Here is a 72,089-nt window from a genome sequence, read left to right as displayed (position 1 = left end):
CACCTCCTCCACCATACTCACCTCTGACTTGGACATATTATTGACAAACAACAAAGAACACTGAGAAATAGTATAACACAAAACACACTCCTCCACTACCACTACCCACCACACACCAACCACGCACACACACAAACTAGAGATGTGCACCGGACATTTTTTGGGTTTTGTGTAGTGATGTGCACCGGAAATTTTTCGGGTTGTGTGTTTTGGTTTTGGATACGGTTCCGCTGCAATGTTTTGGATTCGGACGCGTTTTGTCAAAACCTCCCTGAAATTTTTATGTCGGATTCGGGTGTGTTTTGGATTCGATGTTTTTTTACAAAAAACACTCAAAAACAGCTTAAATCATAGAATTTGGGGATCATTTTGATCCCATAGTATTAATAACCTGAATAACCATAATTTACACTCATTTTCAGTCTATTCTGAACACCTCACACCTCACATTATTATTTTTAGTCCTAAAATTTGCACCGAGGTCGCTGGATGGCTAAGCTAAGCGACACAAGTGGCCGACACAAACACCTGGCCCATCTAGGAGTGGCACTGCAATGTCAGACAGGATGGCACTACAAAAAAATAGTCCCCAAACAGCACATGATGCAAAGAAAAAAAGAGGCGCACCAAGGTCGCTGTGTGATTAAGCTAAGAGACACAAGTGGCCGAAACAAACACCTGGCCCATCTAGGAGTGGCACTGCAGTGTCAGACAGGATCGCACTTCAAAAAAATAGTCCCCAAACAGCACATGATGCAAAGAAAAAAGAGGCGCACCAAGTTCGCTGTGTGACTAAGCTAAGCGACACAAGTGGCCGACACAAACACCTGGCCCATCTAAGAGTGGCACTGCAGTGTCAGGCAGGATGGCACTTCAAAAAAATAGTCCCCAAACAGCACATGATGCAAAGAAAAAAAGAGGTGCACCAAGGTCGCTGTGTGACTAAGCTAAGCGACACAGGTGGCCGACACAAACACCTGGCCCATCTAGGAGTGGCACTGCAGTGTCAGACAGGATGGCACTTCAAAAAAATAGTCCCCAAACAGCACATGATGCAAAGAAAAAAAGAGGCGCATCGAGGTCGCTGTGTGACTAAGCTAAGCGACACAAGTGGCCGACACAAACACCTGGCCCATCTAGGAGTGGCACTGCAGTGTCAGACAGGATGGCACTTCAAAAAAATAGTCCCCAAACAGCACATGATGCAAAGAAAAAAAGAGGCGCAATGAGGTAGCTGTGTGACAAAGCTTAGCGACCCAAGTGGCCGACACAAACACCTGGCCCATCTAGGAGTGGCACTGCAGTTTTCTAGCGAGAGGATGAATGCTTCCATCCTCATGTGAATCTGAACCACTAGCCATGAACATAGGCCAGGGCCTCAGCCGTTCCTTGCCACTCTGTGCCGTAAATGGCATATTGGCAAGTTTACGCTTCTCCTCAGACGCTTTCAATTTTGATTTTTGGGTCATTTTACTGAACTTTTGCTTTTTGGATTTTACATGCTCTCTACTATGACATTGGGCATCGGCCTTGGCAGACGACGTTGATGGCATTTCATCGTCTCAGCCATGACTAGTGGCAGCAGCTTCAGCACGAGGTGGAAGTGGATCTTGATCTTTCCCTATTTTAACCTCCACATTTTTGTTCTCCATTTTTTAATGTGTGGAATTATATGCCAGTATCAATAGCTATGGCCTACTACTATATATACTGCGCACAACTGACATGCACCACAGGTATGGATGGATAGTATACTTGACGACACAGAGGTAGGTAGAGCAGTGGCCTACCGTACCGTACTGCTATATATACTGGTGGTCACTGTCAGCAAACTGCAAAACTAAAATGCACCACAGGTATAGAATCTAGATGGATAGTATACTTGACGACACAGAGGTAGGTAGAGCAGTGGCCTTCCGTAGCGTTCTGCTATATATACTGGTGGTCACTGTCAGCAAACTGCAAAACTAAAATGCACCACAGGTATAGAATCTAGATGGATAGTATACTTGACGACACAGAGGTAGGTAGAGCAGTGGCCTTCCGTACCGTACTGCAATATATACTGGTGGTCACTGTCAGCAAACTGCAAAACTAAAATGCACCACAGGTATAGAATCTAGATGGATAGTATACTTTACGACACAGAGGTAGGTAGAGCAGTGGCCTTCCGTACCGTACTACTATATATACTGGTGGTCACTGTCAGCAAAACTCACACTGAGCACAGATATGGAGCGTTTTTCAGGCAGAGAACGGATAAAACTGGTGGTCACTGATCAGCAAAACTCTGCACTGTACTCCTCCTATAAAATACAGCTGCTCCCCAGTCCCCACAATTATGCAGTGTGAGCACAGATATATGCAGCACACTGAGCACAGATATGGAGCTTTTTTCAGGCAGAGAACGGATAAAACTGGTGGTCACTGATCAGCAAAACTCTGCACTGTACTCCTCCTATATAATACAGCTGCTCCCCAGTCCCCACAATTAAGCAATAAGCACAAATATTTGCATCAACATTAATAAACGGAGAGGACACCAGCCACGTCCTCTCCCTAACATTTCTAATGCACGAGTGAAAATGGCGGCGACGCGCGGCTCCTTATATAGAATCCGAATCTTGCGAGAATCCGACAGCGGTATGATGACGTTCGGGCGCGCTCGGGATAACCGAGCCATACAGGAGAATACGATTATGCCTCGGACCCGTGCAAAATGGGTGAAGTTCGGGGGGGGGGGGGGTGTTCGGTTTCCGAGGAACCGAACCTGCTCATCACTAGTTTTGTGTTTTGGTTTTGGATTTTGTTCCGCGGCCGTGTTTTGGATTCGGACGCGTTTTGGCAAAACCTCCCTGAAAATTTTTTGTCGGATTCGGGTGTGTTTTGGATTCGGGTGTATTTTACAAAAACCCCCAGAAACAGCTTAAATCATAGAATTTGGGGGTCATTTTGATCCCATAGTATTATTAACCTCAATAACCATAAATTACACTCATTTTCAGTCTATTCTGAACACCTCACACCTCACAATATTATTTTTAGTCGTAAAATTTGCACCGAGGTCGCTGGATGGCTAAGCTAAGCGACACAAGTGGCCGACACAAACACCTGGCCCATCTAGGAGTGGCACTGCAGTGTCAGGCAGGATGGCACTACAAAAAAATAGTCCCCAAACAGCACATGATGCAAAGAAAAACAGAAGCGCACCAAGGTCATTGTGTGACTAAGCTAAGCGACACAGGTGGCCGACACAAACACCTGGCCCATCTAGGAGTGGCACTGCAGTGTCAGACAGGATGGCACTTAAAAAAAATAGTCCCCAAACAGCACATGATGCAAAGAAAAAAAGAGGCGCATCGAGGTCGCTGTGTGACTAAGCTAAGCGACACAAGTGGCCGACACAAACACCTGGCCCATCTAGGAGTGGCACTGCAGTGTCAGACAGGATGGCACTTCAAAAAAATTGTCCCCAAACAGCACATGATGCAAAGAAAAAAGAGGCTCACCAAGGTCTCTGTGTGACTAAACTAAGCGACACAAGTGGCCGACACAAACACCTGGCCCATCTAGGAGTGGCACTGCAGTGTCAGACAGGATGGCACTTCAAAAAAAAAGTCCCCAAACAGCACATGATGCAAAGAAAAAAAGAGGCGCAATGAGGTAGCTGTGTGACTAAGCTAAGCGACCAGAGGTATAACTAGGGTAGGGCGAGTGGGGCACGTGCCCTGGGCGCCCTGGCAGGCCCAGGAGAGGGGGGCTCCGCCGGCGTCCAGGGCATCATGCCCCACTCACCCCCGTTAACCCTAAATGTGAGGTGAGGAGGGCGCAGCGTCTCTCCCTCCCCTCACCGCCACTGGGAGCACTAGCAGCGCTGCCAGCAGCGCTGCCGTGTCCGGTCTCCGGCGCTAGCCAATCAGAGCTTGCGGTCCGGCTCCTGATTGGCTGCCGGTCCGCGAGCTCTGATTGGCTAGCGAACCGGCGCCAGAGAGCCGCCGGAGACCTGGAGCGGCGAAGAAGCCAGCGGCCGGAGAGGTAAGTGACGGGTAGGGGGGGGGGGGGGTTCGGCGGCACGGGGAGGCAAGTATCTGCCACCAAGTGGGGCCTGACACTGTGGGGCATGTAACTGACACTGTGGGGCATGTAACTGGCACTGTGGGGCGGCATGTAACTGGCACTGTGGGGCATGTAATTGGCACTGTGGGGCAATGTAACTGGCACTGTGGGGCAATGTATCTGGCACTGTGGGGCAATGTATCTGGCACTGAGTGGGGCATGTATCCGGCACCGTGGGGCATGTATCCGGCACTGTGGGGCAATGTAACTGGCACTGAGTGGGGCAATGTAACTTGCACTGTGGGGCAATGTAACTGGCACTGTGGGGCATATAACTGGCACTGTGGGGCATGTATCTGGCACTGAGTGGGGCATGTATCTGGCACTGAGTGGGGCAATATAACTGGCTCTGTGGGGCATGTAACTGGCACTGTGGGGCATTGTATCCGGCACTGTGGGGCATTGTATCCGGCACTGTGGGGCAATGTAACTGGCACTGAGTGGGGTAATGTATCTGGCACTGTGGGGCATGTATCCGGCAGTGTGGGGCAATGTAACTGGCACTGAGTGGGGTAATGTATCTGGCACTGTGGGGCATGTATCCAGCACTGTGGGGCATTTTATCCGGCACTGTGGGGCAATGTAACTGGCACTGAGTGGGGCAATGTATCTGGCACTGTGGGGCAATGTATCTGGCACTGAGTGGGGCATGTATCCGGCACCGTGGGGCATGTATCTGGCACTGTGGGGCAATGTAACTGGCACTGTGGGGCAATGTAACTGGCACTGTGGGGCAATGTAACTGGCACTGTGGGGCAATGTATCTGGCACTGTGGGGCAATGTATCTGGCACTGAGTGGGGCATGTATCCGGCACCGTGGGGCATGTATCCGGCACTGTGGGGCAATGTAACTGGCACTGTGGGGCAATGTAACTGGCACTGTGGGGCATGTAACTGGCACTGAGTAGGGTAATGTATCTGGCACTGTGGGGCATGTATCCGGCACTGTGGGGCAATGTAACTGGCACTGAGTAGGGTAATGTATCTGGCACTGTGGGGCATGTATCCGGCACTGTGGGGCAATGTAACTGGCACTGAGTGGGGTAATGTATCTGGCACTGTGGGGCATGTATCCAGCACTGTAGGGCATTGTATCCAGCACTGTAGGGCATTGTATCCAGCACTGTGGGGCAATGTAACTGGCACTGAGTGGGGCAATGTATCTGGCACTGTGGGGCAATGTAACTGGCACTGTGGGGCAATGTAACTGGCACTGTGGGGCAATGTATCTGGCACTGAGTGGGGCATGTATCCGGCACCATGGGGCATGTATCCAGCACTGTGGGGCAATGTAACTGGCACTGAGTGGGGTAATGTATCTGGCACTGTGGGGCATATATCCAGCACTGTGGGGCATTGTATCCGGCACTGTGGGGCAATGTAACTGGCACTGAGTGGGGCATTGTATCTGGCACTGTGGGGCAATGTATCTGGCACTGTGGGGCAATGTATCTGGCACTGAGTGGGGCATGTATCCGGCACCGTGGGGCATGTATCCGGCACCGTGGGGCATGTATCCGACACTGTGGGGCAATGTAACTGGAACTGTGGGGCAATGTAACTGGCACTGTGGGGCAATGTATCTGGCACTGTGGGGCAATGTATCTGGCACTGAGTGGGGCATGTATCCGGCACCGTGGGGCATGTATACGGCACTGTGGGGCAATGTAACTGGCACTGTGGGACAATGTAACTGGCACTGTGGGCCATTTTCAGTGGCCACACCCCTTCTGGAGTGTAGCCACACCCCTTCTGGTGTGTGGTCACGCCCATTTTTCGGCACATGCTTCTTTTGGTGTGTTTTTTTTGGGGGGGGCGCCATTTTCCATCTTGCCCTGGGCTCCGAAAACCCTAGTTACGCCTCTGTTAGCGACCCAAGTGGCCGACACAAACACCTGGCCCATCTAGGAGTGGCACTGCAGTTTTCTAGCGAGAGGATGAATGCTTCCATCCTCATGTGAATCTGAACCACTAGCCATGAACACAGGCCAGGGCCTCAGCCGTTCCTTGCCACTCCGTGCCGTAAATGGCATATTGGCAAGTTTACGCTTCTCCTCAGAAGCTTTCAATTTTGATTTTTGGGTCATTTTACTGAACTTTTGTTTTTTGGATTTTACATGCTCTCTACTATGACATTGGGCATCGGCCTTGGCAGACGACGTTGATGGCATTTCATCGTCTCGGCCATGACTACTGGCAGCAGCTTCAGCACGAGGTAGAAGTGGATCTTGATCTTTCCCTATTTTAACCTCCACATTTTTGTTCTCCATTTTTTAATGTGTGGAGTTATATGCCAGTATCAATAGCTATGGCCTACTACTATATATACTGCGCACAACTGAAATGCACCACAGGTATGGATGGATAGTATACTAGACGACACAGAGGTAGGTAGAGCAGTGGCCTTCCTTACCGTACTGCTATATATACTGGTAATCACTGTCAGCAAACTGTAAAACTAAAATGCACCACAGGTATAGAATCTAGATGGATAGTATACTTGACGACACAGAAGTAGGTAGAGCAGTGGCCTTCCGTACCGTACTGCTATATATACTGGTGGTCACTGTCAGCAAACTGCAAAACTAAAATGCACCACAGGTATAGAATCTAGATGGAGAGTTTACTTAACGACACAGAGGTAGGTAGAGCAGTGGCCTTCCGTACCGTACTGCTATATATACTGGTGGTCACTGTCAGCAAACTGCAAAACTAAAATGCACCACAGGTATAGAATCTAGATGGATAGTATACTTGACGACACAGAGGTAGGTAGAGCAGTGGCCTTCCGTACCGTACTGCTATATATACTAGTGGTCACTGTCAGCAAACTGCAAAACTAAAATGCACCACAGGTATAGAATCTAGATGTATAGTATACTTGACGACATAGAGGTAGGTAGAGCAGTGACCTTCCGTACCGTACTACTATATATACTGGTGGTCACTGTCAGCAAACTTCAAAACTAAAATGCACCACAGGTATAGAATCTAGATGGATAGTATACTTGACGACACAGAGGTAGGTAGAGCAGTGGCCTTCCGTACCGTACTGCTATATATACTGGTGGTCACTGTCAGCAAACTGCAAAACTAAAATGCACCACAGGTATAGAATCTAGATAGATAGTATACTTGACGACACAGAGGTAGGTAGAGCAGTGGCCTTCCGTACCGTACTGCTATATATACTGCTGGTCACTGTCAGCAAACTGCAAAACTAAATGCACCACAGGTATAGAATCTAGATGGATAGTATACTTGACGACACAGAGTTAGGTAGAGCAGTGGCCTTCCGTACCGTACTGCTATATATACTGGTGGTCACTGGTCAGCAAAACTCTGCACTGTACTCCTCCTATATAATACTGCTGGTCCCCAGTCCCCACAATAAAGCAGTGTGAGCACAGATATATGCAGCACACTGAGCACAGATATGGAGCGTTTTTCAGGCAGAGAACGGATAAAACTGGTGGTCACTGATCAGCAAAACTCTGCACTGTACTCCTCCTATATAATACAGCTGCTCCCCAGTCCCCACAATTAAGCAATAAGCACAAATATTTGCAGAAACATTAATAAACGGAGAGGACGCCAGCCACTTCCTCTCCCTAACATTTCCAATGCACGAGTGGAAATGGCGGCGACGCGCGGCTCCTTATATAGAATCCGAATCTCGCGAGAATCCGACAGTGGGATTATGACGTTCGGGCGCGCTCGGGTTAATTGAGCCGTACGGGAGAATCCGAGTATGCCTCGGACCCGTGCAAAATGGGTGAAGTTCGGGGGGGGGGGGGGGGGGGGGGGGGTTCGGTTTCCGAGGAACCGAACCTGCTCATCACTAGTTTTGTGTTTTGGTTTTGGATTTTGTTCCGCGGCCGTGTTTTGGATTCGGACGCGTTTTGGCAAAACCTCCCTGAAAATTTTTTGTCGGATTCGGGTGTGTTTTGGATTCGGGTGTATTTTACAAAAAAAAACAAAAACAGGTTAAATCATAGAATTTGGGGGTCATTTTGATCCCATAGTATTATTAACCTCAATAACCATAAATTACACTCATTTTCAGTCTATTCTGAACACCTCACAATATTATTTTTAGTCGTAAAATTTGCACCGAGGTCGCTGGATGGCTAAGCTAAGCGACACAAGTGGCCGACACAAACACCTGGCCCATCTAGGAGTGGCACTGCAGTGTCAGGCAGGATGGCACTACAAAAAAATAGTCCCCAAACAGCACATGATGCAAAGAAAAACAGAAGCGCACCAAGGTCATTGTGTGACTAAGCTAAGCGACACAGGTGGCCGACACAAACACCTGGCCCATCTAGGAGTGGCACTGCAGTGTCAGACAGGATGGCACTTCAAAAAAATTGTCCCCAAACAGCACATGATGCAAAGAAAAAAGAGGCTCACCAAGGTCTCTGTGTGACTAAACTAAGCGACACAAGTGGCCGACACAAACACCTGGCCCATCTAGGAGTGGCACTGCAGTGTCAGACAGGATGGCACTTCAAAAAAAAAGTCCCCAAACAGCACATGATGCAAAGAAAAAAAGAGGCGCAATGAGGTAGCTGTGTGACTAAGCTAAGCGACCAGAGGTATAACTAGGGTAGGGCGAGTGGGGCACGTGCCCTGGGCGCCCTGGCAGGCCCAGGAGAGGGGGGCTCCGCCGGCGTCCAGGGCATCATGCCCCACTCACCCCCGTTAACCCTAAATGTGAGGTGAGGAGGGCGCAGCGTCTCTTCCTCCCCTCACCGCCACTGGGAGCACTAGCAGCGCTGCCAGCAGCGCTGCCGTGTCCGGTCTCCGGCGCTAGCCAATCAGAGCTTGCGGACCGGCTCCTGATTGGCTGCCGGTCCGCGAGCTCTGATTGGCTAGCGAACCGGCGCCAGAGAGCCGCCGGAGACCTGGAGCGGCGACGAAGCCAGCGGCCGGAGAGGTAAGTGACGGGTAGGGGCGGGGGGTTCGGCGGCACGGGGAGGCAAGTATCTGCCACCAAGTGGGGCCTGACACTGTGGGGCATGTAACTGGCACTGTGGGGCATGTAACTGGCACTGTGGGGCGGCATGTATCTGGCACTGTGGGGCATGTAACTGGCACTGTGGGGCATGTAACTGGCACTGAGTGGGGCAATGTAACTGGCACTGAGTGGGGCATGTAACTGGCACTGAGTGGGGCATGTAACTGGCACTGTGGGGCATGTAACTGGCACTGTGGGGCATGTATCTGGCACTGAGTGGGGCAATGTAGCTTGCACTGTGGGGCAATGTAACTGGCACTGTGGGGCATGTAACTGGCACTGTGGGGCATGTATCTGGTACTGAGTGGGGCATGTATCTGGCACTGAGTGGGGCAATATAACTGGCACTGTGGGGCATGTAACTGGCACTGTGGGGCATTGTATCCGGCACTGTGGGGCATTGTATCTGGCACTGTGGGGCAATGTAACTGGCACTGAGTGGGATAAAGTATCTGGCACTGTGGGGCATGTATCCGGCACTGTGGGGCAATGTAACTGGCACTGAGTGGGGTAATGTATCTGGCACTGTGGGGCATGTATCCAGCACTGTGGGGCATTGTATCCGGCACTGTGGGGCAATGTAACTGGCACTGAGTGGGGCAATGTATCTGGCACTGTGGGGCAATGTATCTGGCACTGAGTGGGGCATGTATCCGGCACCGTGGGGCATGTATCCGGCACTGTGGGGCAATGTAACTGGCACTGTGGGGCAATGTAACTGGCACTGTGGGGCAATGTAACTGGCACTGTGGGGCAATGTATCTGGCACTGTGGGGCAATGTATCTGGCACTGAGTAGGGTAATGTATCTGGCACTGTGGGGCATGTATCCGGCACTGTGGGGCAATGTAACTGGCACTGAGTGGGGTAATGTATCTGGCACTGTGGGGCATGTATCCAGCACTGTAGGGCATTGTATCCAGCACTGTAGGGCATTGTATCCAGCACTGTGGGGCAATGTAACTGGCACTGAGTGGGGCAATGTATCTGGCACTGTGGGGCAATGTAACTGGCACTGTGGGGCAATGTAACTGGCACTGTGGGGCAATGTATCTGGCACTGAGTGGGGCATGTATCCGGCACCGTGGGGCATATATCCGGCACTGTGGGGCAATGTAACTGGCACTGAGTGGGGTAATGTATCCAGCACCGTGGGGCATGTATCCGACACTGTGGGGCAATTTAACTGGCACTGTGGGGCAATGTAACTGGCACTGTGGGGCAATGTATCTGGCACTGTGGGGCAATGTATCTGGCACTGAGTGGGGTAATGTATCTGGCACTGTGGGGCATGTATCCAGCACTGTGGGGCATTGTATCCGGCACTGTGGGGCAATGTAACTGGCACTGAGTGGGGCAATGTATCTGGCACTGTGGGGCAATGTATCTGGCACTGAGTGGGGCATGTATCCGGCACCGTGGGGCATGTATCCGGCACTGTGGGGCAATGTAACTGGCACTGTGGGGCAATGTAACTGGCACTGTGGGGCATGTAACTGGCACTGTGGGGCAATGTATCTGGCACTGTGGGGCAATGTATTTGGCACTGAGTGGGGCATGTATCTGGCACCGTGGGGCATGTATCCGGCACTGTGGGGCAATGTAACTGGCACTGTGGGGCAATGTAACTGGCACTGTGGGGCAATGTAACTGGCACTGTGGGGCATGTAACTGGCACTGTGGGGCATTGTATCCGGCACTGTGGGGCATTGTATCCGGCACTGTGGGGCAATGTAACTGGCACTGAGTAGGGTAATGTATCTGGCACTGTGGGGCATGTATCCGGCACTGTGGGGCAATGTAACTGGCACTGAGTGGGGTAATGTATCTGGCACTGTGGGGCATGTATCCAGCACTGTAGGGCATTGTATCCAGCACTGTAGGGCATTGTATCCAGCACTGTGGGGCAATGTAACTGGCACTGAGTGGGGCAATGTATCTGGCACTGTGGGGCAATGTAACTGGCACTGTGGGGCAATGTAACTGGCACTGTGGGGCAATGTATCAGGCACTGTGGGGCAATGTATCTGGCACTGAGTGGGGCATGTATCCGGCACCGTGGGGCATGTATCCGGCACTGTGGGGCAATGTAACTGGCACTGAGTGGGGTAATGTATCCGGCACCGTGGGGCATGTATCCGACACTGTGGGGCAATTTAACTGGCACTGTGGGGCAATGTAACTGGCACTGTGGGGCAATGTATCTGGCACTGTGTGGCAATGTATCTGGCACTGAGTGGGGCATGTATCCGGCACCGTGGGGCATGTATACGGCACTGTGGGGCAATGTAACTGACACTGTGGGGCAATGTAACTGGCACTGTGGGCCATTTTCAGTGGCCACACCCCTTCTGGAGTGTAGCCACACCCCTTCTGGTGTGTGGTCACGCCCATTTTTCGACACATGCTTCTTTTGGTGTGTTTTTTTTTGGGGGGGGCGCCATTTTCCATCTTGCCCTGGGCTCCGAAAACCCTAGTTACGCCTCTGTTAGCGACCCAAGTGGCCGACACAAACACCTGGCCCATCTAGGAGTGGCACTGCAGTTTTCTAGCGAGAGGATGAATGCTTCCATCCTCATGTGAATCTGAACCACTAGCCATGAACATAGGCCAGGGCCTCAGCCGTTCCTTGCCACTCCGTGCCGTAAATGGCATATTGGCAAGTTTACGCTTCTCCTCAGAAGCTTTCAATTTTGATTTTTGGGTCATTTTACTGAACTTTTGTTTTTTGGATTTTACATGCTCTCTACTATGACATTGGGCATCGGCCTTGGCAGACGACGTTGATGGCATTTCATCGTCTCGGCCATGACTACTGGCAGCAGCTTCAGCACGAGGTAGAAGTGGATCTTGATCTTTCCCTATTTTAACCTCCACATTTTTGTTCTCCATTTTTTAATGTGTGGAGTTATATGCCAGTATCAATAGCTATGGCCTACTACTATATATGCTGCGCACAACTGAAATGCACCACAGGTATGGATGGATAGTATACTTGACGACACAGGGGTAGGTAGAGCAGTGGCCTTCCGTACCGTACTGCTATATATACTGGTAATCACTGTCAGCAAACTGTAAAACTAAAATGCACCACAGGTATAGAATCTAGATGGAGAGTTTACTTAACGACACAGAGGTAGGTAGAGCAGTGGCCTTCCGTACCGTACTGCTATATATACTGGTGGTCACTGTCAGCAAACTGCAAAACTAAAATGCACCACAGGTATAGAATCTAGATGGATAGTATACTTGACGACACAGAGGTAGGTAGAGCAGTGGCCTTCCGTACCGTACTGCTATATATACTGGTGGTCACTGTCAGCAAACTGCAAAACTAAAATGCACCACAGGTATAGAATCTAGATGTATAGTATACTTGACGACACAGAGGTAGGTAGAGCAGTGACCTTCCGTACCGTACTACTATATATACTGGTCGTCACTGTCAGCAAACTGCAAAACTAAAATGCACCACAGGTATAGAATCTAGATGGATAGTATACTTGACGACACAGAGGTAGGTAGAGCAGTGGCCTTCCGTACCGTACTGCTATATATACTGGTGGTCACTGTCAGCAAACTGCAACACTAAATGCACCACAGGTATAGAATCTAGATGGATAGTATACTTGACGACACAGAGGTAGGTAGAGCAGTGGCCTTCCGTACCGTACTGCTATATATACTGGTGGTCACTGGCAAAGCTCTGCACTGTACTCCTCCTATATAATACTGCTGGTCCCCAGTCCCCACAATAAAGCAGTGTGAGCACAGATATATGCAGCACACTGAGCACAGATATGGAGCGTTTTTCAGGCAGAGAACGGATAAAACTGGTGGTCACTGATCAGCAAAACTCTGCACTGTACTCCTCCTATATAATACAGCTGCTCCCCAGTCCCCACAATTAAGCAATAAGCACAAATATTTGCAGAAACATTAATAAACGGAGAGGACGCCAGCCACTTCCTCTCCCTAACATTTCCAATGCACGAGTGGAAATGGCGGCGACGCGCGGCTCCTTATATAGAATCCGAATCTCGCGAGAATCCGACAGTGGGATTATGACGTTCGGGCGCGCTCGGGTTAATTGAGCCATACGGGAGAATCCGAGTATGCCTCGGACCCGTGTAAAATGGGTGAAGTTCGGGGGGGTTCGGTTTCCGAGGAACCGAACCCGCTCATCACTAACACAAACACACACACACAAACAATGACAATAGACTTTAAAAAAAAAAGACAAACACTATAAAGTTAACAAACTTTAAACAAACTACACAACAAGTATCACAAGACTACTTACACACACAATACAGCATTCAGCAATCGATTAAAGACTCTAAAAACACCAAACAACTCTCCAACACCACAGACCACTAACTCTCACCTCTCCACTAGCTAAACCCAAGAGGTGTGGCCGCTTTATGGCATTTTTATTAGAGATGAGCGTGTTCGGTTCCTCGGAATCCGAACCCGCCCGAACTTCAGTTTTTTTTACACGGGTCCGAGCGACTCGGATCTTCCCGCCTTGCTCGGTTAACCCGAGCGCGCCCGAACGTCATCATCCCGCTGTCGGATTCTCGCGAGGCTCGGATTCTATCGCGAGACTCGGATTCTATATAAGGAGCCGCGCGTCGCCGCCATTTTCACACGTGCATTGAGATTCATAGGGAGAGGACGTGGCTGGCGTCCTCTCCGTTTATAGAGAGTGAGACTACTAGAGTAGAGAGAGACACAGTATTATTTACTTTAGTAATTTTGGGGAGCATTAGGAGGAGTACTACTACTTGCTGAAGTGATAGATAGATACAGGGACGTGCAGTCAGGGTAGGCAGGGGAGGCAGAGCCTCACCTGTCATACTCCACTGAAAAGAACAGATTTTCACACTTATCTATATTACATTAACAGTAGTATAACACAGTCTGTGTTATAAATTATACACACCTGCTTTTTTCCATTAGAGTATAACAGGGAGAGGCGATGTGAGGCAGCGATAGATATGCCTCCCCTCTCGGTCAGAAACTGCCTGGAGCTGCTGGGGCAGGGCCATGCCGCCGTTAATAATACTTCATTGAATACAGCAGAGTTTGAGGCATGCCTCAATGTGGGGGCTGTACCTACAGACTCACATGACCAGGAAGGTAGCAAATAAGGCAGCGGCGGCGGGTGACTGACAATTCCCCAGCCAGACCCGGAAGCTGCACCTGATTTAGCGCTGCAGCGTCTCCCGTCCCTGCCACATACAGCCGAGCCTCTGCATGTCAAGTCCATCCGTTGAGGTAAGCAGCACCATCGTTGAGACCCCCTCATCCCTGATATACACACACTACTGCTGACAGTAGGAGAGCGGGGGGGGGGAGGAGGAGGAGGAGGAGGAGAGGGAGCCGGCAGGTGACTGCCTTTGCATCTAGCCGGGAGGCCGGCTACAGCAGCGGTGGCCCTGTCAGCTCTCCCCTCTCCGCCGGCTCCGTCCTCCCGTGCCCCACGGCTGGGAATCTCTGAAAGCTTCCACAATTGCTTTGAGCGTGAGGGCCGGTCTGCAATTGCCTACTGCTGACTAAAGGGTGAGACATCACCTTCACTGCAGGAATCTTCTGGTCTGAAGACACGCGGAGTGGAGCTAATTGGTTAGCATGGCCACGCTGGACTGTTAAGTATATTCTAATACACTGTTATAACTAGAAAGAGTTGCTAAACAACCATATTAACCAGCCCTGCCTGCCACATTGCTTTAATTGGAAACAGTTACTAAATGCTTATACTAATCAGTTCTGCTTGATACATTGGTTGCAATTGGAAATAGACATATACATACTGACCCGTTTTGCTTATCACTGGAAATTACCTATTGTGCATGAGACATTGCAAGCTGCATGATGTATTGAACCTATCATGATTAACAAGATGCCCCTTTGATGAATTTCATATTTCCAAAAAAGACTGAGTTTGGAGTGGAGTCTGTTTTAATTAATTTTTTATACACCGGTCGTGTGGATTGTTATAATTTTATATGTAATGTGTGTTTATTAAATGTTGTATGTTTATATCTTTAACTAATCTGGACAGCGCTTCATTGAGCCTTTGTAGTTATTGCTTTATTTTTTGAGGTTACAGGGACCTCATAGTAGAGCGGCAGTCCTAGCTTGGTTACAAATAAACATTGCAGGACCTGAATTGTAAGCGCCCAAGGATTTTCAGTTTTTTTGTTCTTTTTCATAATAAGCAGGTCTCTCTCTCGCTCTCTTTTCCTCCTCCTGTGGACGACTTCAGGAACGAAGTTTGTAAGTATAATTTTAATTTTTACAGGTACCCCTATTGGATTCTACATGGACAAGTGGACGTGAACGCCGTCGGATGTAGATAAGTAAGTGTGTTTTAATAAATTTTTACTTTCACGGTGTGTGTGTTGTGTTTTTATTTGGGTATTTTTTGTTGTTGTAGAACTACAGGTACCAGCGGGCCTATTATTTCCATGCATGCTGGTACTTGAGGTTCTCCAAGTACCAGCAAGCGGGGGAGGCTTGCTGGACCTTGTAGCTCCACAACAAAAAACAATAATCTTTTCTTTACACACTTATAGCTATCAGCATTGCACCCACCGCACGGGGGTGCTGGGGACAGCCTCGGGCTTCACCCCTGGCCCTTGGAGGGGGGTACCCCTTGATTTAAGGGTTCCCCTCTCCTCCAGGGTACCCCGGCCAGGGGTGACTAGGTGGGAAGGGGGGGGGGGGTAATGCTGCGGCCGCAGGGACCTACATAAATGTGTCCCCCGGTTGTGGCATTATGTCCCTGGCTAGTGGAGCCCGGTGCTGGTTTTAAAAATACGGGGTACCCCTACATCTTTGTCCACTGTATTTTTGGAACCAGGACCATACTAAGAGCCTGGTGCTGGTTGTCTAAATACGGGGAACCCCTATCCAATTTTTTGCCCAGTATTTAAACAACCAGGACCGGCTCAAAGAGCCCGAGGCTGGTTATACTTAGGAGGGGGGACCTCAAGCATTTTTTTTTATTTTTTATTAACCCATTCAGACCCTTCTCCATTAGGTTAATGGAAGCCCTGGACAACAAAATTGCATTCATGTCCTCCTCCCACTCCCAAACACTAATTTTTATTTTTGTCTCTATAAAAATTTACAATATATCACAGGTATGATGAGCAGGCAGGCAGCAGGCATTTGCAGCATCAGACTGAGATGCAAATTAGTGGCGGAGGGCTGGGTCAGTTGATGGTGGGCGAGTTTGTAAGTCATTGGCGGTGGCAGCGGGCATCGGCTCAGAGGCAGTAGCGGGCATTGGCTCAGCTGCGGTAGGGGTCATCGGCAGGATTCACTGGACATTATGGCTGTAGTGCCTCACCAGCCACTGACCTCACCGCACGCCACTGGATAGATAGTGTGACTGTATAATGTATATCTGACTTGTGGGGGAGACACTGACAGTGGGGAGCAGTTAGAGTCTGAGAGCAGGACTCAGGAGTACATATAACGTACAGTGCACACTTTTGCTGCCAGAGTGCCACACTGCCATTGTGACCACACTGACCACCAGTATAATATATATTGTGATTGTCTGCTTAGGAGTACTACTTGCAAGTTGCTGATAGTGTGACCAGTGACCTGACCACCAGTTTAATTAATCACCACCAGTTTAATATATATATATATATATATAATTGTATATAATATATATATAATTGTATATGTATACCACCTACCCGTGGTTTTTTTTTTTTTTTCTTTCTTCTTGATACATACTACTATAGTAGCTTACTGTAGCAGTCTGCGGTGCTGCTGAGCTGACAGTGTCCAGCAGGTCCGTCATCAGTCATTACATAATAAATATATATACCTGTCCGGCTGCAGTACTAGTGATATTATATATATATATATATTAATTTCATCTCATTATCATCCAGTCTATATTAGCAGCAGACACAGTACGGTAGTCCACGGCTGTAGCTACCTCTGTGTCGGCAGTCGCTGGTCCATCCATAATTGTATACCACCTACCCGTGTTTTTTTTTTTTTTCTTTCTTCTTGATACATACTACTATAGTAGCTTACTGTAGCAGTCTGCGGTGCTGCTGAGCTGACAGTGTCCAGCAGGTCCGTCATTAGTCATTACATAATAAATATATATACCTGTCCGGCTGCAGTACTAGTGATATTATATATATATATATATATATATATATATATTAATTTCATCTCATTATCATCCAGTCTATATTAGCAGCAGACACAGTACGGTAGTCCACGGCTGTAGCTACCTCTGTGTCGGCAGTCGCTGGTCCATCCATAATTGTATACCACCTACCCGTGTTTTTTTTTTTTTTCTTTCTTCTTGATACATACTACTTTAGTAGCTTACTGTAGCAGTCTGCGGTGCTGCTTAGCTGACAGTGTCCAGCAGGTCCGTCATCAGTCATTACATAATAAATATATATACCTGTCCGGCTGCAGTACTAGTGATATTATATATATATATATATATATATATATTAATTTCATCTCATTATCATCCAGTCTATATTAGCAGCAGACACAGTACGGTAGTCCACGGCTGTAGCTACCTCTGTGTCGGCAGTCGCTGGTCCATCCATAATTGTATACCACCTACCCGTGTTTTTTTTTTTTTTCTTTCTTCTTGATACCTACTACTATAGTAGCTTACTGTAGCAGTCTGCGGTGCTGCTTAGCTGACAGTGTCCAGCAGGTCCGTCATCAGTCATTACATAATAAATATATATACCTGTCCGGCTGCAGTACTAGTGATATTATATATATATATATATATATATATATATATTAATTTCATCTCATTATCATCCAGTCTATATTAGCAGCAGACACAGTACGGTAGTCCACGGCTGTAGCTACCTCTGTGTCGGCAGTCGCTGGTCCATCCATAATTGTATACCACCTACCCGTGTTTTTTTTTTTTTTCTTTCTTCTTGATACCTACTACTATAGTAGCTTACTGTAGCAGTCTGCGGTGCTGCTGAGCTGACAGTGTCCAGCAGGTCCGTCATCAGTCATTACATAATAAATATATATACCTGTCCGGCTGCAGTACTAGTGATATTATATATATATATATTAATTTCATCTCATTATCATCCAGTCTATATTAGCAGCAGACACAGTACGGTAGTCCACGGCTGTAGCTACCTCTGTGTCGGCAGTCGCTGGTCCATCCATAATTGTATACCACCTACCCGTGTTTTTTTTTTTTTTTCTTTCTTCTTGATACATACTACTTTAGTAGCTTACTGTAGCAGTCTGCGGTGCTGCTTAGCTGACAGTGTCCAGCAGGTCCGTCATCAGTCATTACATAATAAATATATATACCTGTCCGGCTGCAGTACTAGTGATATTATATATATATATATATATATATATATTAATTTCATCTCATTATCATCCAGTCTATATTAGCAGCAGACACAGTACGGTAGTCCACGGCTGTAGCTACCTCTGTGTCGGCAGTCGCTGGTCCATCCATAATTGTATACCACCTACCCGTGTTTTTTTTTTTTTCTTTCTTCTTGATACCTACTACTATAGTAGCTTACTGTAGCAGTCTGCGGTGCTGCTTAGCTGACAGTGTCCAGCAGGTCCGTCATCAGTCATTACATAATAAATATATATACCTGTCCGGCTGCAGTACTAGTGATATTATATATATATATATATATTAATTTCATCTCATTATCATCCAGTCTATATAGCAGCAGACACAGTACGGTAGTCCACGGCTGTAGCTACCTCTGTGTCGGCAGTCGCTGGTCCATCCATAATTGTATACCACCTACCCGTGTTTTTTTTTTTTTCTTTCTTCTTGATATCTACTACTATAGTAGCTTACTGTAGCAGTCTGCGGTGCTGCTGAGCTGACAGTGTCCAGCAGGCCCGTCATCAGTCATTACATAATAAATATATATACCTGTCCGGCTGCAGTACTAGTGATATTATATATATATATATTAATTTCATCTCATTATCATCCAGTCTATATTAGCAGCAGACACAGTACGGTAGTCCACGGCTGTAGCTACCTCTGTGTCGGCAGTCGCTGGTCCATCCATAATTGTATACCACCTACCCGTGTTTTTTTTTTTTCTCTTCTTGATACATACTACTATAGTAGCTTACTGTAGCAGTCTGCGGTGCTGCTGAGCTGACAGTGTCCAGCAGGTCCGTCATCAGTCATTACATAATAAATATATATACCTGTCCGGCTGCAGTACTAGTGATATTATATATATATATTAATTTCATCTCATTATCATCCAGTCTATATTAGCAGCAGACACAGTACGGTAGTCCACGGCTGTAGCTACCTCTGTGTCGGCAGTCGCTGGTCCATCCATAATTGTATACCACCTACCCGTGTTTTTTTTTTCTTTTTCTTTCTTCTGGATACATACTACTATAGTAGCTTACTGTAGCAGTCTGCGGTGCTGCTGAGCTGACAGTGTCCAGCAGGTCCGTCATCAGTCATTACATAATAAATATATATACCTGTCCGGCTGCAGTACTAGTGATATTATATATATATATATATATTAATTTCATCTCATTATCATCCAGTCTATATTAGCAGCAGACACAGTACGGTAGTCCACGGCTGTAGCTACCTCTGTGTTGGCAGTCGCTCGTCCATCCATAAGTATACTAGTATCCATCCATCTCCATTGTTTACCTGAGGTGCCTTTTAGTTGTGCCTATTAAAATATGGAGAACAAAAATGTTGAGGTTCCAAAATTAGGGAAAGATCAAGATCCACTTCCACCTCGTGCTGAAGCTGCTGCCACTAGTCATGGCCGAGACGATGAAATGCCAGCAACGTCGTCTGCCAAGGCCGATGCCCAATGTCATAGTACAGAGCATGTAAAATCCAAAACACCAAATATCAGTAAAAAAAGGACTCCAAAATCTAAAATAAAATTGTCGGAGGAGAAGCGTAAACTTGCCAATATGCCATTTACCACACGGAGTGGCAAGGAACGGCTGAGGCCCTGGCCTATGTTCATGGCTAGTGGTTCAGCTTCACATGAGGATGGAAGCACTCAGCCTCTCGCTAGAAAAATGAAAAGACTCAAGCTGGCAAAAGCACCGCAAAGAACTGTGCGTTCTTCGAAATCCCAAATCCACAAGGAGAGTCCAATTGTGTCGGTTGCGATGCCTGACCTTCCCAACACTGGACGTGAAGAGCATGCGCCTTCCACCATTTTCACGCCCCCTGCAAGTGCTGGAAGGAGCACCCGCAGTCCAGTTCCTGATAGTCAGATTGAAGATGTCAGTGTTGAAGTACACCAGGATGAGGAGGATATGGGTGTTGCTGGCGCTGGGGAGGAAATTGACAAGGAGGATTCTGATGGTGAGGTGGTTTGTTTAAGTCAGGCACCCGGGGAGACACCTGTTGTCCGTGGGAGGAATAGGGCCGTTGACATGCCTGGTGAAAATACCAAAAAAATCAGCTTTTCGGTGTGGAAGTATTTCACCAGAAATGCGGACAACATTTGTCAAGCCGTGTGTTGCCTTTGTCAAGCTGTAATAAGTAGGGGTAAGGACGTTAACCACCTCGGAACATCCTCCCTTATACGTCACCTCCAGCGCATTCATAATAAGTCAGTGACAAGTTCAAAAACTTTGGGCGACAGCGGAAGCAGTCCACTGACCAGTAAATCCCTTCCTCTTGTAACCAAGCTCACGCAAACCACCCCACCAACTCCCTCAGTGTCAATTTCCTCCTTCCCCAGGAATGCCAATAGTCCTGCAGGCCATGTCACTGGCAATTCTGACGAGTCCTCCTCTCCTGCCTGGGATTCCTCCGATGCATCCTTGCGTGTAACGCCTACTGCTGCTGGCGCTGCTGTTGTTGCTGCTGGGAGTCGATGGTCATCCCAGAGGGGAAGTCGTAAGCCCACTTTTACTACTTCCACCAAGCAATTGACTGTCCAACAGTCCTTTGCGAGGAAGATGAAATATCACAGCAGTCATCCTGTTGCAAAGCGGATAACTGAGGCCTTGACAACTATGTTGGTGTTAGACGTGCGTCCGGTATCCGCCGTTAGTTCACAGGGAACTAGACAATTTCTTGAGGTAGTGTGCCCCCGTTACCAAATACCATCTAGGTTCCACTTCTCTAGGCAGGCGATACCGAGAATGTACACGGACGTCAGAAAAAGACTCACCAGTGTCCTAAAAAATGCAGTTGTACCCAATGTCCACTTAACAACGGACATGTGGACAAGTGGAGCAGGGCAGGGTCAGGACTATATGACTGTGACAGCCCACTGGGTAGATGTATGGACTCCCGCCGCAAGAACAGCAGCGGCGGCACCAGTAGCAGCATCTCGCAAACGCCAACTCTTTCCTAGGCAGGCTACGCTTTGTATCACCGGTTTCCAGAATACGCACACAGCTGAAAACCTCTTACGGCAACTGAGGAAGATCATCGCGGAATGGCTTACCCCAATTGGACTCTCCTGTGGATTTGTGGCATCGGACAACGCCAGCAATATTGTGTGTGCATTAAATATGGGCAAATTCCAGCACGTCCCATGTTTTGCACATACCTTGAATTTGGTGGTGCAGAATTTTTTTTAAAAACGACAGGGGCGTGCAAGAGATGCTGTCGGTGGCCAGAAGAATTGCAGGACACTTTCGGCGTACAGGCACCACGTACAGAAGACTGGAGCACCACCAAAAACGCCTGAACCTGCCCTGCCATCATCTGAAGCAAGAAGTGGTAACGAGGTGGAATTCAACCCTCTATATGCTTCAGAGGTTGGAGGAGCAGCAAAAGGCCATTCAAGCCTATACAATTGAGCACGATATAGGAGGTGGAATGTACCTGTCTCAAGCGCAGTGGAGAATGATTTCAACATTGTGCAAGGTTCTGCAACCTTTTGAACTTGCCACACGTGAAGTCAGTTCAGACACTGCCAGCCTGAGTCAGGTCATTCCCCTCATCAGGCTTTTGCAGAAGAAAAAATACAATATGAGAGTGCGCTTATCAAATCCAATGTAGATTTTATTATATTAAAAAATTTTTTAAAAACTTATTATTGTATACATGCAATTCTATATAATCTAATATCAGCCGGCCGGCTATATACAAAGACTTATTTCCAATATAGTATAAACAACACTGGCATATAATCAAAACACATTTCCTAAGTATTTAAATTTTCATTGTACTGAGTTCTTATCAGCAGCTCCAATCTGTCTGCACAAGTCCATGTATATACGAAAAAATGTTTAGCAGCTTATTGCATCAATTATATTAATTAGCAATCTCTTAAACAAATATTGACGCCAAGTAGGTAGTTTAGTAATGATCTAAACCACAGTTTTCCTCACAGCTGAACAGTTCCATTAAGGCAGTTCGTATAAATTTTGTTACAACTGTAACTAATGAAATTACTATGTATCAGGTTGAAATTTGTGTACCGTACAGAGTGCTTCTGTTAACCGGCTTGCAAGCATACATACGGCGTCCCTCCTGGTTAGTGTTTCTCGTCACTGTCCGTTCACTTTGGAGGGGAATCACTTCATATGTCACTCGCCGTTTCTTATCCTCCCGGCGGCTGGCCGTGCGGCTGGAATATTTCCTCGTCAGCCTTACTGGAGGTTATAGAACTTGTCAGCAGAGAAGGCATACACAACCCCGCGCCTTCGGGGTGTTAGCAGTCACTGACCAGTTGATGTGCAAAATGCTGCGGTCTGTATGAGAGTGTCTGACAGACGCGTTTCCCCGCCTACTCGAGAGCATCGGCGGCTTCCTCAGTGTCATTCTTTTTACTCTCTATTGCTTCCTTTAAATAACCATATGGATGATATACACATGTGCAATAAGGCCATTTCACTGATTTTCTTTGCTTATTAACCCTATACTACCCTATTAGTGTGTATTCACTTATCACAAAATATGTATACCTGCAGCAAAACAATTATTTAATTATTTTCTTTTTTAGGATCACAATTTAAATCATAATACTGGAATTATATTTATATAAAAAAGAGCCACTATATATAAATACCACTACATATAAATAGTAATAATTATGTATATATAAGATAAATACCATAATTAAAATAAGCTAAATTAAGATATAATAAATTACAATAAATTGCAACTAAAAATAGAGACACGCATACATATAAGGGGGACAGCTACAGAATCTTGTATGTATGTGTATTCATTTCATATTGAATGTAATACATATATATATTTAATTAATCATACATATCGCTGTCACCCTAATACCACTAATAATGGACCGATATATTTAAACAATAACCACACAGGGAATTATTATATTTTACTCATTACAAACATCATCATATTTTTCTGATATTTCCCCAAAAAATAAATTTAGAGCACAAAGGTGTATAACATTTTTCTTCTAATTTATGGTGAATATAATGAATTAATATACCAGTATAAACATGTAGATACTATTTATTACATATTTTATTTAGAATACATGTCATGATTTTGTAAGCAATTTTGTATGTCAATGGGCCATTAGAAATTTATATACAATCCTAAGAGGGAACTACATATAGTGTATATCCCTCTATATCCCATTTAGTTCTACAGTATCATTGAGGCCCAATGGGACCATGGTATCCATTCTAAATATCCAATAGGCCTCTCGCCTCCGAAGTCTATTGAATCGGTCTCCTCCTCTATTAGTCATCTTTGTTTGTTCAATACCTATCATAGTTATATTTTCCCATTTCCCATTTTGACACTGTATAACATGATCTGATAGGGGGTGTTTTGCTCCTTTCATTATATTCCTCCTGTGCTCCATATATCTTACATGCAATGTTCTTGTGGTTCGTCCGATATATTGTTTTCCACATTGACATGAAATTAAATAAATAACATATGTGGACATGCAATTAATGAAATCTTTAATGGCGAAGGACTCACTTGTTGTAAAGGACTGAAAGTTAATACTCTTTCTGGGTATATTGTTACACGACTGACAGTTACTTTTTCCACACTTATGGTATCCTGGTGGCCTCACAGGAAGCCAGGTACTAGGTATATCTGAAATAGATTTCTTACCTTTCACAAAATGACTTGGCACTAAGATCTTGTGCAGATTATCCGCTTTTCTAAAAATGGTACCCCCTGTTGGATTGATGTATGGTTTTAATACATCATCCAGAAGTAATAATGAAGTGTTTTTCTTGATGACCTGACTAATTCTATGTGCACTGCTGTTATATTGTGTGATGAAGGATAAACTTCTATCTTTCTTATTTTCATTACTTTCTTCTACCAATTTTGGTCTAAGTAATGTAGCTCTTTCTATTTTTTCTACCTCTGAATAGGCTTTATCCAACAATGTTTGTGGGTAGCCCTGTTCGGAGAATGATTCCATGAGTTTTTTTGCTTGAACCTGATATGAGAGAACAGACGTACAGTTACGTCTTAATCTGACAAATTGACCCCTGGGGATGTTGTCCTTCCAACACTGCTTATGGGAGCTTTTATAGTTTAAATATCTATTTTGATCCACTTCCTTGATAAAAGTTTTTGTGACTAAAGTGTCATTCTCAATAGATAGCTCTATATCCAAAAAACTAATATTTGTAGTGCTATGGTGAGATGTGAATTTGAGACCATATTCATTATTATTCAAACTACTAGTGAAACTGTGAAGTGTCTCGTGATTATAGAAAAACAAATACATATGGCCAATATAAACAATTTAACCATTTTACACCTAAAGAAAGATATAGGAAGAACACACCCTTCAGACGACAAAATAGAACTCAACAATGGGATAGAAATAATGGAGAGGGAAGATCAGGGCCCAAAGCCCCATATTATAATAAGAGAACAGATTATACGCATAAAAATAGGTACCAGGTATTAGATGAATCTAAAAAGGAAAATTCCACCAGCAGAAAAGTTAGGCCCTCTGAAACTGAAGATGAACAGGACTCTACACCAGGTAATCATGGTTTTTTAGACAGACGCCAGGGATCCAACATGTGGCATACAACCAATTACCAGAAAAAGAGAGGAAGAAACAGAGAAGTAGAGGATGTAGAGGAGGGAGAGGAAGAAAACAGATTCAAAACACCGTGCAGAAGGTAACTAAAGGTGGAAAAAGGAAAGGCATATTTAATTTATCTAAAAGAATCTTAACAGAGGAGGAAATAGCATTACTTGAAAAAGGCCTTAATTATGCACCTGCGGCTAGGCCAAACCTGTTCCAACTATTCGTGGATCTAAATCGCTATACCCGCACACTTAGCAGAAAAAGATACTTCGCACTTAAAGGTCTTAAAAAGAACCTAAGCGATGAAGTTCCTATAGTACTTGATGCGGATGATGATTATGTAAGGGAGATCCTCGAGTGCTTGGGACAGGAGGGGGCCATAGATGGAGGTGATCCAGAGACAACAATCCCATTATTTGATGTAAGGACAAATAAGTTTAAAAAGAAAACAGATTTTTACCCTTTATCATATAAGGGTCCTTTTGTGGATAGTTTTTACAAATCCACACTTGCCAAATTTAAGGATATCTGCGAAAAGTCGGATGATGGGAGATATTGGGATAACCTGACCCCTGGGGAGCGTATGGCCATGAAATCACTGCGAGAAGACTCATCAATCATAATAAAATCAGCGGATAAGGGCGGTGGGATTGTAATCTTAGATACGGAAAATTATGTCTTAGAATGTTCTAGACAATTGGTGGACACAAAATTCTATGTTAAAATGGATGCAAATCCCACCGCCCTATTCCAAAAACAATATATGGGACTGCTTGATCAGGCTATGGAAGATGGCTCTATATCCAAAGAAATATTTGATTTTTTACTTTGTGCACACCCTATCACACCCACATTTTATGTTTTACCAAAAATTCACAAGTCACTCACTAATCCACCGGGACGACCTATAATTTCTGGTGTTGGGTCACTGACAAATAACCTATCATTTTTTGTCGACCATCACTTGCATGGACACGTGGAGAGCCTAAGGTCGCATATAAAGGACACACAGCATTTTTTAAACCTCATAAATAAAATTACATGGAAAAAACATTATTATTTAGTTACGTGCGACGTAGAAGCACTATATTCGAATATACCACACTCAAAAGGGGTTTCTGTGGTAGATTATTATTTGAAGCAAGGTAATCTTATGGACTCTCCACGTGTCTTTGTTGTGGAAGCGATAAAATTTATATTATCACATAATTATTTTTTGTTTGACAATCAGTATTATTTACAGACACGTGGTGCGGCGATGGGGGCCAGATTCGCTCCGAGTTTCGCCAACCTCTACATGGGAGCCTTTGAGGACGAACATGTATGGGGGAGGGGGCTCGGGGCGGATTTGGTCTACTATGGGCGTTTTATAGATGACTTATTTATTGTTTGGGGTGGCACGTTAGAAACACTTCACAGTTTCACTAGTAGTTTGAATAATAATGAATATGGTCTCAAATTCACATCTCACCATAGCACTACAAATATTAGTTTTTTGGATATAGAGCTATCTATTGAGAATGACACTTTAGTCACAAAAACTTTTATCAAGGAAGTGGATCAAAATAGATATTTAAACTATAAAAGCTCCCATAAGCAGTGTTGGAAGGACAACATCCCCAGGGGTCAATTTGTCAGATTAAGACGTAACTGTACGTCTGTTCTCTCATATCAGGTTCAAGCAAAAAAACTCATGGAATCATTCTCCGAACAGGGCTACCCACAAACATTGTTGGATAAAGCCTATTCAGAGGTAGAAAAAAAAAAAAAAAAAAAAAAAATAGAAAGAGCTACATTACTTAGACCAAAATTGGTAGAAGAAAGTAATGAAAAAAAGAAAGATAGAAGTTTATCCTTCATCACACAATATAACAGCAGTGCACATAGAATTAGTCAGGTCATCAAGAAAAACACTTCATTATTACTTCTGGATGATGTATTAAAACCATACATCAATCCAACAGGGGGTACCATTTTTAGAAAAGCGGATAATCTGCACAAGATCTTAGTGCCAAGTCATTTTGTGAAAGGTAAGAAATCTATTTCAGATATACCTAGTACCTGGCTTCCTGTGAGGCCACCAGGATACCATAAGTGTGGAAAAAGTAACTGTCAGTCGTGTAACAATATACCCAGAAAGAGTATTAACTTTCAGTCCTTTACAACAAGTGAGTCCTTCGCCATTAAAGATTTCATTAATTGCATGTCCACATATGTTATTTATTTAATTTCATGTCAATGTGGAAAACAATATATCGGACGAACCACAAGAACATTGCATGTAAGATATATGGAGCACAGGAGGAATATAATGAAAGGAGCAAAACACCCCCTATCAGATCATGTTATACAGTGTCAAAATGGGAAATGGGAAAATATAACTATGATAGGTATTGAACAAACAAAGATGACTAATAGAGGAGGAGACCGATTCAATAGACTTCGGAGGCGAGAGGCCTATTGGATATTTAGAATGGATACCATGGTCCCATTGGGCCTCAATGATACTGTAGAACTAAATGGGATATAGAGGGATATACACTATATGTAGTTCCCTCTTAGGATTGTATATAAATTTCTAATGGCCCATTGACATACAAAATTGCTTACAAAATCATGACATGTATTCTAAATAAAATATGTAATAAATAGTATCTACATGTTTATACTGGTATATTAATTCATTATATTCACCATAAATTAGAAGAAAAATGTTATACACCTTTGTGCTCTAAATGTATTTTTTGGGGAAATATCAGAAAAATATGATGATGTTTGTAATGAGTAAAATATAATAATTCCCTGTGTGGTTATTGTTTAAATATATCGGTCCATTATTAGTGGTATTAGGGTGACAGCGATATGTATGATTAATTAAATATATATATGTATTACATTCAATATGAAATGAATACACATACATACAAGATTCTGTAGCTGTCCCCCTTATATGTATGCGTGTCTCTATTTTTAGTTGCAATTTATTGTAATTTATTATATCTTAATTTAGCTTATTTTAATTATGGTATTTATCTTATATATACATAATTATTACTATTTATATTTTATTTATATGTAGTGGTATTTATATATAGTGGCTCTTTTTTATATAAATATAATTCCAGTATTATGATTTAAATTGTGATCCTAAAAAAGAAAATAATTAAATAATTGTTTTGCTGCAGGTATACATATTTTGTGATAAGTGAATACACACTAATAGGGTAGTATAGGGTTAATAAGCAAAGAAAATCAGTGAAATGGCCTTATTGCACATGTGTATATCATCCATATGGTTATTTAAAGTAAGCAATAGAGAGTAAAAAGAATGACACTGAGGAAGCCGCCGATGCTCTCGAGTAGGCGGGGAAACGCGTCTGTCAGACACTCTCATACAGACCGCAGCATTTTGCACATCAACTGGTCGGTGACTGCTAACACCCCGAAGGCGCGGGGTTGTGTATGCCTTCTCTGCTGACAAGTTCTATAACCTCCAGTAAGGCTGACGAGGAAATATTCCAGCCGCACGGCCAGCCGCCGGGAGGATAAGAAACGGCGAGTGACATATGAAGTGATTCCCCTCCAAAGTGAACGGACAGTGACGAGAAACACTAACCAGGAGGGACGCCGTATGTATGCTTGCAAGCCGGTTAACAGAAGCACTCTGTACGGTACACAAATTTCAACCTGATACATAGTAATTTCATTAGTTACAGTTGTAACAAAATTTATACGAACTGCCTTAATGGAACTGTTCAGCTGTGAGGAAAACTGTGGTTTAGATCATTACTAAACTACCTACTTGGCGTCAATATTTGTTTAAGAGATTGCTAATTAATATAATTGATGCAATAAGCTGCTAAACATTTTTTCGTATATACATGGACTTGTGCAGACAGATTGGAGCTGCTGATAAGAACTCAGTACAATGAAAATTTAAATACTTAGGAAATGTGTTTTGATTATATGCCAGTATTGTTTATACTATATTGGAAATAAGTCTTTGTATATAGCCGGCCGGCTGATATTAGATTATATAGAATTGCATGTATACAATAATAAGTTTTTAAAAAAAAAATTAATATAATAAAATCTACATTGGATTTGATAAGCGCACTCTCATATTGTATTTTTTCTTGATCTATATTGGGGTAAATGACCTAGTACCCCAGAGAGAGCTGCTTTCAAAGCCGACAATTGCAGCGCCAGGAATATTGTGTTGTTTTTTGCAGAAGAAGCTGGAGGCATTGAAGGAGGAGCTAAAAGGGAGCGATTCCGCTAGGCATGTGGGACTTGTGGATGGAGCCCTTAATTCGCTTAACAAGGATTCACGGGTGGTCAATCTGTTGAAATCAGAGCACTACATTTTGGCCACCGTGCTCGATCCTAGATTTAAAACCTACCTTGGATCTCTCTTTCCGGCAGACACAAGTCTGCTGGGGTTCAAAGACCTGCTGGTGACAAAATTGTCAAGTCAAGCGGAACGCGACCTGTCAACATCTCCTCCTTCACATTCTCCCGCAACTGGGGGTGCGAGGAAAAGGCTCAGAATTCTGAGCCCACCCGCTGGCGGTGATGCAGGGCAGTCTGGAGCGACTGCTGATGCTGACATCTGGTCCGGACTGAAGGACCTGACAACGATTACGGACATGTCGTCTACTGTCACTGCATATGATTCTGTCACCATTGAAAGAATGGTGGAGGATTATATGAGTGACCGCATCCAAGTAGGCACGTCAGACAGTCCGTACTTATACTGGCAGGAAAAAAAAGCAATTTGGAGGCCCTTGCACAAACTGGCTTTATTCTACCTAAGTTGCCCTCCCACAAGTGTGTACTCCGAAAGAGTGTTTAGTGCCGCCGCTCACCTTGTCAGCAATCGGCGTACGAGGTTACTTCCAGAAAATGTGGAGAAGATGATGTTCATTAAAATGAATTATAATCAATTCCTCCGTGGAGACATTGACCAGCAGCAATTGCCTCCACAAAGTACACAGGGAGCTGAGATGGTGGATTCCAGTGGGGACGAATTGATAATCTGTGAGGAGCGGGATGTACACGGTGATATATCGGAGGATGATGATGAGGTGGACATCTTGCCTCTGTAGAGCCAGTTTGTGCAAGGAGAGATTAATTGCTTCTTTTTCGGTGGGGGTCCAAACCAACCCGTCATTTCAGTCACAGTCGTGTGGCAGACCCTGTCACTGAAATTATGGGTTGGTTAAAGTGTGCATGTCCTGTTTATACAACATAAGGGTGGGTGGGAGGGCCCAAGGACAATTCCATCTTGCACCTCTTTTTTCTTTCATTTTTATTTGCGTCATGTGCTGTTTGGGGAGTGTTTTTTGGAAGGGCCATCCTGCGTGACACTGCAGTGCCACTCCTAGATGGGCCAGGTGTTTGTGTCGGCCACTAGGGTCGCTTATCTTACTCACACAGCTACCTCATTGCGCCTCTTTTTTTCTTTGCGTCATGTGCTGTTTGGGGAGTGTTTTTTGGAAGGGCCATCCTGCGTGACACTGCAGTGCCACTCCTAGATGGGCCCGGTGTTTGTGTCGGCCACTAGGGTCGCTTAGCTTAGTCATCCAGCGACCTCGGTGCAAATTTTAGGACTAAAAATAATATTGTGAGGTGTGAGGTATTCAGAATAGACTGAAAATGAGTGGAAATTATGGTTTTTGAGGTTAATAATACTTTAGGATCAAAATGACCCCCAAATTCTATGATTTAAGCTGTGTTTTAGTGTTTTTTGAAAAAAACACCCGAATCCAAAACACACCCGAATCCGGCAAAAAAAAATTCGGTGAGGTTTTGCCAAAACGCGGTCGAACCCAAAACACGGCCGCGGAACCGAACCCAAAACCAAAACACAAAACCCGAAAAATTTCAAGTGCACATCTCTAGTTTTTATACTAATGAGCAGAGACACTCCTCCATCCCAAACAGAACCAATCACGTTCGAGTGACAAAAACGAAAGTCAGAGTAAATGTGGCCAGGAAGTGAAAATAAAACACTGCCGCAATTGAAAACTACGAATCCGTAATAAAACAAAAATAATACGGCCTCAAAACGCCAAATCGGCCGCATTATGATGGAAGAAAATACGAATGACATCGACATCGGAAAATACGAAAAACCAAAATACAACAGCATAGTAAATGTCATGTAAAAAAAAAAAAAGTTGCAAAAGAACACAACCGATGTCATTCGAGTTTACTCTCCCACCAAAACCAAACACGAACCTTAGTAAATATACCCCCATGTCTCATTTTACACCCCACCCAGTCTAAAGCTATTGATACTATTAAAGTTTGTTTCCAATGAATTGTTAAATTAAGTTAAAATAAAATTGACAATGACGTATCTATTTATAGTATATTATCAGGGCCAGCCTGCCCGTTATGCGGGGTATGCGCATGAGTAAGGTGCCACAGTGAAGAAGGCGCCGGCAGCCTGGATCACACTCCATCACGGCGCGCCTCTCTTGCCTGCCATCCTGCCCCTCAGTCTGGTCTCTGGCAGTGACGGCGGAGTGTATAACTCAAATCAGGTGTGGGTTCGTTAGCCAATCAGAGCTCGCGGACCGGCACCTGATTTGAGATATACACGCTGCCGTCACCGCTGGAGACCAGACTGAGGGGCAGGGCGGCAGGCAGGAGAAGCGCACGCTGCGCTCTCCATACACAGCAAAACGGTGAGCAGCACTGTGGGGGCATATGTGGCACTGTAGGCACATGACACTGTGGGGGCATATCTGTATCTGGCACTGTGGGGTCATATGTGGCACTGTGGGGGTATGTCTGTATCTGGCACTGTGGGGTCATGTATGGCACTGTGGGGGCATATCTAGCACTGTGGGCACATGGTAATGTGGGGCATATCTGTATCTGGCTCTGTGGAGTCATATGTGGCACTGTGGGGGCATTTCTAGCACTGTGGGCACCTGGCAATGTGGGGGCATATCTGTATCTGTATCTGGCACTGTGGGGTCATATGTGGCACTGTGGGGGTCATATGTGGCACGGTGGGTTCATATGGCACTGTGGGGGCATATCTGTATCTGGCACTGTGGGGTCATATGTGGCACTGTGGGGGCATATCTGGCACTGTGTGTGCATATCTGGCACTGTGGGCTCATGGCACTGTGGGGGCATATCTGTATCTGGCACTGTGGGGTCATATGTGGCACTGTGGGGTCATATGTGGCACTGTGGGGGCATGTCTGGCACTGTGGGGTCATATGTGGCACTGTGAGCACACGGCATGGTGGGGGCATATCTGTATCTGGCACTGTGAGGGCATATCTGTATCTGGCACTGTGGGGTCATATGTGGCACTGTGGGGTCATATCTGTATCTGCCACTGTAGGGGTCATGTGTGACACTGTGGAGGCATATCTAGCACTGTGGGCACATGGCAATGTGGGGGCATATCTGTATCTGGCACTGTGGGGTCATATGTGGCACTGTGCAGCATATCTAGCACCGTGGGCTCATGGCAATGTGGGGGCATATCTGTATCTGGCACTGTGGGGTCATATGTGGCACTGTGGGGTCATATGTGGCACTGTGTGGGCATATCTGGCACTGTGGGGGCATATCTGTATAAGGCACTGTAGGGTCATATGTGGCACTGTGGGGTCATAGGTGACACTGTGGGGGCATATCTTGCACTGTGGGGTCATATGTAGCACTGTGGGCACATGTCACTGTGGGGGCATATCTGTACCTGGCACTGTGGGGGCATATCTGTATCTGGCACTGTGGGGTCATATATGGCACTGTGGGGGCATATCTAGCACTGTGGGCACATGGCAATGTGGGGGCATATCTGTATCTGGCACTGTGGGGTCATATGTAGCAATGTGGGGGCATATCTGTATCTGACACTGTGGGGGCATATCTGGCACTGTGGGCACATGGCACTGTGGAGGCATATCTATATCTGGCACTGTAGGGTCATATGTGGCACTGTGGGGCATATCTGGCACTGTAGGCACATGGCACTGTGGGGGCATATCTGTATCTGGGACTGTGGGGGCATATCTGGCACTGTGGGCACATGGCACTGTGGGGGCATATCTGTATCTGGCACTGTGGGGGCATATGTGGCACTGTGGGGGCATATCTAGCACTGTGGGCACATGGTACCCACTATCTCCATGTGACCCCAGCCTCCTCAGTCACCCACTATCTCCATCACCTCTGCCACCCAGTCACGCACTTTCTCCCTGTCACTGACAATCTCCCTGGAACCCTGGGGGTACTATTGTGTGGCCACGCCCCTTCCTTGTGAGACCACACCTCTTTTATAATTTGATTCCATCAAGGGGCGCTAAATTCTAAATTCGCTAACCAAAAAAATTTACCTTGGGACGGCCCTGTATATCATACAGTATATCAGGGCCTGCTTGGCTGACCACTTCCCACTAGGCTGCACACTGCCTCTGACTGAATCAGGCAGCAGCACCATATGCTCCTCAAAATGTGCGTAATGTCATGATGTCACCTGCGCATTGCAGTACTGGGAGCAGCTCTTCTGAGGCCTCAGAAGCCATCAGGGGGTTATTATAGATCACAGGTTGTGAAGTTGATCACGTTCTACCAACGGGTGCTTCATGAGCTACCGGTAGATCTCAATCAACGTTTTGGCCAGGTCTGCATAGCGATGTTCTCGCATGTTAGCGGGGTTGGGGGGCAGGACTGGGCAACTCAAAACTACAACTCAAGCTGAATTAGACCCCTTTAGATCAAGAGATTAATTTGACTAAGAAAACATAAACAAAAATTTGTATTGTAATGAGTTCCTCTCTCTAATATGTTTTTCAGTAAGAAGACATACAGCACAGAATGTATGAAATACTCTGCACCTACAATTTAATGTAATACCATAAATATGTATTCTTATGTTTCTACTATAAATATACACAAATAGTTTCTTAACTTGGAGCAATATATAAGCCATTCATTTGCAATAAAATCTGTTATTTTTTATAGAGTCTATTTAACATCAACTTTATCTGAAAATGTTGCTGTTTTTGTTATAATGAGATGAACATAAAGTATTTTCAGTTTCAGAGAAAAATACTGTTGCTGATAACTATGGCTAAAGAGAACAGTAATTGATATTTAACACATTTGACTATTTATAGCTATCTCTGATAATATATAGGAAAAATACAGAAATTCCAGTTGATAATACAGTTTTACAGTTGATTGTCATAATTCTAATAAAATGTTAATACTTGTTACTTTAGTAATTGCAAGCACAGTTTAATACACACATTAGATTTCTTTACTTATGGAAAAATTAGACCAGTGCTTTTTATCCGTATACAGTATAAGTAATTTGTTTTCATCCTCTATCTAATAAAATATAGTCTCGGGATTGTGATGTCTGTATACCTGAATCAACATGTTTAAATAAAAAAAAATGTGTATATTGTTGTTTGTTTGAGCAATACTGTCATACAGTGCATCCGGAAATTATTCACAGCGCTTCACTTTTTCCACATTTTGTTATGTTAGTCTTATTACAAAATAGAATTAATTCATTTTTCCCCTCCAAAATTCTACACACAATACCCCAAAATGACAACGTGAAAAAAGTTTTTTTTTTTTTTTTTAGATTTTTGCAAATTTATTAAAAAATAAAAAAAACTAAGAAATCACAAGTACATAAGTATTCACAGTGCTTGCCATGAAGCTCAAAATTGAGCTCAGGTACATCCTGTTTCCACTGATCATCCTTGAGATGTTCCTACAGGTTAACTGGAGTCCACCCATGGTAAATTCAGTTGATTGGACATGATTTGGAAAGGCACACACCTGTCTCTATAAGGTCCTACACTTGATGGTGCATGTCTGAGCAGACACTAAGCATGAAGTCAAAGGAATTGTCTGTAGACCTCTGAGATAGGATTGTCTTGAGGCACAAATATGTGGAAGGGTACAGAAAAATATCTGCTGCTTTGAAGGTCCCAATGAGCACAGTGGCCTCCATCATCCATAAATGGAAGAAGTTCAGAACCACTAGTGCTCTTCCTAGAGCTGGCCGGCCATCTAAGCTGAGGGATTGGAGGAGGGGAGGCGGTCAAGATCCCACCGGACGGAATCCCGGTGGTCGAAATACCGACGCTGGAATACCGACTGGCACAATCTCAACATATTCTCCCTTCGTGGGTGTCCATGACACCCATAGAGGGAGAATATAATAGTGTGCCGAGCGTAGCGAGGCACCGTGCCCGGAGCGTGGTGAGCGAAGCGAGCCCGCAAGGGGCTGCGTTCCGCTCGCCACCCCTGTCGGGATTGTGTGGTCGGGATTCCGGCGTCGGTATTTCGACCGCCGGGATCCCGTCCAGCTGGATTTAGTACTGATGCTTGGGGGAGAAGGACCCTAGTCAGGGAAGTGACCAAGAACCCGATGGTCACTCTGTCAGAGCTACAGTATTCCTCTCTGGAGAGAGGAGAACCCTCCAGAAGGACAACCATCTCTGTAGCAATCCACCAATCAGGCCTGTATGGTAATGGGCCAGATGGAAGCCACTCCTTAGTAAAAAAAAAAAAAAAGCACATGGTAGCCCATCTAGAGTTTGCCAAAATGCACCTGAAGGACTCTCAGACCATGAGAAGTAAAATTCTCTGGTCTGATGAGACAAAGATTGAACTCTTTGGTGTGAATGCCAGGCGTCATGTTTGAGGAAAACCAGACACTGCTCATCATCAGGCCAATACCATCCCTACAGTGAAAGCATGGTGGTGGCAGCATCATGCTGTGTGGATGTTTTCAGTGGCAGGAACTGGGAGACTTGTCAGGATAGAGGGAAAGATGAATGCAGCAAAGTACAGAGACATCATGGATGAAAACCCGCTCCAGAGTGCTCTTGACTGTAGACTGGGGCAACGGTTCATCTTTCAGCAGGACAACGACCCTAAGCACACGCCAAGACATCAAATGAGTGGCTTCAGGACAACTCTGTGAATGTCCTTGAGTAGCCCAGACTTGAATCCGATTGAACATCTCAGGAGAGATCTGAAAATGACTGTGCACCGACGCTTCTCATTCAACCTGATGGAGCTTGTGAGGTGCTGCAAAGAGGAATGGGTGAAACGTCCCAAAGGTAGGTGTGTCAAGCTTGTGGCATCATATTCATAAAGACTTGAGACTGTAATTGCTGCCAAAGCTGCATCAACAAAGTATTGATCAAAGGCTGTGAATACTTATGTACATGTGATTTTTTTCATTTTTAATAAATTTGCAAAAATCTCCCAAAACTTTTATGTTGTCATTATGTGGTATTGGGGGTTATTCAGACCCGATCTCTCGCTGCAGTTTATCGCAGCGCAGCGTTTGGGTTGGATCTGCGCATGCCCCGGCGCCACAGTGCGCAGGCACATGCTGGACAGCCGAAGGCCGTTGTTCCCTATCGATCAACTCTGCCTAATTGATAGGCAGAGGGGGTCGCTGGGTGGGAGGGGGCTGCCGTTTAGGGAGCATGGTCCGGCCAACGCAGGCGTGGCCGGATTGTTGGGGGGGCAGGCCGTGGCAGCTGCATGACATCACACATAGCCGCTGCGACACGGGCAGTGAAGAGGTTCTCCCGGTCAGCCGCAGGAGCTGCACTGGCCAGGAGTTACTCCTCAAATGCAAAAGCATCACCACTGTGCAATGCTTTCACATTTCTGCGGGGAAGAGGCCGGCACTGACATGTGGGGCGGACTAGTCCTGTGCTGGGCATCCCCCCCACATGTCTGAGTGCCTGATCATAGCTGTGCTAAATTTAGTACAGCTACTATCAACTCAGAATGACCCCCATTGCGTGTAGAATTTTGAGGGGAAAAATTAATTTATTCCATTTTGGAATAACAGAAAAAGAAAAGAGATCTTTCTTGCGCTTTTAACAAGTGTCAGCCTCTAGTCCCACACAAAGAAACCTTCACCGTGGTTTCACCTCAAGAATATACACCAAAAGAAAAACGTGAGGAAGAGATGGCGCAGCTTGTCACTTCTACAGACACACAAAGATGCTTACACAAAATATTCTCACAAACGGAGAAAATGGGTGAATTGGAGTTCACCTTCCACAAATATGAATTCTAAAGATATAATAAAAGAACACAAAAACATAGTGTATTCCAAATTGATTGATTGATGGATCTTTATTACTTCTTGGTCTCACTCACATGATAGAATTGTTTAATTCGCATGTAGAAATCCATAAGCGTGATGAATCAACTTCATAAATATGCACAAAGCATAAAATCCAATTGGCACTTAGAAAAGAGAAATAAAAAATAGTGCAATCCTGTCTGTGTATATTTAAAAGGATAATTTAATAAAAAACCACTCACAAACACAGACTTGATAATAGCATAAAACAAGGAAGAAATTGCATGGACATCAGGGCAAAAGGAAAGCAGCCACCAGCAGCATGGATTATAGTCACCGCAAGTCCCGGTTCACTCGAGGTGTCCCCACGCTGTCTGGGCCGTTCTCCAAGGTTCCAGTCAGTCCAGCACACAAGAGTCCCCAGCTTAAGCGCTTTCGGATGATATATCCTTCTTCAGAAGCGGGATATATCCCTTGGAGACTATAATCCATGCTGCTGGTGGCTGCTTTCCTTTTGCCCTGATGTCCATGCAATTTCAGTATCATGTGATACTGCTGGGGCAATATGTTTTTAAACACACTTAATGATAACTACTTAGTTCAACTAATTGAGGAACCAACTAGGTACAATGCAATCTTAGACCTGGTATTAACAAACAATGGGGATTTGGTATCAGGTATTATAGTAGGGGAACCCATAGGAAACAGCGACCACAATATGGTCACACTCAATATCAGTCTTCATAAACAGCCCTATACTGGTTCAACTAGGACACTAAACTTTAGCAAAGCGAATTTTGAAAAGATGAGGGTATTTTTCAGGGATATTGAATTGGAAGGTTTGTTTTTAGGAAAAAATACTACAGAGAAATGGGAGGTACTAAAATTCCTGTTAGCTAAAAATACTCTCAAATGTATTCCTACAAGCAGCAAAAAAAGGAATAAAAATCATAAACCTAAGCAGAGTCATTTCAGCACTATAAGGAATGTAACAAAATACGCAAAAAGGAAATAAGAGCAGCTAATGTAGAAACTGAAAAACTTGTAGCAAAGGAAAGCAAAGCAAATCCCAAACAATTATTTAAATACATTAATAGCAAGAGATTTAAGAAGGAGAGTATAGGCCCTTTAAAAGACAAGTTGGGAGTCTTAAGCAAAAATAATAATGACATAGCGGACACGCTAAATTAGTTTTTTTCAACAGTGTTTACTAGAGAGGACCCAATTCAGGGACTAACACATAATCTCAATAATGAGAATATCCCACTGATAGGTACTTATTTAAGGGAGGAAGTAGTCTGTGATCGATTAAAACATTTAAAGATTAATGAGTCACCAGGTCCCGATGGTATTCACCCAAGGGTTCTAATGGAGCTTCACTCTGAACTTGCAAAACCGCTATTTTTGATCTTTAAGGATTCAGTAATATCAGGTATGGTTCCCAAAGACTGCCGTATAGCGGAAGTAGTGCCTATATTCAAAAAGGGAAGTAAAGCTGAACCAGGTAATTATAGACCAGTTAGTCTTACATCTATAGTGGGGAAAGTATTGGAAGGTATTCTAAGAGATAGTATTCTGAAGTTCCTTGAAGTCAATAAGGTCATTAAAAGGAATCAACATGGGTTTATGAAGGACAGATCCTGTCAAACCAACTTACTTGGCTTTTATGAAACAGTAAGTGCAAACCTAGATCAGGGTAAAGAGGTGGATGTAATCTTTTTAGATTTTGCCAAAACATTCGACACTGTACCACACATGAGACTTATCTACAAGCTACAAGAATCAGGGCTAGGAAACACAATATGCACTTGGGTCAGAAACTGGTTAGATAATAGGGAGCAGCGCATTGTGGTTAATGGATCTTTTTCAAATTGGACTGAAGTGCTAAGTGGTGTGCAGCAAGGCTCAGTATTAGGACCGCTATTGTTCAATATTTTCATTAACGACCTAACAGAAGGTCTAGAGAGCATGCTGTCAATTTTTGCAGATGATACCAAATTGTGTAAAGTTATAAATGCGGAGGGGTATGCTGAGTCGCTTCAGAATGACTTAGTTAAATTAGAAGCTTGGGCAGTGAAATGGAGAATGTGCTTCAATACAGACAAGTGTAAGGTAATGCACTGTGGTAACAAGAACAAAAATAACACCTACCTACTAAATGGGGTAAAATTAGGGGATTCTGTATTGGAAAAGGACTTAGGTGTCCTCATAGATAGCAAACTAAGCAGTAGTACCCAAAGTAGGACTGCAGTAAAGAAGGCTAATAAGATAATAGCATGCATAAAACGGGGAATTGATGCTAGGGACGAGAGTATTATACTCCCGTTATATAAATCACTTGTTAGGCCACACCTTGAATACTGTGTACGATTCTGGGCATCATACTACAAAAAGGATATCCTGGATCTAGAAAAGGTTCAGAGGCGGGCGACCAAACTAATTAAGGGTATGGGGACGCTGGAATACGAGGAAAGGCTTGCAAGGCTAGGCATGTTTACACTGGAAAAGAGGAGATTAAGAGGGGACATGATCAACATTTACAAATATATAAGGGGACAATATACATATCTTGCACAGGACCTGTTTTTGGTTAGATCAACACAAAGAACTTGTGGATACTCGCTCAGGTTAGAGGAGAGAAGATTCCGCACAATATGGTGTAAAGGCTTTTTTTACGGTAAGTGACGATACGTGTTTGGAATTCCCGCCTGAGGGAGTTGTAATGGCTGACTCAGTCAACACCTTTAAGAATGGGTTAGATAAATTCCTAATGGATAAGGATATCCAGGGTTACGGGGCATAGTCACGCACTATGGTTATTATAAAAAAGAGGGGTAAAACATAACGGCAGTCATCAACTTCATATGGAAAAATGATTGATGGTCCGTGCTGCAGGGCCGGATTAAGGCTTCAGGGGGCCCGGGGTACTTTAGACAAGGGGGCCCCCAGAGGACTAAATATAGTGTATATAGGAAGGGGATGTATCTTACATGTGTGTGCGCGTATAACTATATATATATATATATAGGATAGATAAAAGTATAAGAAGACAGCTGTTAGAGGCAGTAACAACGTATAGCACATATTATTCAACAGAAAATTAGCGTATGTATACACTGTAAAAACAATATGATATCACACTGTAGTGCTCAGCTAGACTCAGAGGATTGGACGTTGTGGCTAGTCTGCGAGGCACAGGGTCACCGCAAACCTGTCACACAGTAGGTGGTGATAGTATTATGTGGGGGCATGATCTGCTTGCGTCTAGGGATAGGCAACTGATGGTTACAACAGTGCAGGATTGTATAATCTGCCTGTCACAAAATGAAGTATATCAACTAATCCTAAACCCTATAGTACTACAAGAAGAAAACTGTTAACATACACACAGTATACCTACATCCACACAGCATACATCCACACAAAACATCCACACACATACAGTACATACATACACGCACACACACACACACACACACACACACACACACACCATGCATACAGTACATACACACACACACACACACACACACAAAATCAGCATGCATACACACACACACACACACACACACACTACACACCTACACACACACACACACACACCATACCTACATAAACACACATAGCATGCATACTGTACATACACACACACAATCAGCATGCATACACACTACACACCTACAAACACACACACACTACACACCTACAAACACACACACACTACACACCTACAAACACACACACACCATACCTACATAAACACACATAGCATACATACAGTACATACACACACACACACACACACACACACAATCAGCATGCATACACACCTACAAACACACACACACACCCACCCACACACACACACACACACACACACACACACACACTACATACCTACAAATAAACAGCATATCCACAAAAACACACACACACAGCACTAACCAATGTAAGAGAAGAGAAGGAGATTGTGACGGAGTTAGTTAAGCACAGGAGCTGCTGCTGCTGCACATGCTCAGCAGCTCCTTCCACTGTGACTCATCTGTCCAGTACAGAGAGCTCTGCTGATCAAAGCTCTCTGTGAGGAGAGTTCTCGGCAGCTCGTTAGTGCCTGTGGGTGGTCCCGCCGGGTGCAGAGACGGAGATAAGGCTTTCTCCGTCTCTGAAACAGTTTGCTGAACTTCAGGAAAAAAAAAACATGAAAAACTGCCAGTGCTTCACGGCAGGCACGGGGGCCCCTTAAATTTGGGGGGGGGCCAGAGTAATGTGTCCCCTGGGCTCCACCCTTAATCCGGCTCTGCCGTGCTGTATTGTTTTAGCTGCTCAAAATTTAAAAAGAGTTAAGTAAAGGAGTAATTGAGCGCTTGTGTTTTGTATAAATAAACTAATATCATAAGATGGGAGGTGGAAAATAAATATCATAAAATGGGAGGTGAAAAAAAATATATATAAAAAAATAAAAATTAAAAAGTAGTAAAAAGTAAAATTAAATATGCATGGCACCTGTGGAGAAAATATTTTTGGTTAAAACATTAATGTTTACAGCTCCTTTTGGAGTAAGTATGAAATTGGACAGTCAGGGAGTGGTTCACATGTAACTCGCCCTATCTTACCCTATTTATACGGAGATGATGTTATTCCATCCCTCCTGCGGCTCCACGTGTGTGTTTGCGTCGCACTTCCACTGCGGGGAGCAGGGAACACTAGCTGATGTGGAGTGGAGTCTCTGATGTTATGGCGCCGTTATACCGCTGCGTCCAGCGGAAGTTGTTAGTGGCACGATCGAGCCGGAAGTGCGGGTCTCCTAGATGGAGGATGGTTCTCCTGTCTTGTCCAAGTCACGTCTCCAACGCGTTTCGTACACACTCGGTGTAATTTTTCAAGGATGAGGTGACTATCCACTGTGGTCCTATTTTATAGTTAAAAAACTTTATTGTTCACAATCAAAAAACTGAATTTCCGGTCCCTTAAGTTCCGGATCGGAAGTTAAAAACAGCGGGAATCACATGTTTTTGTACATGTGTTTTTTTCCTCCATTTCTATAGGTGCCATGTTCTCTTTAACCCTGCTGTAAAATAAATCTGTAAGATTATCTTACAGCAGGGTTAAAGAGAACATGGCACCTATAGAAATGGAGGAAAAAAACCACATGCACAAAAACATGTGATTTCCGCTGTTTTTAACTTTCGGTCCGGAACTTAAGGGGCCGGAAATTCCGTTTTTTGATTGTGAACAATAAATTTTTATAACTATAAAATAGGACCACAGTGGATAGTCACCTCATCCTTGAAAAAGTACACCGAGTGTGTACGAAACGCGTTGGAGACGTGACTTGGACAAGACAGGAGAAACATCCTCCATCTAGGAGACCCGCACTTCCGGCTCGATCGCGCCACTAACATCTTCCGCTGGACGCAGCGGTATAACGGCACCATAACATCAGAGACTCTACTCCACATCAGCTAGTGTTCCCCGCTCCCCGCAGTGGAAGCGCGACGCAAACACACATGTGGAGCCGCAGGAGGGATGGAATAACATCATCTCCGTATGAATAGGGTAAGATAGGGCGAGTTACATCTGAACCACTCCCTGACTGTCCAATTTCAAACTTACTCCAAATGGAGCTGTAAACATTAAGTTTTAACCAAAAATATTTTCTCCACGGGTGCCATGCATATTTAATTTTACTTTTTACTACTTTTTTATTTTTATTTTTTTATATATATATTTTTTCACCTCCCATTTTATGATATTTTTTTTTTACCTCCCATCTTATGATATTAGTTTATTTATACAAAACACAAGCGCTCAATTACTCCTTTACAGTCATCAACTTCAGTCAAAATTTTATACAAAATAATCGTGCATAGGAGACCACAAATAGGTTGAACTCGATGGACAATTATCTTTTTTCAACCTTAGATACTATGTTACTATGTTACTATGTAGCAATGCACTGTAGACAATAAACCATAGTCCTGTGCAGTATTAGGTAACATATGTATAATGTATAATTCAAGAATATACATAGTCTGGGGGGGGGGGTGTTAGGCAGATGGGCCCTCCCGGGGGTTTGGCCTGTACACCTGTGGGCCAGTCCGGCCCAGTGTGTGTGTGTGTGTGTGTATTGCATGTGAGCTTCTGCGGGGGGTACAGTTTATTATAGAGCAAGGGTGAGAAAGTATGTGAGTGTGACACAGCGTGGGGGGCAGGGAGCGTGTGAGTGTGGTACAGCACAGTGGGAGGGAGTGTGCTAGTGTGATAGAGGGGAGGCCATGGGGGGGAGGGAGTGTGTTATGGTGCCCCAGCGCCGTAACTAGGTGTGTCCCGATGGTGCCTTACACACAGTGCAAATGCACTGAGGGCACACCATCTGGTAGCTCACCTGCACGGCCCCTATCTCCAGACTCCTGTGTAGTGCACACACTCACTGCCGGCGGCGGCGCTCACTGAGTCTCGCTGATGGCAGACCCTCCAACATGACCCACCCCACTATGTACAAAATGCTCTGTTTCTGGACTTCCCTCTTAATTTATGATTTCCATGACCTGTGTTGAACTAGTTAAATGATAAGAAAGCTGTTTCTTCACAGGTGATGGCAATAATAAATTAAGAGGGATGTCCAGAAACAGAGGATTTTGTACCTAATGGGGCGGGTTATGTTGTAGGGTATGTGATGATGCCGCCTGTCTCCCATCACCCACCGCCGCTGTCGCTGCTGCTGTTGCTGTAAAGGACCCGGGAGCTGACCCAGTGGCAGCGCTGTGTCTGCCTCTGCTAAATGACCCAGCCCTGAATGCCGACTTGGCCCCCTGCAATTCGGGAGAGATGTGATGACATCCGAGACTCTCCCACACTGCCCTGCACCCTGCCCTACCGCTGCACAGGAGATCCTCATTTTCCTCCTTCTGGTTAGTAAATTATGAAAATACGTTTTTTAAAGAGTAAAAATACATCCATTTCAATGAGGACTCTGTCTGCCATAATGAGTAAAATATGAACGCTGTCTGCCATAATGTGTAAAAAGGGGACGCTGTCTGCCATAATGTCAAAAAAGGGCACTCTGTCTGCCGTAAGGTGTAAAAAGGGGGACTGTCTGCTGTAATGTGCAAAAAGGCTGTAATGTGTAAAAAGGGGACGATATCTGCAATAATGAGTAAAAAAGAGATGCTGGGGGGGGCGTGGCCACGGCGGTGAACGGGTAGGAAGCAGGCTGGTGGAGCTCCCCGGACGAATTAATCCTGCATATATCTTGGGGCCCCCTCTGAGGCTCAAACCCGGCCTAATATAGGGCACTGTCTGTGGGGAAGCGGTGGGCAGCATTTGTGGACCCGCTCCGGAGCTCCTGGCCGGCGCCAGCGGCTGCCCGACTCCTGGGCCTAGGCCGCCGACGGATCCCCGGGCTCAATTTACAACACACTGCCGCGGGCGCGCGCGCGCACGGACCCGCGGCGATCGCGAGGATTTGGATCTCTCTGTGCCTGGGGAGAGCGGCACCCCTCACCTGTGTCCCCTGGTGGAGTTTGCCGGCCGCTTCTGTTCCTCTGGAGCCTGGAATCGTGCTGAGAGGGGAGAGACTGCACACTCCGGCGGCCATCTTGGCTGCAGCTTTTTCTGCATACATCCTGTGTGACTCTGCACTCGTGGGGACTGCAGGGCTGGGGGATCTACTCTGGACACAGATTGTCCTGTCTCTGTGGGCCACTATACAGCATATATTATACATTAGTACACTGCCCCAGGCTCCTCTGCCCCCCCCACCCTCCTCCACAGTGTTCTCCTGTTGGATGCCCTGGAGCACTGCTGCCATTATATCTTCTCCCCTCTGCTGTGCTTTCTGATACTGAATACAGGGACCTCGAGTGCTGCCTTAGCCTTGTCATCATGGTGAAGGGTGGCCAGAGTGCGGCGGCGGCTAAACCGGAGAAGTATGCCCGACACCCGGCTGCTCAGTCGGCGCCCCCGGCTGTGACAGACCAGGGCGCGGACGTACAGCCACCTCCTCCTTCCATTCAGCAGGTCCTGGAGGCCATAGCGGCCAGCGAACAGCATCTGTCGGACAAAATGGAGAAGGTGCAGTGTGACCTTTCCTTATTACGCCAGGATGTCCAGCGGGTCCGGGAGAGAGTGGGAGAAACGGAGACGCGGGTCTCTAATTTGGAAGACCTCAGCGGCCCCCTCCAACGGTCTGTCTCTGCGGTTACACAGCAAGTTTCTACACTGCAAACTAAACTCCTGGATATGGAGGGACGACTTCGCAGAAACAACGTCAGATTCATGGGATTGCCTGAGAGGGAGGGAGGGGCACATCCTGAGGAATTCCTGGAATCCTGGTTGACAGAAGCGTATGGCGCCGAATCCTTTACATCCCAGTTTGCAGTGGAGCGGGCGCATCGGGTGCCGATCCGGCCTTTGCCCCCAGGCGCCCCCCCGCGGACATTTATAGCAAAGTTTCTACATTATAAAGACCGAGACTCTGTTCTGCGCCTGGGTCGCGCGAAGGGCCCTCTGATCCGAAATGGCGTCCGGGTGTCAGCATTTCCAGATTTCGCTGCAGATGTCCAAAAAGACCGGGCCCAGTTTATGCCTGTCAAGCGGCGACTTCGTGATCTGAATATCCCCTATTCGATGTTGTTCCCCTCTCGGCTGCGAGTGGTGGCGGACGGGGAGACTAAGTTCTTCAACACTCCGAGGGAGGCGGCAGCCTGGCAGGACGGCTATGCTCCGGGCGCCCGCCAGCTGGCTCCGGACTGACGCCCAGCTATTTTTCTCCATGGGCCATCAATACGCAAGTATACGTCCGGGGAGTTTCCCCTGGTCATGGTTGTTCTGGACATTGTTGAGCAGTGACTTTACATACAGTATTAAGGTTTTTTTCTTTCCCTTTGGGTCTGTTTGCTGCGTATAGCACTGTCGTAGGTTTTTTTGGCTACCAGGGTTGGTGGTTTGTTAGGGATATGTGTATGCCACAGTTCGGGGAGGTATACGGGGAGGGGGGATGTTGTGGGGATGCTGTTTATTTTTCTGATCTGTTTTTATTTCTGTTTTGTATTGTTTTTTGTTTTTCATATGATTGCTCATTTCTATGCGAGGTGAGGTCGAGCTATTTAAGGGGTTCCGGGGTAACACTCTGCAGGGGTGGGTGGGTGCCCACCGGGGTAACACTCTGCAGGGGTGTGTGGGTGCCCAGACGATGCTGCTGTTTAGGCTTTCACAGGGCGCTGCGTCTCAGACCATGCACGGTACGACATGTCTGCTTTAAAGATTTTGGCGTGGAACGTCCGGGGCATCAATAATAAAGTAAAGCGATCCCTGGTATTTAAAATGATTAAGAAATATGGCCCGGACGTTGTCTGCTTAAGCGAAACTCATCTGGAGGGAAATAGGCTGTTGTCGCTCCGTAGGCCTTGGGTGGGATGGGCGTATCATTCCTCTCATTCCTCCTCTTCCAGGGGAGTAACGGTAATGATACGGAGAACCGTACAGTTTGAATTGATCACAGTAAGCACTGATCCATACGGCAGGTTTGTGTTTCTGGAATGTAAGCTGAACTCCCGTGCCCTTTTTATTTTGTCTGTTTACATCCCCCCCCCCCCGTTTTCATATGATGTTCTGCAGAAAGCCGCATCGTTTATTGCTTCATCCCCCCAATACTCCTGTTATATGTCTGGGGGATTTTAATAATGTGCTGGATGTCTCCTTGGATAGATGGAGGTCCTCTCAAGGTCCGGGGGCGGGAGGTGGGCAGCCAACTTCTCACTCTCACTCTAAGTTTGCGGATGTTATAGATAGTATGCAGTGGGTAGATGTTTGGAGAGTTCGGCACCCTACACTTAGGCAGTACTCATGCTTCTCTGGTACGCATGGCACATTCTTGAGAATCGACCTGGCCCTGGTCTCGCCCGGGCTTTTACCTAATGTAACGGATGTTCATTATGAGGCGCGCGGGGTGTCCGACCACTCGCCCATGTTGTTGTCTCTTGACGTGGAGTGCCGGAGGGGACAGTCTTATTGGAGGTTGCATCCATCCTGGCTGCTTCAGTTGGGAGAATGCCCGGATTTAAAGTTCAGGTGGGAGGGCTTTTTTGCGGATAATGTGGGCTCGGCTCCGGTGCATATTGTTTGGGACACATTCAAAGCATACCGGCGTGGCACACTGATTGGTAAAATTGCTACCCGCAAGTTGGAATACAGAGCAACGGAGCGACAGCTTGAGTGTGACTATAGAGATCTAGAGACCAGATACTTGGCGGAGGGCACCTCGGCTCTGAAGGTGCGGTGGATGTCAGCTAAGGAGGCTTGGCTGGCTCACCTCTCCGACAAGAATGCACGCTCCCTCCTGTTTAGGGCAACTAATATTTATATGCAGGCAGACAGGCCGGGTAGTTTATTGGCTCATCTGGTGCATTATGATCGTCCTGGGAATACGATAGTGCAGATGTCTGGCCCTGACGGTTCCATGGTGAGCAATACCCCTGACATAGTACAGCTGTTCCTTTCGTACTTTAGGGAGATTTATGATTCTCAGATGACGTGCTCCGAGGGGGACTTAGATTTGTAATTATCTAATATACCCCTTCCGAAGCTTTCCCATGAGACTAGGGCTTCCTTAGATGCGCCCTTGACTTTAGAGGAAGTGACTGCGGCGATAGGAATGTGTCCTGGTGGTAAGTCTCCGGGAAGTGATGGTATTCCCACTGAGCTGTACAAACAGTATGTACAGTTCTTTGGCCCAAAACTACTTGAGATGTATTCGGATATATTTGCCTCCAATCGCCTTCCTCCCTCAATGTCCGAGGCAGTTATTATTGTATTGGCAAAGCCTGGCAAGGACCCCAAACTGATGGAGTCATATAGACCAATCTCCCTTATCCCTACCAATGCCAAGATCCTGGCTAAAATCCTCGCGGTACGGCTTAACCTGGTTATTCAAACAGTAATACATCGGGATCAAACTGGCTTTATGCCCGGGAAATCCACGTCCATCAATTTGCGTAGGCTCTATACTGTATTACAGGCTCCACACGATTTCCCCTCAGACGCGGTTGTAGTATCGCTGGACGCGGCTAAGGCCTTCGACAGCGTTGAATGGCCCTACTTGTGGGGAGTCATGAAATATATGGGCTTTGGTCCTAATTTCATACAATGGATCAAACTACTCTATCAGAATCCACGTGCCAGGATCTTGGTCAACGGTTATATATCCTCCTCTTTCACCTTGACTAGGGGCACCAGACAGGGATGCCCCCTTTCCCCCTCCTTATTTGCCATAGCCATCGAACCCCTGGCTTGTCTGGTTAGGTCGCACTCGGACATTGGGGGAGTTGTTACGGGCCCCTGCACTGATAAAATAGCCCTTTATGCGGAGGACCTGTTGCTGTTCTTACATGACTATGCCGTGGATATGCCTGTAGTGCTGCAGGTCATAGAGACCTTCGGCGGCTTCTCAGGTCTCCGTATAAATTGGTCCAAATCATCTATACCTCCCATCATGGGCTCTCTTCCCCAGGTCCCGAAAATATCCCTGCCACTGTGTTGGACGAGCCAGTTTAAATACCTGGGGATCCAGGTTACTAACGACCCCTCGGACTTTGTGCCCTTGAACCTTGACCCTCTTGTACACATGATTGTACGTAAGTCAAGGGCCTGGTGTAAACTTCCGCTGACAATAACGGGTAGGGTTAGCCTTATTAAAATGATAGTTTTGCCTAAGCTACTGTATGTTCTTTCACAATCCCCTGTGTATGTCTTCCCGGCCTTCTTCAAGAAGTTAAACAGTATATTGACATCACTAGTATGGGCCAATAAAAGGCCTAGAATTAAGTTGACTACCCTTACTAGACAAAAAGCAGACGGAGGACTGGCCTTGCCTCACTTTCAACTGTACTATTTTGCGGCCCAGCTAGCTCACATTGGCATTTGGTTGCGGGGGGGAGAGGAGGCCGAGTTATGTTGGGCATTTCTCAGGTGCTATTACCTGGACCTTTCCCCGGCGCAGTTATTGGTGGGAGGGAGCGCTTCCCGGTTGTCTCCTCCTATTGTGTTTCAGGCCATGAAGATTTGGCTGGCCTTGATGGGCATGTTTGGATATGATGGTATGGACCCGGATACTCCTCTCTGGCACTCCGCGTCGCTTCGCGAGTTGGGGTCTTTGGAGGGCGTTGGGGTATGGGCCCCGTACTCGGTGACTTCCATGCACCAGCTGTATAGCGACGGTGCTCTAAAATCCTTTCAGCACCTGAAAGAGGAGTTTGGTCTCCCGAACTCCTACTTCTACAGGTATTTGCAACTCCGACACGCCCTACAAGCACAGTTTGGGGATTCTTCCCCGGCGCTCCTCCCCTTCCCCATTAAGACCTTTTTAAGTGCATTGGGCAGGGTCAAGGTGATATCATTCACCTACTCGTACCTTCTTGCAACAATTCATGCAGACCCGCTCTCAAATCTTCGGGAACGTTGGGAGCACGACTTAGGCCCTATAGATGCGGAGGAGTGGGGGGTTGCGCTGGGGAACTCGGGTCAGGTCACCAAATCACTGCGGTTCCAACAAATTCAATTCTTTATACTGCACAGATCGTATATGACGCCGAGCAGATTGGCCAGATTCGGGGCTGGTGGTGCTGCCACTTGTCCTAAATGCGGGACTGCTGGCGGATCATTCTGGCATCTAGTGTGGGAGTGTCCGTCCTTGCAGGTGTTTTGGGCTGGGGTCGGGTCGATTCTGGAACATACAGGGATACCAAGAGGCATGTTGACTCCGGGATTCTGCATTTTGGGGATGGGAGAGTCTGATTCTGGGCCCCGGTGGGAGGGATTGTATGCTCGTAGCATTTGCGCCCTTGCTAAGGTATGCATAGCGCGGACATGGATGGCCTCACATTCTCCTACGATGTCTGCATTTAAAGCCTTGGTGAACGACACCGTATTGAAAGATCGGTATGTTTATATGAAAAATAATGCTCTCTCCAAATACGGGAACATTTGGTCCTTTTGGATCAATTCTAGATATTCCACCCCTGCCCTTAAGCTTTGAGACGTATTGCGCCTTATCAGTGCCCTGATTCTCTGGGATTTGAATAGCCGACCTGGCGCCCCGCCCCCCCCCCCCCCCCCCGTATAGGTATTTATATTATGTGGATTTTGTACCTCGCCTCGCATGATCACGATCGATTTGTTTAATTTACTTATGCTTTCGTTTTGTTGTTATCATTTATATATTTTATTTATTTTGATAATTATGGTTGTTTTAGGTATCTTTGTTTGGAGTACCAGGCCGTATATGGCCTTATAGTTGGGGGGTTAATTGAGCTAGTTTGGGGAGAAATGAGAAAATCTATCATGAATGTGTTGGCATTTCTTTTCAGACTTCGAAAATCGCTTTGTGGGTTGTTATTAGATGGCCTTATATCCGCCGGTCATGCTCAAATATGGATGTATATGGTGTGGCGGGGCTATGCAAATTATAAAATTTCTGTAATGTCACCGGATTTCCCGGCATACACTGAAAAGTCTGTATTTCTTCCATTCTGTTGAATAAAAATACTCTATTCAAAAAAAAAAAAAAGAGATGCTGTCTGCCATAATGTGTAAAAATGGGACGCTGTCTGCCATAATGTGTAAAAAGGGGACGCTGTCTGCCATAATGTGAAAATGGGCTCTGTCTGGTGTAGTGGCACTACTGTGCGGTGTAATTTGAATAATGGAAACTACAGTAATATGAATTGGTATTATTTTGTGGCCACACCCCTTCCCCATGAAGCCACGCCCCTATAGTTTGGAGGCGCGCATTGTCCATATTTTACATGGGGGGGCACAAATGCCGTTTCCTGCACACAGCGCTAAAATGTCTAGTTATGGCAATGTGGTGCCCATACACTTGTGCGACTGCATTTGACGCAATGTCGGGCTGGATTTTCCTTGAAGCTCACAATGAGATAAATTGATCGAAAGTGCTTTTTTTGTGCATTTGATGTGCATACAATCCTGCGATTTATTGCGTGCCCCTTATGACCAGCAATCGAGTGGCATCGGATGATCGAACACGAGCGCAACGCATGCTGATCAAAGCACACCAGATTTAGCTGCAAGATCATTAAAAATGTAAAATAGAGGGCTGGGCTATCTGGGGGATATATAAACAGGCAGCCATTTTAACTCTGTGCACTTCTGTTTGCTTTGTGACTAGAGAAGTTTGGTTTATACCTGCTGCTCGTTCTACATTGCTAGCTACCGTGCACTGCTTTGTTCTGCTTGCATTACAAAGTATTTCTATACTGCTGTGTATGTGTAGAGATGGATTCTACATGCAATCAGGCTCTCATGTGCTACTCTGTGCTGAAGGTGAGGGGAGACAGGGAGAGGGCCCAGCAAAGGCGTAGGGAGAGATCTTGCTGGACCAAGGAGTGGCTGCTTAAGTGGCCTACTTGTTCCTACATGCCCCTCCTGGATGACATTAGGGACAACAACCCGAATGACTACCGTAACTTCCTGCGCATGGATGATGACACCTTCCAGGAGTTGCTACGTCTGGTGACCCCCATCATACAGAAGCGGGATATCAAATGGCAGGTTCCTATCCCTGCTGAGGAGAGCCTCGTGGCTACCCTGCGGTTCCTTGCTACTGGACAGTCGTTTGAGGAGCTGAAGTTTGGGACCTGTATCTCTGAGCAGGCTTTGGGATAAATCATACCTGAAACCTGCAAGGCTATTATCAAGGTGCTTCAGTACAAGTACTGCAAGGTTAGAAAATGACACCACACATTGCTTGTCGTGTTTGGTAGAAAAATATGTGCTTTTTATTTCAAAACATAACTTTATTAAATATGTGGCCAATATGGCTAAACTTTAGCAAACAGTATAAATTTTCATAATAAAGCACAATCTAGCGACAAATGTTGTGCATTCTGATACTACGCCATTGAGTGGCACCGCAGCCAGGGGCACAATGCACACATGCAACTTTGGGTAGGAACATGGGTCCCCGGTACCATCAACCTGCACCAAGTTGCATGTGTGCATTGTGCCCCTGGTAGCGGTGCCACTCAACACCGTAGTATCAGAACGCACCACATCTGTTGCTATATATAGCAAGGGCAGCACTACATTTGTGAAACGTAAAAAAATGCCATACATATCAAAATATAACTATTTTTATAAATATGCAACCAACATGGCTGAACTTTTTCAAACAGTATCTTTATAGTAACATCTGGTGCAGTATGAGATATGGTGATAGTGGCACATGATTTCAGACTATACCGCGAGGAAGAGTGCCTGTGGGTGACTGAACAAACAGAAGAGAGAGACTGTCTATAACCAGGGCCGTTTCTTGGGGCAGGCGAGCAGTGCAACCGCACTGGGCGCCCGTTGCGGCACTAACTGTGGCTCCCTGCTTCCCCCTCCTATTTCTCCCCGAGTAACCCGATTGGGGGGCGGAGTTTCACGGAATGACGCGGTTGCGTCGTTACGTCACGACTCAACCACGTCACTCCGCGAAACTCTCCCCCCCCCCGAGCGGAGTACAGAGGGGGATCCAAGTTAGGAAGAGGGAAAGGCCGGCGCGAGGAGCAACTGGTGAGGCGGGCCGAAGAGCGGTACTCGCCTCTGTAAGTATTCTCTCTCTCTCTCTCTCTCAATGTGTAAAATGGGGACACCTGCCGTAATGTGTGAAATGGGGACTCTTGCCTGCCATAGTGTGGGGATTAAATGTATCAATGGCATTGCAGTGTGTGGCATAATATGGTGCAGGGGGCATTACTGATAGTAGAATTTTTTTTTCCTGTGGTGGTCGTGATCTGTTGGAGCAGGGTCAAAAATTGGATTGTGAGGTAGTCTTTTCAGACGAGGCCACACCCATTTAGATGAGGCCACGCCCCCTTGCCAATGCGTGCAAGTTTTTTTCCATCTAGGTGTGGGGGGGGGGGGGTTATGTCATGGGGGTGGGGGGCATTTTTTAAATCTCGCACTGGGAGCCAAATTGGCTAGAAACAGCCCTGTCTATAGCTGCCTGGTGTAGTCAAAGCCCACCTTTTTAGCTGATACTGTGGCCTGGGTCTGGAAAAATTGAGGTTCCCTGGCACCAACAACCTGCCCCTAGCAGCATGTTTGTATTGTGTGCCTGAAAGCGGAGCCACTCTTAACCATGGTTTTCATGATGTAGCACATGTGCATCATTACATTTATGAAATGAAAATAAATTGCTATATATTGCAGCAGATGTGTTGCTGCATTCTGATACTACGGCATTGACTGGCACCGTAGCAAGAGGCACAATGCACACATGCAGCTTGGGGTAGGAAGATCGGTCCCCGGTTCCTTCAACCTGCACCAAGTTGCGTGTGTGCATTGTGCCCCTGGTAGCAGTGCCACTCAATGCCGTAGTATCAGAATGTACCACATCTGCTGCAATATATATATAATATAAATATATATAATATAAGTGCATGAATACACTTGTGAACCCAAAAAATAATTGTATATATATTTAAATATAAACATAAGTATTTTAGTAATATGCAGCCAACATGGCTGAACATTTTCAAACACTAGAATCTTATATTAATGTTTCTTCTAATTTTAATTTTGAATATAAACATGATGCAGTATGATATACAGTGTTTTTTGGGTGGCAGCACTTTCAGGGGCACAATACACACAGGCAGGTAGGCCTGGCTTCAGGCTCACCGCCACCATCAAGCTGCATGTGTGCATTGTCCTCCTGAAAGTGGCACCACTAAAATGCTGTATATCATAGTGCACCAGATTTATCACAGTATATACCAGGGCAGCAGGAATTTTATATATACCAACAGAAGTGCTGCATTCTGATACTACGGTGTTGAGTGTCACCGGTGCCAGGGGCACAATGCGCACATGCAGCTAGGGGCAGGAAGATGGGTCCCCGGTACCATCAACCTGTCCCTAGTAGCATGTGTGCATAGTCCACCTGAAAGCGTTGACACTCACCGTAGTATCAGAATGCACCACATCTGTTGGAATGTATAACAAGGGCAGCAGTATTTCAAAACATTTGTAAGAGACTTGTCTCCTCCTGATCCCCCTGTGACATCAAGGATGTAAACATTGCGGAGGGGACGGTGGATGTGTGGCTGAGTTGGGAAGGGTAGCTGGGTTGAGGAGGAGATTGGATAGTGGGGGAAGGTTGGGTGGATGGGGGAGGGGGATAACGATAACGGGAAGGGTGGCTGGTTTGAGGAGGAGGGGTTTGAGGAGGATGAAAAGTGGAGGAAGGGTAGGTGGATTGGGTCTGCAGTTGCAGATAACAGGAATGGTAGCTTGGATGCGGAGGAGGATGGGTACTGGAGGAAGAGTAGGTGGCTGGTGAACTGAAGGTTAATGGGAGATGAGGAGCAGGTGCTTAAGGTTCTGGCCCATGAACGTTCCACTCTGGTTTCAGTTGTCCTGTGAGTGTTTTGTACAAAACCTGTGACACCATGCGCTGGTACTCTACTTGCTGCTGCACGGAAACCTTACGCACAGTTTTGCCAACATATGACGCAAAGTTATCAAATTCATCAGGTTTCCTGAGCAGCTGTGAACGAGCCTCCAATAATATCGGGTCTTCAACAAATTTGGTTTTCCGTGGCTTCCTCCTGGAACATGTAGCTGTGGAGATTTTGGTTCCTCTGGTGTTGTGTTGTTGAGGTCCGGGGTATGGCTGAGATCTTCAGGAGTCTGTAGGGTAAAAAAACATATTTAGTAAATATTCAAACATTTTTTTTCTTGTACAGTTCCCTACAAGCGTGGAAGAATGGCAAGCTATTGCAGAGGACTTTGAGAGGCGCTGGAATTTCCCAAACTGTGGTGGTGCCATAGACGGGAAACATGTGCGCATCACCAAACCCAACAACAGCAGGTCAGACTACTACAATTACAAGGGCTACTTTAGCATTGTTCTCATGGTGGTGGTCAGTACAAACTATGAATTTATTTTCCTGGATGTTGGGAAAAATGGTCGTTGCTCAGATGGTGGATCCTTGAAAAATATGTGCTTCTATGATAGGGTCACCACCAACTCCATTCATCTGCCACCTGTTGAGCTAACAATGGATGGCCTGGGATTTGTGTTCGTGGCAGATGAGGTCTTCGCACTGCACGAACATATAATGAAGCCCTACCTGCAAAGAGTCCTGAACCACGATAGGCGCATTTTCAACTACCGCCTTTCTAGGGCCCGTTGGGTTTTTGAGAATGCATTTGGCATTCTCAGCAACCGGTTCAGGATCTTCCACCGACCCATCAACATGAGGCAGGACAAAATTGACTGTGTACTAACAGCATGCTGTATACTGCACAACATGATGCAAGGCCATGAGACAAATGGTTTTACTTTCAGCAGGACCGAAAAACCCCAACCAGCCAGTGGTAAAAGTGCAGATTTCCTCGGTGGGACCACCTGCAGTAACCTTACGTGGCACTGCAAGGGCAAAAGAAGTCCGTGAAAAATATAATGCCTTTTTCAATGGGGAAGGAGCTGTGGCATGGCAGGAGGAACTTATTAGGTCAAAACAATTGAAAAGCAACTTACCCCTTCGGCCTCCTCCACATCCAGACTTCCCTCCTCAGACTCTGCCATCACCACTAGGAACTCCTTAGCTGACCGTTTCTCCAGGAGGAAGTTTAGTTCTTTGTAGTACCTACAAAGGCACATAGACCTTGTCTGCACCGGTCCCTGACCTCTTGGACTCCTCCAACTTGCTGTTCTCTTTTACAACGACTGTCCATATATTGGCAATTTTCTTCCAGACCCAGGCCACTGAGGCCACAAAGAAGTTGGACTTCGAGTATTCCACCAGGCAGTTATAAGCAGCCTCCCTCTTCTGTTTGTTGCTGTAGTCTGGTGAGGATGTCAGCCACAGACACTCCTCCTCATGCTACAAGCTGATAAAGCCCAATAGGAAATCATGGCTCTCATAGGACATCTGCAGAATGCAAAAAAATGAAAATGAATAAACATGAAAAAAGTTCCATTATTCTGGTTAAATAAAGTTTCTTTTCTAGTATTATTCTGGTTAAATTATCTCAGTGTTTTCTATTATTATTGTGGTTAAATAAAGTATGTTTTCTAGTACTATTCTGGTTAAATAAAGTTTGTTTTCTAGTTACTGCTGTGAGTTATCTAAAATATGTTGAGATAATACACTAGGTGATTCATTGCGCACTACGTGTGCTCTTCACACCGTCTCAAAGGGCTACCCTTGCATGCAGGGTCGGACTGGCCAACAGGGTTACCAGTGAAACCACCATTAGGCCCCACTGCCTGAGGGCCCACTCCTTCCTCTAGGGATCAGGTTTCAGACTGTGCACTTGTATTATACATGGTAGATATGTTGCATTACACTGCACTAATCTATTGTGTATTTCAAGCCTCTGTGGTGGATGGCCACACCCCCTTTATAGGCTGGCCACACCCATAAGTATGGGCCCCTATAACTGCATCCCCCCCGTTGGGCCCTTCATGTCCCAGTCCGACACTGCTTGCATGCCCTTTGCCATGGGTGGGGGAGGCGCGGTTGTGGGGGTTCCATGGATGGAGATAGGTGGTTATGATGCGGGTGGGGGAGGGGTGGGGGAGGGGTGGGGGAAGGGCGGGTGCGGGGTGGGGTTGCTGGATAATGATGACCTGCTGGCTAGACACCTGAAGCAGGCTCTATGTAGATATGAGCTGTCTATGGTTAGGTCCCAAGCGCAAGTACCGCATCCCCCACATCCAGTATACAGTACCTGCTACTCAGTCGCCAGCCTCAGACCCGACTCCCAGCTGCCATTACTGAGCGAGAGGGGAAATATGGCGGTGCTTCCGGTGGCAAGTGACGGAGTGAGATGGATGATGTCAGTGTGTAGGGCGCAGGCAGAGGTGTAGCATGTGGGGTTAAATGAAAGGGGTGTCTCCCCATGGCTGCCTCTCCAATTTCTCCTCAAGACTGCCCCGCCCCTGTATCGGCCCAAGACTGCCCCCCTGTATCTCCCTAAGACTGCCAACCCCCCTGTGTATCCCCATAGTTTCCTCCCCCCTTTATGTTCCCAAGTCTTCCTCCCTCCTGTGTCTCCCCATGGCTGCCTCTCCCCTTAAGGTCCCTAAGGTTGCCTACCCCCTGTGTATTCCCAAGGCTGCCTCCCCTCCTTAATGTCCCCAGGGCTGCCTCCCCCCCATTAATGTCCCCAGGGCTGCCTCCCACCCTTAATGTACCCAGGGCTGCCTCCCCCCCAATGTATTCCCAAGGCTTTCCCCCATGTATCCCAATGGCTGCCCCAGTTTCCCACCTTGTTTCCACATGGCTGCCCCCTTGAATCCCTGCATGACTGCCTCTACCCTGTGAATTTCCAAGGCAGCCCCCCTTCCCCCTGTGTCTCTCCCCACCATGTGTCCATATTGCTGGCCTCCCCTTGGCTGGCTCCACCTCACCCACCCTCATTTCTGGTCTCTGGCCCTCGTTGCATCTCTGGGATCATTGCTGGGGTCACCGGTGAAAACGCTCATCCCACCCGTCCTGCAGTGCAGCCGTCGAACTTAGTGAGATGCGCAGCATGTAGCTACTGGCTGGCAGGACTGCAGAGCCCTTCCCAGAGACAGGCGCCTGGAGCATGAGCTCCAGTGGCGGAACTACCACCAGTACAGGCAGTGCCTTGCACTGGGGACCGCATCCAGGGGCCCAAAGCAGGCACGGAATGTAATGAGTCAAACTGATTCATTACATGCCGTTGTCCGCTGCCTGCCTAGGAGAGGAGCGCTGCGCCACAGGGAGAGAAGGAGGAGGAGGGAGGTGGGGGAGGGAGCCGTAGCAGCACAGTGTAATTGGTGGAGGCGCTGCTGCTGCTCTCCCTCTCCTTCACCATAGGCTGCCCTCCGCATCGCAGCATTCACAGTGGCAGAGGACAGCCTATGGTGAAGGAGAGGGACAGCAGCAGCAGCGCCTTGATAATGTCAAATATTATCTTTAAAACACAAAGCTATATCACTAGACTCGCTATTACCGTGGAGCCGCTATGGCCGCTAGACTAATTACACACACTACGTACTAAATACGCTATTTGCGTACTGAGTACCGTATTGATACGCACTTAGCGTATCAAACGCTGTGCCGTGGGTACAACGCACACGCGGCACGCACGCACACGGATTCACGCTACGTACTAAGTACGCTATTTGCGTACTGAGTACCGTATTGATACGCTCTTAGCGTATCAGACGCCGTGCCGTGGGTACAATGTACACGCGACGCAGACGCACACAGAGTGATATACTGTAAACCTTATTAATGAAACAATGTAAGGATATGCTTATACTTTAAACCTTAGCAGCCAAGTACTGCAGCGATGTAATACCTTAAAACCTTAAGTAGCGCTGGCGGTATGAAGTATCCGCAGTGCGTACACCATAACAATGCTTATACACCTTATACCGATTAATACGCTATAAAGCCCTTTGCAGGAAAGTGAAAACACAACACCGGTTTGTGGTAAACCACTGGGCTCTAACACCGCAGTGGATTATTCAGAGAAAAGGGGTAAACAGATACAAGTTATACACTACAGGCTAACAAGGAAATCTAAACAGAATAACTAGAGAATAATGGCTACAGAGAATATACATACGTGGGGAATCGTTCGCAAGCGCGTCCTGGACCAGTCCTCAGCTATCAGGTAGAAAGCCTTCAGAGTCTTGTGTCCGGCCAGGCAACAGTGGTCTTTTTATACACAACATGCATACACAATACAATGGTCACTGTAATCTCATTGTTCATTGGACACAGGGATGTGTCCTTACATTACAGCAAAGGTTAACAGGGAGGTTTGGTTTGGTTCCGCACAGGAAGATTATCATAGCGATGAACATAGGTTTGTACAGAAATTGTAGAAAACTGTTCAAATAACCAACAATGCTAAGCTTAAAGATCCTTAAAAAAGGTATCTAGAAATTATGATAGGTTGGTGGTGCTCCCAGAGTCAATAATACTTGGATAGAGAGTAGAAAAAAAAAAAGACTCTGTGTTGGGGCACACTTTGAAATTTGTTGTAAATTTATTAAAACTTAACTTTTAATTAAATAACGCATACAATAAAGAGGAAAGTTTAATACAGAAAAATGTTCAAAAGCACAGAATATACATATAATGGTAACAAAATACACAACAAAATTTATTGTTTAGATGTATAAAGTATACAAATAGATTAATAAAAGAATTCCACACAGGGAGAAAAAAAAGGATAATATGCTGTTAAAAGTCAAACTTAATTGACAAAAAACAATAATGAAATTCAGGATAAACCTGATAGAAAATTAAGAGCACCTGTGGTGAAAAATATGGAAAACAATTTGATGCCTGAGTTGATCAAAAATAGGGGGTACAAATAAATGACATGCAAGTGTGATCACAATGGTAGTAATTGTAAGTAGATACAGATCTATTAACCTATTTGATCTAGATGAAAGGCACAAATAAGTATAATTGTAGTATAATTCATAATTGAAATGTCAATTAAGTAATGGTAATCCCCTGGTAGAAACTTTGCTTGCTACAGAAAGGATCCTAATGAGAAAGGACGTTTGAGAAAATTTGATACCAAATGGCATTCATAGACAGACAAAAAATGCCAAAAGAAATTATAATATTCTAAGGTTATCAGGAAAGTAGCCGAAATGTGGATATAGATTTTTAAAATTCAGAAGTTGCTCTAACACTTCTGCTGTTTGTGATCAGAGGTTACATCTTTACTGCACCTGATATTCCCAAGTGGTCACCCAACAGGGTACTAATCAGGCTTGCCAACGCTTTGTTAGGGTCTCCTGCCCTGTGCTGCCACGTCGTCATGGCAACCGGGAGACAAGTGCTAGTGGAGTAACCTGAGCGCAGCTGATACTCCGGTTCGGGTCTTTTGCTGTGCAGTGGTTATAGGCTCTGTGCACGGCAGGGGATCCGGTGCTGGTTTTTGTGCTCACAGTCTGTGAGGTCTGAGTGGGGCGTGGACAGCACCTGCTTTATAAGGCCTCTTTTCAGGGTAAGCAGATGCTGCTGAATCTTTGTTGGTTAGTCAGTTCATGAAAGTTAGCCAGTACTGTGTAGCTTTGTATTTGTTTGTTGCTTACTGCAAATAGGCCTGGGGATTTGGTATTACACTCTGCCAATCCAGACCTAGCAGTAAGACTGGAGTCAGTCGTTTAGCTTGCTGGGGTTCTGTTACTACTCTGTGAACTTAGCAAGTTTGCGGCTGTATTCTAAGACTTGCCTGTCTAATCCTGTCTCACTGTGCTAGGTGTCAGGGGTCAGTTTAGTGGCAGTAAGCTAAAACCTGTGCACTGCAAGTGAGAAATAGGATTGTGGAGACTCTCCTTGTGTCTATCATTCCATCTCTGACCAAGGAGTTTACTGCCACACCCGTTGGTAACCCTTTAGGGTTTTGCTGTTGCCCTTAGCAACAGCATTTCGGGTTCTCTATGTATTAAAACACAACATTTTGCTTTTTCCATCTGTGCAGTTCTAATACAAGGGAGATACCCAGTTCCTTAGCCTCTGGGCTTCTCTGTTCACTTTGTGTGTATTTTGTTACCCTATTACCTTCTGTGTACGTTATGTCATATTCCCCAGTTTGTCTGTGAGTCCATTTGTTTTGCATAACAGTTCAAACACCAGTACATTCCTGCAGACACTGGAGTGCATAACAGTTCTGACACCAGTACTTTCCTGCAGGCACTGGTGTGCATAACATATTCAGCAGCCTAATACTCCTGTTGAAATTTTGTGGGAATATGGAGCATACCCCTCAAAATACGTTGCAACAGGTGGTCGATCAGGTGCAGGTCCTGACTCGACAATTTAATGATTTGTCCATTAAAATGCACACCTCCCAGGCTGCTGGTGGAGCTCCCGCAGCAGCAGCACCTGCAGGGGTTAAGGAGCCGAAAGTAAATCTCCCGGATCGTTTTTCTGGAGATCGCTCGCAGTTCTTTTGTTTCAAGGAGAGCTGCAAGCTATACTTCCGGCTTAGGCCTCAGTCTTCTGGGTCGGAGATTCAGCGGGTGGGCATAGTGATTTCCTTGCTACAAGGAGACCCACAGGTCTGGGCATATGGGTTGCAGCCTGACTGTCCGTCGCTTAAAAGTGTTGATGCTTTTTTTACGGCACTGGGCATGTTGTATGATGACCCTGACAAGACGGCCTCAGCCGAGGCTCAGATTTCGATCCTTAAGCAAGGGCGAAGGCCAGTTGAGGTTTACTGTACGGAGTTTCGGAGGTTGGCCCATGATACCCAGTGGAATGACCCAGCCCTGAGACACCAGTACCGAAGAAGTCTTTCTAACCAGATAAAGGACCAACTGGTACAATATCCCTTGCCTGATAGCTTGGATCAGCTCATGCAGTTATCCATCCGGGTGGATAGACGGCTGAGAGAGCGTAGGCTTGAAAGGGAGACTGAGATTTCCTTCCTTCCCAAGGGAACCTCAGACTCTGAGGAATTTTCTGAGGAGCCTATGCAGATTGGGGCTACCCGCCTCTCCTCGCGTGAGAAGACGCGGAGGAGACAGCAGGGGTTGTGTTTGTACTGTGGGAATAAAGGTCATGTGGTAGTATCATGCCCAGAAAAGCCGGAAAACTTCAGGGCCTGAGGGTGATGGGAAATATCCTGTCAGGCCAGAAGTCAGAATTTCCCAAGAAGACTTTTATCATTCCGGTGACCTTGAAGATCCTCGGTCAAACTGTCAAGACTGAGGCCTTTGTGGACAGTGGGGCCGACGGGGTTTTTATGGACCGCCAATTCGCCCTGAAACACTCTGTTCCCTTAGTACCCTTGGCATCGGAAATTGAGATTTGTGGGTTAAACGGGGAACCATTATCCCAAGGTAAAATTACCTCTTGCACTAGCCAGATTTCTTTGTTTATTGGAGCCACACACTCTGAAAAATTGTCCTTTTATGTGACTGTCTGTACTTTTGCCCCATTGGTGTTGGGGTTACCCTGGTTAAGGGCCCACAATCCTCAATTTGACTGGGTCTCTGGGGAGATTCTTAGTTGGGGTACTGATTGTTTCAGGAGTTGCTTGAGCCTTCCAGTCAGGCTCTCGCAGCTAAGTTTGCCAGGATTGCCAGGGTGTTATGCAGATTTTGCGGACGTGTTCTCCAAAAAAATTGCAGAGGTACTACCTCCCCATCGCCCCTATGACTGTGCCATTGATTTGTTGCCAAATGCTAAGCTTCCCAAGAGCAGGTTGTACTCCCTGTCACGTCCTGAGACTCAGGCTATGGCAGAGTACATTCAGGAGAACTTGGCTAAGGGATTTATCAGACCTTCACAGTCTCCAGTTGGGTCGGGGTTCTTCTTCGTGGGTAAAAAGGACGGTTCGTTGCGACCCTGCATCGACTTCAGGGAATTGAACCGTATCACGATTAAAAACTCATACCCACTGCCTCTCATTTCGGTCTTGTTTGACCAGCTTCGTACTGCCACCATTTTTTCTAAGATTGACCTACGCGGTGCGTACAATCTAATCCGAATAAGAGAGGGGGATGAATAGAAGACTGCCTTTAATACCCACTCAGGGCATTATGAATATTTGGTGATGCCTTTTGGGCTCTGTAATGCCCCGGCAGTCTTCCAGGATTTCATGAATGATGTGCTCAGGGAATATTTGGATAGATTCTTAGTTGTATACTTAGATGACATCCTAATCTTCTCCCATTCCCTGGAGGAACATCGGAAGCATGTACGCTTAGTCCTCCAGAAACTCAGAGACCACCGGCTTGGGGCGAAGCTGGAGAAGTGCGAATTTGAAGTTCAGCAAATCGCATTTCTAGGATATATTATCTCCCCAGAAGGTTTCCAAATGGAGGGTTCCAAGGTACAGGCAGTCCTGGATTGGGTGCAGCCCACTAGTTTGAAGGCGCTTCAGCGTTTCCTGGGCTTTGCGAATTTTTATAGACGATTTATCGCTGGATTTTCGTCTATAGTGGCGCCCTTGGTGGCACTCACTAAGAAAGGGGCGGATGTTGCTCACTGGTCTTGTGAGGCTAAAGCGGCTTTTGCCCGTCTCAAAAGGGCATTTGTTTCGGCCAAGGTGCTGCGACACCCAGATCCAGAGCGTCCTTTTGTGGTGGAGGTGGATGCCTCTGAGATGGGTATTGGGGCAGTGCTTTCTCAGATGGGAGTGTCTGATAATCGCCTTCATCCCTGTGCTTACTTTTCCCGTAAATTTTCGCCTGCCGAGATGAATTATGACGTGGGTAACCGGGAATTGTTGGCTATTAAGGATGCACTCGAGGAGTGGAGACACTGGCTTGAGGGGGCTAAGTTTGTGGTCTCAATTCTCACTGACCATAAGAATCTGGCATATTTAGAGTCAGCGAAGCGTCTCAATGCCAGGCAGGCACGATGGGCTTTGTTTTTTGCTCGCTTTAATTTTTTGATAACATATCGCCCTAGGTCAAAAAACATCAAGGCTGATGCGCTCTCGCGGAGTTTTGCTCCAATCCAGGAGACCACCGAGGAGCCGTTGCCCATTGTTTCCCCATCATGTATTAAAGTGGGCATTACCCAGGACCTCTTATCATTAGTCCTTAGAGCACAGGAGCAGGCTCCTCCAGACCTTCCGGTAGGTCTTTTGTTTGTGCCTCCTAGGTTAAGACAGCGGGTGTTCCTGGAATTCCATGCCAAGAAGTCGGCAGGTCACCCGGGTATTGCCAGAACTCGGGAGTTGCTATCTAGGGCGGTGTGGTGGCCCTCGGTGGCTAAGGATGTGGATCAGTGGGTTCGGGCATGTGACATCTGTGCCCGAAATAAGACTCCTAGAGGGGATCCTGTTGGCCCATTACATCCACTCTCTATCCCATCTAAGCCATGGACCCACATTTCAATGGATTTTGTGGTGGACTTGCCCAAATCCTCGGGGATGACAGCCATCTGGGTTGTCGTTGACAGGTTTTCGAAGATGGCGCACTTCGTTCCACTGGTTGGGCTGCCATCAGCCAGACGCCTGTCTGAATTATTTATGCTGCATGTTGTGCGTCTCCACGGGTTGCCACTTGATGTGGTCTCTGACCGCGGATCCCAGTTTGTGGCCAAATTCTGGAGGGCATTTTGTTCCGATCTCCAGATTTCTGTCAGCTTGTCGTCAGGCTACCATCCGCAGTCTAATGGGCAGACTGAAAGGGTGAACCAGTCCTTGGAGCAGTTCCTCAGGTGTTATGTCTCCAAGTGTCAGACTGACTGGGTTGCTCATCTGTCCATGGCGGAGTTTGCCTATAACAACGCGGCTCACTCTGCTACAGGGATCTCTCCCTTCCTTTGTGTGTATGGGCATCATCCTAAGGCCAATTCTTTTGACCCCCTGGACTCCACGCCTGGTGGTTCCTCTGTGGTTTCGGTCCTTAGAGGTATTTGGCGGAAAGTGAAGAAAGCCCTTGTGTCTGTGTCATTAGTGACAAAAAGGGTTTTTGATAAGCGGAAAAGACCCTGCAGCTTCAAATTAGGAGACTTCGTCTGGTTGTCTACCAAGAATTTGAAGTTGAGACAGCCATCTCATAAGTTAGGGCCCCGGTTCATCGGCCCTTATAAGATCACCAGGGTTATCAATCCGGTGGCATTTCAGTTAGATCTGCCCCGTTCTTTGGGTATCAATAAAACATTTCATTGTTCCCTTTTAAAACGGGCGATTAGTAATCCTTCTTCCAGTGGAAGACCTTCCCCTCTTCTGATACGTGGCCAGAGGGAGTTTGTTGTTGAAAGGATTCTTGACTCCAAGGTGGTTCGGGGTCGGCTGTCATTTTTGGTGCACTGGAAGGGGTATGGCCCGGAGGAGCGGTCGTGGGTGCGCAGTTGTGATCTTCATGCCCCCAGACTGATACGCTCTTTCTTCTCGCAGTTCCCCGATAAACCCGGTGGTAGGGGTTCTTTGACCCCTCGTCAGAGGGGGGGTACTGTTAGGGTCTCCTGCCCTGTGCTGCCACGTCGTCATGGCAACCGGGAGACAAATGCTAGTGGAGTAACCTGAGCGCAGCTGATACTCCGGTTCGGGTCTTTTGCTGTGCAGTGGTTATAGGCTCTGTGCACGGCAGGGGATCCGGTGCTGGTTTTTGTGCTCACAGTCTGTGAGGTCTGAGTGGGGCGTGGACAGCACCTGCTTTATAAGGCCTCTTTTCAGGGTAAGCAGATGCTGCTGAATCTTTGTTGGTTAGTCAGTTCATGAAAGTTAGCCAGTACTGTGTAGCTTTGTATTTGTTTGTTGCTTACTGCAAATAGGCCTGGGGATTTGGTATTACACTCTGCCAATCCAGACCTAGCAGTAAGACTGGAGTCAGTCGTTTAGCTTGCTGGGGTTCTGTTACTACTCTGTGAACTTAGCAAGTTTGCGGCTGTATTCTAAGACTTGCCTGTCTAATCCTGTCTCACTGTGCTAGGTGTCAGGGGTCAGTTTAGTGGCAGTAAGCTAAAACCTGTGCACTGCAAGTGAGAAATAGGATTGTGGAGACTCTCCTTGTGTCTATCATTCCATCTCTGACCAAGGAGTTTACTGCCACACCCGTTGGTAACCCTTTAGGGTTTTGCTGTTGCCCTTAGCAACAGCATTTCGGGTTCTCTATGTATTAAAACACAACATCTTGCTTTTTCCATCTGTGCAGTTCTAATACAAGGGAGATACCCAGTTCCTTAGCCTCTGGGCTTCTCTGTTCACTTTGTGTGTATTTTGTTACCCTATTACCTTCTGTGTACGTTATGTCATATTCCCCAGTTTGTCTGTGAGTCCATTTGTTTTGCATAACAGTTCAAACACCAGTACATTCCTGCAGACACTGGAGTGCATAACAGTTCTGACACCAGTACTTTCCTGCAGGCACTGGTGTGCATAACACGCTTAGCTTCCAAGATCGGGTGAGATTGGGCGTTTCCGCTATAATATGGCAGTAATTGAAACACTAGGACACAAATGAGAGAGTGTAATAAGGGGTGAGCAACAAGGGTACTTCTGCTGTCCAGTTACTAGCGCAGATTCTCTGTTACTGCCAGCATTGCAGAGAGTGGTCTCGCATCTGGATGAGAGGGTACTGAAATATAGATGAGATAAGTAGAGAATAGGGAGGGGACCCCACCTTCTGCTGTCCACTGTCTTATAAATTATAGCGGACAGTGGATGAGAGAGGTAGGTTATGCAGTCTAATTCGGGTTCCTTTTTTTCATTAATAATTGTATAATGGTTTTTTGACTCAGCATAGTAGCCTGTCATACCTTGACCTTTTGTGATTACACCATATTACCTTCAACCCTTTTCTTCTCAATAGGTGAGCCTAACCTACCTCTCTCATCCACTGTCCGCTATAATTTATAAGACAGTGGACAGCAGAAGGTGGGGTCCCCTCCCTATTCTCTACTTATCTCATCTATATTTCAGTACCACCAACCTATCATAATTTCTAGATACCTTTTTTAAGGATCTTTAAGCTTAGCATTGTTGGTTATTTGAACAGTTTTCTACAATTTCTGTACAAACCTATGTTCATCGCTATGATAATCTTCCTGTGCGGAACCAAACCAAACCTCCCTATTACAGCAAAGGTCATAGGTAGATTTGAATAGGTAGGCAATGTCTTTTCCCAACTGCTCTTGTGGGTGGTATCCTCAGGATTCCCGCCGCATGTGTAATTTACAGCAAATACAGTTAATGTTCATAATCTACTTTTGTACATAACTATACGCAGGAGCAAGCGATCTTTTCCTAACTGACACCGGAATGTTACTCTTAAAATACCCTACAGCTGGATACTAGACATCACCTTCCAACCTTTATCTGACCCTTCCTATCATGCAAAGACGAATCTCTCCGTCCAGGAAATGTTTAAACTAACATTACTCGCTGACATGGTCTAAGGGAACTATATCTACAAAATGCACTATTTGAGTTAAATATGCTATGTTCTAATAGCACGCTACACGCTCACAAACTCCGCCGTAAATACACATATCATCGCCGGAGCGTCTCTTATGCAACTTGCGGATATGTGTACGCACGGGGAACCGGGTGCACGAGCAGCGGGCATGTGCAGGGGGTTAGTACAAGGCATATGTATTACAATATTTTTTGACTTTGACAGCCTCCACCAATTACATTGCACTGCTGCGGTTCCCTCCTCCACCTCCCTCCTCCTTCTTCTCCCCTGCCCGGGATCATCATCCGCCATCAAGCTGCACCGAGGAGCCTGACTGCCAGCGGAAACAGTAAGTATAATCTTTCCTTTCTTTCTTTCTGTCTGTCTATCTGTCTTTCTATCTGTCTGTCTATCTACGTATATATTCTGTCTGTCTGCCACAATGTGTAAAAAGGGGGACTGGCTGCCTTAATGTGTAAAAAGGGGGACACTGTCTGCCGAAATGTGTAAAAAGAGGGACGCTGTCTGCAGTAATGTGTAAAAAAGGGGACGCTGTCTGCCGTAATGTGTAAAAAGGGGATGCTGGCTGCCGTAATGTGTAAAAAGGGGACGCTGTTTGCCGTAATGTGTAAAAAGGGGAATCTGTCCACTGTAATGTGTAAAAGGAGCTCTACCTGGTGTAGTGGTGCTACTTTTCGGCATAATTTGAATAATGGAGACTACTGTGCACCATTATATGAACAGGTATTATTTTGTGGCTATGCCGCTATATTTTTTATGGCACGCACTGCCCTTGTTTTACATAGAGTGGCGGGGCTCTGATGCCGTTTCTTGCACACAGCGCTAAAATGTCTAGTTACGGCACTGTTGCTAGGTATTCATTTCCCTGGCCCTGAGCAGGTCCCCCTCACCAGATCCTCTCCAGGGGTGAGGGGGTGGACTTGGATGGAATGGGGGGGCCCAAAGCATTTTGTCGCACCTTGGCCCACCGCTAGCTAGTTCCGCCACTGATGAGCTCCACTGGCAGCATCCTGGCTACGCCCCTGGGTGCAGGGCCGAAGCCGGGGACTGTGGTGCAGCATTCTGCCCTGGACAGCATGTGCGGCTGTAAGGGTTTCTGGAGTGGTGGATCACAGTACGACTGGAGGACCTGCCACAAGACCATGCTGGCCTACGTGACTGCTGCCGGGGCATGTACTGTCAGGTGTGTGCTCCTGTCCTGTCACTATCGTATGTCCTATATAATAGCCCAGATCTGTCACTCTGTGACTGATGTGGGCTGAGTGTAAGAGAGCTGCTGCTGACCCAATGAGAGCTCCCAGCCACGCCCAGCATTAGCCACACAGTCACAGAGTGACAGATCTGGGCTATTATACAGGAGATAGGTGTGCAGGGTGCAGCAGCATAATGGTGGGCAGTGGGGCAGCATAATGGCAGACAGGGCACAGCCTGGAGCTTGCAGTGCTGCAGCATTTTGGGCAGGGGGCCAGTATAATGGTGGGTGCAGCTACATAATGGTGGCCAGTGGAACAGTATAATGGCATTTAAGGTGAGTCCAGGGGCTTGCAGTGGTGCAGCATTTTGGGCAGATGGCTAGTATAATGGTGGGTGCAGCAGTATAATGGTGGACAGTAGCACAGTATAATGGCATTTAGGGCATGGCCTGGGGCTTGCAATGGTGCAGCATTTTGGGCAGTTGCCCAGTATAATGATGGGTAGAGCAGCATAATGGTGGGCAGTGGTGGTAAAACATCATAATAATCATTGGTGGCCAGTGGTGTAGCCTGCCTACCATGTCCGCTGTTTGGTAGCTCAGCAGCATGCTTCCAGCCTCCTCTCCAGTCATGTGTGCAGTGGGGGGAAGAGGAGTGGCCAGGAAGTCAGCTCTTATCTTCACAGATCGCACATCGCAGTGTGATAAATCGAAAGTGGTAAAAAACAGCATGCGATCGCACCGAGATTCGATAAATATTAAGTGCAGCACATACTGTCTTGAGATGCGAGATTCGACCGGCGTGCCTGCGCATAGCGTCGCATGGTACCTAAAATGTGCATACAATCCTTCGATTTATCATACAGATGTGGTCGAAATCAAAGGATTGCACTTGATATCTCACAAGTGTATGGGCTACATTAGTGTGACAGAGTGTATGCAGTGGGGACAGGGAGTGTGTCAGTGTGATAGAGCACAGGGGCTGAGAGCAGTGGCGCACCCGGGGGGGGGGGGGTTTCCGAGCACCCAGAAACCCCCCTCCACCAAAATTTTTTATTTTATTTTTAGCTGCATGACTATTATTAATGGCTGTCTAGCGTCCTCTGCAGCCTGCTTTCTTCCTGGTGGCACTTGTAAGTGCTTAATAAAAGTTTACTTTATTTTAATTATAGTACATATATATCCATGTGCAATTTGTGCATACATATATACACATGTATATACATACATACATACATATAAACACACACACATATGATATATATATATATATATATATGCATATATATATGTGTACTGTATGTGTGTGTGTGTATATATATATATATATATATATATATATGCATGTTTAATATGTTATGTGTATATGTGTATACATAGGTGTTTATACTGTGTATATATATGTGTAGATATGTAGCTATATATTGTGACAAGAACACTGGAATAGTGTTTGAGGGCAGGTATGTTTGTCCCAGGTTCTTGTCTTACATGTATTAGGAAAATGTTTTGTTTTGTCAGAACCTTTTCAGTTTATTGGAAAAGCTGGATAAGGGCCCTGAAAGTGAGATAGGGCAAGTTCCAGACATTGGGCCCAGTTTGGGTCTATGGCCTCACAGAGGGCTAATCAGGGTTTCAGCTGTGTAAGTGGGTTATAGGGCTGCTAGCCTGATTAATGTGTGCAAACTGCCTGGGAAGACTGCAGGATCTCTGTGAGAGGAACACGCTTCCTTATACAAGTGAGCCAAACAGTGTTGACTGGAAAACTCTGTGTTTTTTTGTTTAGAGACAGTTAGGAACGTCTTGTGTTTAGTTAGTGCAGGACAGGCAATGTATTTTCTTTTGATGTTTGTTTTGTTTTCTGTTTAATAAAACTGGTTGTGGCCAGTTGCACCATAAAACTGGACTTGTATGACTTTTCTGCTGCTGCCGGCTGCCATTTACCCCAAGAAACGGGGACCGGTTCCCCTACAGTGTTACAACTTGGTGGAGAATGCGAGCACTCCGTTCTGCGCATAAGTGAAAGCCGCAGCTTTATGGGGCCTGCAGAAAATGGTGGTTTATGAAGATACAGCCCAGTGTGAAGTTGCTGAGACTCACCCCTGAGGGTTTGATATATGTCCTGGGTGAAAGCAGCTACAAAGCCGCCTGGAAAATCTGTAGACATGGAGGAACTGCTCAAAGCATTGCTGAAAGCTACAGCGGCTCAGCAGGAGGCCATCAGACAGCAGCAGGTGGCAATGGAGGAAAATTGGAGGCAACAGCATCAGGATAGAGAGGCCTTAGCAGAAGTGGTGCAGAGCCTTGCAGCTCGGATTGGAGATGTGGCCGTCAGTGCTCCAACCAGCTCTAGTTCTATACGGGCCAGTCACTTCCTGCAGAAAATGACAGAGGCTGATGATGTGGAGGCCTACCTGACCAAGTTTGAAAGGACTGCCAAGCGTGAGAACTGGCCGAAAGCACAGTGGGCCAGTTTGCTGGCACATTTTCTGTCAGGTGAGCCCCAAAGAGCGTACTTTGATTTAAACCCTGCTGAGGCTCGGGACTATGAGAAACTAAAGACTGAGATCCTGACCCGCCTGGGAGTCACTCTGTCAGTACGAGCACAATGGGTGCACCGTTGGGTGTACACCATGGAGAGGCCTCCTCGCTCCCAGATGCACGACCATATTGAGCTAACAAAAAATGGTTACAGCCAGAGACATTAACTGGTCCCCAGATGGTTGAGAGAGTCGTCATGGACCGCTATTTGAGATCTTTGACCGTGGTCCTGCGCAAGTGGGTGAGCCATGGAAACCAGGATACTGCTGACCAATTAGTGGACATGGTAGAGAGGTACTTGGCGGCAGAGGAACTACTTATGACCACCCAGCAACCCATAGATCCTCGACAGAGCCCTTCCATAAAGACTGGTAAGACTGTTCCGTGGGAATACGTTGCTGGGCGGATAAGAGATCGCAAGGCTGGAACGACTGTAAACACTGGCCCCGGAGACAGGCCAATGGGGCTAGAAAGGTCTATGCTGCCCAAACGGGTTGATAATCGTGTGGTTAAATGTTTTAGGTGTGGTATGCCAGGTCATGTTATTGCCAATTGCCCAGTCACGCAAGAACCCGTGCAATGTGATGCTGCCTTTGAATGTCGCAGAATGTCTTTCTTTGCTAGGTTAGCCTGTACTGTGGTACCTTCACCTGAGCTGGAAAAACAAATGTGTGACGTGTTCTTAGAGGGTAACTGTGTAGAGGCCTTGCTAGATTCAGGAAGTTTAGTTACCCTCGTGAAAGCTGGGTTAGTGAACCCCTTAAAGGTCCAGCAAATACCTATACAATGCAAACACTTGCATACATGGGGATACCCAACATTATGTCACTACTGAAGTGATTATAGAAACTTGTTGTAGGTCAGAAATTGTTAAAGTAGGACTGGTCCCCACCTTGGTGCATGAGGCCATAATAGGGAGGGATTTTCCTAATTTTTGGAAACTGTAGGAATCACGTTTATCAACAGATATGAGAAGTAAAGAGTCAGTTGATAATCACGGTGATTTTATGGATGTATGTGTGTCTTCGGAACTTTCTGACCCTTTGCCTTTTGCTAGCTTGGCTGGGGAAGTGACAGATGGGGAGTCCAGTGAAGACCCTTTTGCTGGGAACAGAGACATAGTAGTTAGAACTGAAAGCGTGCCTGACCTGGAGGTAAAGAAGGATCTGTTTGCATCTGAA

This window comes from Pseudophryne corroboree, chromosome 9, assembly GCF_028390025.1.
Source record: "Pseudophryne corroboree isolate aPseCor3 chromosome 9, aPseCor3.hap2, whole genome shotgun sequence".
NCBI lineage: Eukaryota > Metazoa > Chordata > Amphibia > Anura > Myobatrachidae > Pseudophryne > Pseudophryne corroboree.
This window is presented reverse-complemented; position numbering follows the sequence as displayed.